The 52,621-nt window shown below is 54.6% G+C and overlaps 1 protein-coding gene across 1 annotated transcript; it reads left to right on the forward strand.

Annotated features, from left to right (window-relative positions):
* The first annotated feature begins 5,955 nt into the window (after nucleotides 1-5,955).
* CACNA1S (calcium voltage-gated channel subunit alpha1 S) lies at nucleotides 5,956-49,438 on the forward strand. The gene is made up of 44 exons (XM_062509597.1): nucleotides 5,956-6,116; nucleotides 9,694-9,799; nucleotides 18,519-18,658; nucleotides 19,160-19,293; nucleotides 20,184-20,336; nucleotides 20,576-20,781; nucleotides 21,793-21,896; nucleotides 23,247-23,395; nucleotides 24,317-24,398; nucleotides 24,897-25,057; nucleotides 25,671-25,896; nucleotides 26,434-26,641; nucleotides 26,936-27,056; nucleotides 27,493-27,607; nucleotides 27,734-27,827; nucleotides 28,559-28,628; nucleotides 28,855-28,987; nucleotides 29,273-29,402; nucleotides 30,113-30,172; nucleotides 30,780-30,886; nucleotides 31,304-31,391; nucleotides 31,621-31,728; nucleotides 32,547-32,599; nucleotides 32,848-32,994; nucleotides 33,246-33,447; nucleotides 34,781-34,939; nucleotides 35,217-35,327; nucleotides 35,800-35,883; nucleotides 37,198-37,254; nucleotides 39,012-39,140; nucleotides 39,729-39,794; nucleotides 40,760-40,851; nucleotides 41,333-41,492; nucleotides 41,951-42,078; nucleotides 42,488-42,584; nucleotides 43,850-43,952; nucleotides 44,917-45,018; nucleotides 45,137-45,261; nucleotides 46,270-46,398; nucleotides 47,039-47,238; nucleotides 47,697-47,761; nucleotides 48,182-48,276; nucleotides 48,845-48,961; nucleotides 49,178-49,438. The coding sequence occupies exons 1-44, from the start codon at nucleotides 5,956-5,958 to the stop codon at nucleotides 49,436-49,438; spliced, it is 5,538 nt and encodes a 1,845-aa protein (XP_062365581.1).
* The last annotated feature ends 3,183 nt before the right edge of the window (nucleotides 49,439-52,621 follow it).

Genomic DNA, 52,621 nt, shown 5'->3' on the forward strand with positions numbered 1-52,621 from the left:
TGGGACGGGTTCTGGGGCACTGGGACTGGTTCTGGGACTGGTTCTGGGGCACTGGGACTGGTTCTGGGGCACTGGGACGGGTTCTGGGGCACTGGGACGGGTTCTGGGACTGGTTCTGGGGCACTGGGACTGCTTCTGGGACTGGTTCTGGGGCACTGGGACTGGTTCTGGGACTGGTTCTGGGGCACTGGGACTGCTTCTGGGACTGGTTCCGGGACCGGTTCTGGGTCACTGGGACCAGTTCTGGGGCACTGGGACTGGTTCCAGGGCACTGGGACTGCTTCTGGGGCACTGGGACTGCTTCTGGGGCACTGGGACTGCTTCTGGGACCGGTTCTGGGTCACTGGGACTGGTTCTGGGGCACTGGGACTGGTTCTGGGGAACTGGGACTGGATCTGGGGCACTGGGACGGGTTCTGGGACTGGTTCTGGGGCACTGGGTTTGTGGTTCTGGGTCACTGGGACTGGTTCTGGGTCACTGGGACTGGTTCTGGGGCACTGGGACTGGTTCTGGGGCCCTGGGTCTGTGGTTCTGGGGCCCTGGGTCTGTGGTTCTGGGTCACTGTTTCTGTTCTGGCTGTTACTGTGTTCCTGGTTCTGTTTGTTGCTGCAGGCATTTAGCCAGCATCAACCCATCACAGGTTTGAACCAGAAGGGGGAATTACCTCATCACCTGTGCTTCTAATTGGGAATTCTAGTCAATTATGCTAATTTGCTAAACTTATAAAACTGTGTTCACTCCCTGGGGAGTGAGCTTTTGTGTACATTTTTCCATAACTGCTCCTGGAGGCCTCCAATAAAGGCCAGCTTTTATACTACCTCCTACACTAATATTATCTCAAAAGTGTGTGTTGTTTCATTTAAAAGTTCTTAAAGCATCACCTCGACTATGCTAGTTGGGTGGTAAAGTGTCCCCGACTGTACTGTAAAGGTGAGAATGGTTCGGACTGTAACACGAGTCTTCTGTGACCAGCCGAGGTGGAGAACAAAGGATAAGTTATCCCTGTCAGCCTTGGTTAATCATTCACCTGAGTTCTAACGTGAATAGAATGGTACCATTGTTCCCAGCCTGGGTTATGGCCAGGATGGAAACTTGGAATTGATGGGAAAGGTGTGATAGGAAAGAGAATTAGGCATTACTTTATTCGGGCCAGGATGTGCAACAGAAATTATTTCATCCACACACATCTGGGTTGTGCAGTGAAATTCATTCCATCATACATGCCTCTTTACCAGACTTTTCACATATTTATAATACAAAACCTCAAAGAAATTCCCATTCATTTGTCTTAAATTACACAATTCTTACTATTCAATTTCCTATTGGTTAATGATCCCTTTGCCTTCAATGCTAATTTGGTCTTCATTCTTTGGTTCTCTTATCAATCCCCCACCAACGACACTCCTCAAAGTGCAACCCTCACCTGTTGAGAATCGCTAAGGGACGTGACATATTTCACTGAACCTGAGGGGAATTTTTGGCAGATTTCTCTGCACAGATCAGTACAGATGTACACATTTCTGTATGTCTGTGAATTGATTACGCTATGACTGCTTTTATCATGAGGGTGTTATTAAGTCGCTGTTAAAATATAGTAAATGCTATTGGATGTTTCATTGTTAAATCAGTCCATGACTGAGTGCTGCTAAACTCTTTTGCACCATGACCCTTTTGCATCCTTGGTCTCCATGTAAATCATCCTAAATGGTTTCCCATCTGTTTTTCCTTTGCATGCTTCAGCCATGTAGGCAGTAACAGGTTGAACATCATAACTGAACTCCCTGAAGTTGAACTCCCTTAAGCTGCACTTTCACAAATTTGTATTAAAATCTGCTTTTTGCCAGCACCTTTGAGTGCCCAGGCCATTAACAGGTGACACCAGTGGGCACACCTGATTATATACACATGTATGCACGTAGACACACGGACATTCCCATATGTGTGTACACATGTGTGCTCATACAGACAGACACACAGACATTCCCATATGTGTGTGCACGTGTGTGCTCTTACATACAGACACACAGACATGCCCGAATGTGTGTACACATGTGTGCTTGTACAGACAGACACACAGACATTCCCATATGTGTGTGCACGTGTGTGCTCTTACATACAGACACACAGACATGCCCATATGTGTGTACACATGTGTGCTCGTACAGACAGACACACACAGACATGCCCATATGTGTGTACACGTGTGTGCATGTACAGACAGACACACAGACATGCCCATATGTGTGTACACATGTGTGCTCGTACAGACAGACACACACAGACATGCCCATATGTGTGTACACATGTGTGCTCGTACAGACAGACACACAGACATGCCCATATGTGTGTACACATGTGTGCTCGTACAGACAGACACACACAGACATGCCCATATGTGTGTACACATGTGTGCTCGTACAGACAGACACACACAGACATGCTCATATGTGTGTACACGTGTGTGCATGTACAGACAGACACACAGACATGCCCATATGTGTGTACACATGTGTGCTCGTACAGACAGACACACACAGACATGCCCATATGTGTGTACACATGTGTGCTCGTACAGACAGACACACAGACATGCCCATATGTGTGTACACATGTGTGCATGTACAGACAGACACACATAGACATGCCCATATGTGTGTACACATGTGTGCTCGTACAGACAGACACACACAGACATGCCCATATGTGTGTACACGTGTGTGCATGTACAGACAGACACACAGACATGCCCGAATGTGTGTACACGTGTGTGCTCGTACAGACAGACACACACAGACATGCCCATATGTGTGTACACATGTGTGCTCGTACAGACAGACACACAGACATGCCCATATGTGTGTACACGTGTGTGCTCGTACAGACAGACACACAGACATGCCCATATGTGTGTACACGTGTGTGCTCGTACAGACAGACACACAGACATGCCCATATGTGTGTACACATGTGTGCTCGTACAGACAGACACACACAGACATGCCCATATGTGTGTACACGTGTGTGCATGTACAGACAGACACACAGACATGCCCATATGTGTGTACACGTGTGTGCTCGTACAGACAGACACACACAGACATGCCCATATATGTGTACACGTGTGTGCATGTACAGACAGACACACAGACATGCCCATATGTGTGTACACATGTGTGCTCGTACAGACAGACACACAGACATGCCCATATGTGTGTACACGTGTGTGCTCGTACAGACAGACACACACAGACATGCCCATATGTGTGTACACGTGTGTGCTCGTACAGACAGACACACACAGACATGCCCATATATGTGTACACGTGTGTGCATGTACAGACAGACACACAGACATGCCCGAATGTGTGTGTCTGGGCACAGAGGTGAAGACACTGCCCTCACAGGAACACCAACAGCACCAAAGCCTCATCCTGCTCCCCTCTGGCTAATCAGTGCCTCAGCCCCTGAGTGGAAAAATACAAAGACACACATCTGCACACACCTGCAGATCCATGTGCACACACCTGCAGGTCCATGTGCACACACGATGTGCTCGGCTCTGCCTGCCCGCCAGTTCTCCCAGCACGTCTCCAGCTGCGGGCACCTGCAATCCCAGCCCTCGCTGCCCGCCGTCACCTCCCACCCAAAGGCGGCCCCGGGTCTGCTCCGCTCCCGGGATCACGGCCCCGGCCCCGCCCGGCCCCGCAGCAGCCCCGGGACGCCGGGGCCGTGCGGAGGCGTGCGGCCGGCAGCGGCGGGGGACGAGCGGTACAAGGGGCCGGACCGCGGCGTACGGCAGTTTTTGGCTCGGCTCGGCACGGCTCGGCACGGCTCGGCTCGGCACGGCACGGCACGGCTCGGCTCGGCTCGGCTCGGCTCGGCTCGGCTCGGCTCGGCTCGGCTCGGCTCGGCTCGGCACGGCACTGCTCGACTCGGCACGGCACGGCTCGGCACGGCTCGGCACGGCTCGGCACTGCTCGGCTCGGCTCGGCTCGGCTCGGCAGCAGGAGATGCACCTGCGGGAGTCAGACCCCCATAACTGCCCGTGTCCCTTTGGGACCCTTCCCGAGGCCGCGCGCTGCGGTGGTGGAGCGGAGAGGGACACGCAGCGTTGCGAGGAAGAGGAGAACGGCTGTGGAGAGGCTTCAGCAGGATGGAGCCGGGTGTGCCGCAGCCGTGCCGGGTCGGTCTGGTCCGGGTTGGTGCCCTGGGAGAGCAGCTCCCGGCTGTGCGAGCCCGCAGAGGCTGCGGGGATCCCCTCCACCGCCCCGGCCGCTCTCTTCCTCCCCGAGGTTTCCCTGCTTCGTCCTGGAGATCCCCGCTAGATGGGTCCCGCGGCCTTGCGGTCCCTGGACAGGCTCTGCTGCGCCGGCAGCAGCGGGAATAGGGCTCCTGGACTGCATTTAGGGTTTGGGGGAAAAATGACGGCTGAGTGAGAAGAAGGAGCTGCCTCACACGGAAACGGGTCTGGACCCCGCAGTAGAAATGATTTGACTCTGTTTTGCACAGCAGAGTGGTGTAGAAGGGGACAGATTGCTAATTTAACCCTAGTGGAAGGTGCCCTTGGCCAGGACAGGGGGGTTTGGGACCAGACAATCTCTAAGGTCCCTTCCAACTCAAGTCATTCCGTGATTCTATGAACCCCTTCACAACTGAGGGCATCCTCCTCCAAAGTACATCAGCACTGGCTGGAGCTGGAGCAGCTGCAGGAGTTGCTCTCCATGCTGTGGGCTCCCACATCACTCCTCTCTGGTCCCCAGCACACCTGGGCAAGCAATTCCCTTCCTGGTGGAATGACCCCACAAAGCCAAAGATGTGGTCAAGGCAGCACAGTACTGTGGGTGGAGCAGCACCTGGGATGCCCAAGGTGGAGTGGGGCACAGCTGGGCAGTCACACAGCTGTAACATCTGTAGAATGGGGATGCCATTTGCTGTGGGACATTATTGTGAGGAATTAGATCACTGCAGTTAGTTTGCTGGCAGTCTAGAAAACCCCAGGAAGGACCCCATGAATAACACTTCTGTTCAGTCCCCTGCTGTGGAAGGTGCTGATAACCTGCCCCTCTCCTTGCCTCAGCTCAGTGGTTATCATACCATTCATGCAGTCAGGCTTTTCCAAGCCTGGTAGGGCACAATCCAGCCTAGGCTTGTTGGGTTCCTGCATCCCAGACATCCTTCATACCCTGCATGCAGGACTTACCTCTGTAAGGCTGAACAAGTGCTTAAGTGACCAGTGCCAGCCAAGGGTTTCCTCTGTGCCTCCAGAAAAGCAAGCCTGAGGCACTTTTTGGTTCCCTGGAGCTCTGAGACTGGGGTGTCTGGCCAATGAAATGGACCCAGCCTCGAAGACCCTACAGTCACAGGTATCACATGGTCCAGAGCACAGGTGACCAGTGTGCACCAGCTGCAGGTGAAATCCTGCAGAGAAGGGGCTGATGGAGTGAAGGGGGGAAACTGTCCTTGGCAGCTGGCCAGAGCTGGCCTCTCCATCTCACCCTGCATGATGTGTTTCAGCAAGAGCACATTGCCCCAGGCAGCCCGGCTGCTTCCCAGTGCAGCTGGAGAAGCTGGGCACAGAGCTGACCTGGACACAGGCGCTTCTCTGTCGGAGACAGTGCCCAGCCCGGGCAGCCTGTCCCACCCCCAGCACAGCCAGTGGCACGCCAAGCACTTGCCCAACTCCCCATGTGCTGGGTAAAGAGGGAACAGCTGCAGGGGCCCTTCTGCTGCCTCAGGAGCTGGGACAGCACCCAGAGTCAGGCCGGGATCTAAATTTAAACTCATGCTTTGTGTGTTTGTACATGCGAGTGCAGGCTCCGGCCCCCACTCCCCCACCACCTCCCCGGCTGCACGGAGGAGACAGAGACCCAGAGGAGCTCCAGCCGGCTGGGACCTGGGGAAGGGGGGGCTCCACTGCAGGGCAGGAGGGGAAGAAACAGCTAGGGGACCAACACCATGGAGCCCTCTTCTCCCCAGGGTGACGTGAAGAAGAGGCAACAGAAGGAGAAATCCAAGAAGCCGGTACTACCCATAGCTCCTCGTCCACCCAGAGCTCTGTTCTGCTTGACCCTGGAAAACCCTCTGCGGAAGGCGTGCATCAGCATCGTGGAGTGGAAGTATCCTCGCTGCAGGGGCTGGGGAGCAGTGTGTGTGTGCCTGTGAGCATGGCAGGGGTGCTGGGGCACGAGAGCTGCCAGGCTGTCTCATTGCCTGTACAAGGCAGTGAGGCACTCGGGGAGCCCTGGTAGGATGCGCTGGCAAAGGCAATGGCTGTGCTGGCTGGGGCATGAATAGGCTGGTGGGGAGAGTTGGGGCTGAGCAGTGGGGCTGGCCATGGGGCCTTTGGTGGGGTGGGGTGAGACAGGTGGGGGACATTCACTTGGGAGTGAATGACATTCACACTGGGGGAGTGAATGTCGTGTGTTGTGTGCTGGGGAGAAATGAGGGACAGACTGTTGAGATGGGAGGGGGCTTGTTGTGTCAGGAGGGGGCACAGTGCCCATCCTGGGGTGGGGATGGGGACAATGTGATACACTGGGGAGAGAGGTTTGGGGGTGGGTAGTAAGACCATGGTGAGTTACTTGGGATGGCTCTTGGTGTGTGTCACCATTTGCCTGACCCCACAGCTGTGCTCTGCCCTGGTGGAGGCCTCCCCCAAATCCTTGCTGACACCATTGTCCTCTCAGCTCCCTCTCCCATCCCTCCCTCTTACTGCTGTCACAGGTGAAGGCTTTTTATGGGTGATACTGTTGAGAGGGACAATCTTTATTTGTGCCTTTGGCTTAGTGTTGTAGTTCAGGTGTTGCTTTTTGACCTTTTCACTGGGGCATTGTAGCTCAGAAAGACTAAAATGTCATGCTTCTGTCATGCATCCAGGAGCTATCACTTTGTTCACCTATATTTTATGTAAAGGAAGAGAGTGGGAGATGAAATATTTCACTTTGCAGCAAAATATTTGGGCTGTAGCAAAAACGATGGACTGGGGAACAGTATTGAGTTCTTCCACCACAGCTTTTCTCATTTCAGTTGCTGACCCTTATCTGTGTGTTCCTGGCCTTGGCAGGATGTCCCACCCCTGGCCAGGCTTTAGTCTAGGAGGTGGCCTGGTCACCTTAGGCTGGCTGTGTTGCTGTGGGGACACCAAAGCCATGCCCAGAGATGCTGCTTTGTCCAAAGCAGAGGGAGCCTGTTGGCAGGCACGAGAGCATGCTCACAGCTCTGGTAGTGCTGGAGTTTGAGACCTCATTCCTTTACTGCAAGGGGACTCTCTGTCCTCCAGGGAGTGTGAGCAGAGCCCAAATCAGGGAGTTCTCATTTTCTGTGTCTCTGGCAAGAGAAATGATGGCTTTATGGGCACAAAGAAGGGAACTGTGCCTGTGTCTTAAATGGGGACTGAGTAAGGAAGAAACTCGTGTGTACGCCTGAGCAGCAGGGAAAGAGCTGGAAATAGGATTTACATCTTGCATCATGCTCAGGCACATTTTTCCTGCTGGGCCAGCACAGAGCAAGTGCATGACGTGGGGAGGGTCTTCCCCACGTCAGTGCTCTGGAAGGGGACAAGTGGGTGCCCCACAGAAAGGTGGCATGTGCAGGTGGTTCTGACCTGTGCAGGACAAATGATCCAGGGAATCAGGTTTCTCCAGAGCCTCTCTGTATTTATACCCAGATGCACCTGGCTGCCCTCACTCAGGGATCAGGGTATGCGAGGCGACAGGGTCGGGTCGTTCCAGTTCCTGTGGGTTATTATGGTCTGCAGGGACATGCACGCTGCCAAGGGGAGATTAGCTGTGACCCTCTTCCCTGCGGGTACCCAGGCTGTAGGTTCTGTGTGGCAGTACATATTCCTGTTCCTTGGGCTCATCACTGCTGTACAGCTGCTGCTGTTAGAGCACAAAGCTGAGCCACGGGAGTGGGCCAGGGTCTTTGTGCAGTTGAAGGGTAGGGACCATCACTCCACTCAGCTCAGAGTGAGTGAAAAACTGACTTGAGGCAGACGGCATTTTGTGCTGAAATTTGCTCACACCTTGAGAAGTGTATTCATTAGAATAAGGAAATCTGAATGTCCTGCAGCTTCCTGTGTGTTGTGTTCTAGACAGTCCAACAGCCTGATAGTTGTTGGGACGTGTCTTTTTTTGTGACACCACCCTGGTATTTCAGGTCATTTTGTGGCCAGGAGAACTTCAAGGCAGATGAATGAGGATTCTGAGCACCCTAGAGCACCACAGAGCTGCAAGATACAGAGGCCTAATTCCTGCTGCAAGGCAAATGTGGATGCTGTGTGGTGGGAGCATGCTGGACAGAAAGAAGTTAGATTGCAAGACAAGGAGATGAGGAGGCTGAGGCTCTGTGACAGTGGCAGGAGGCAGAGACACTGTACCCAGTTATCTATATCTCTGTTTCTTGGTTCAATCTGTCCCACTGCATTTCTACCTCTTAACTGTGCCAGACTTGCAGAATCACAGGCAGCTAGTGGCTTCCAGCTCCAGTTACAGGAGCTCCAGTGGAGGTCACCCTTCAAGGAGGGCTTGTCTTACCCTAGCTGAGCAGGCAGGGAAGCCTCCAACCCCTGGGCTCTGCCTCATTACCTGGACACAAAGGGGAGCAGCTTTTACAGCTGACTTCAGTTTTTAAAGTGTCATCAGGTTGATGGATAGAAAGGTTCAGAAAAGGAAAAAAATGCCTGTGATGAGCCCAGGACACACCTGACAGCATCCAGCCAGCACTCAGGCTGGTGTGGATAGCATGCTCCCCAGGTTCCCCTTGCTCTGTAATAGTGGGCTGGACATTGGTGTGGCCACCAGAGCCCAAGGCAACCCTCAAGGGAGAATGCTGGGGGAAACAGAGAGTGGGGATCCCTGCAGGGAGATCCTGGCTGCAAATGAGGCCCTGGAGACAGAGTTTCAGCTCTTTGGAGGCTTCAGGAAGGTGAGAGCTGAAGCTTGTCCAGGTTTCAGGGCTCAAGCAAAGCAGTGACAGCAGCAGGAGCCTGGGAGCGACCCAAGTGCCTGTCCCAGGGTCTTCCTGGGGAAATAGTAAAGTCACCCCTTTTGTTCTGAGATGTCCTAGGGCCCAAACAGCACAGTTTCTACCTTCAAAGGGGTGGGACAGTCTTCGGGCTGAACGCTGTGTTCACTGCCAGCCCCTGGCACACCTGGGGACACTCACAGCAGCACTGCCTGTACTGGGCCACCAAGGCTGTAGGGACACCTGGGGATGTTCTGCCGGAGGAGCCCCTGCACGAGCTGCCTTGCCCCTGGATATCTTCAGCTGGGATCCAGCCCACCTGAGTCCCGAGCAGCAGGAGTCTCCCTCATGGATGCTGAGTGCAGAGGGAGCCAGGACCTGCCTGCTCTGGAGGGGGATATTTAGGGCCAGTGCCTACATTCTGCAAAAGGCTCCTGACCCTTCAGGGTGACTCACTGAAGGGTGAGGAGGGGGAAGCTGCCATCTCTCCCATGCCTTTGTCCTGTGTCCAAGCTGACATCTGCAGTGGCCGTGTGCTGAGTGTCCCGGCCCTGCAGCACCTGGGCAGCACCTGAGGATGTGCCAAGGCTGAGGTCTGGCTGCTCTCTCTGTGCTCTGCCCCCGTGGGAGGTTGGTTCTCCACACCACCCAGGCAGGACAGGACAGGGCAGGGGTGGGGTTATTCCTGCTTTTTCTTTCCTGTCTGCACTCCTTAATGCTTCCTCTTAGACCCTTCGAGATCATCATCCTCCTCACCATCTTTGCCAACTGTGTTGCTCTGGCCATCTACCTGCCCATGCCTGAGGATGACACCAACATCGCCAACTCCAGCCTGGTAAGGAGCAGCTGGAGCCCTTCCTGCAGCCTCGAGGGCTCGGTGGAGCTGGTGGCCTGCAGTGACACGGCTGCAAGGTGGCAGGAGCTGCTCTGGGGCCATCTGCTGCCCCAGGGGTGCAGTCAGGCAGTGCTGGTCCAGCCTAAGCTGCTGCAGTCAGTGGGAGGCAGGGGTGGGAAGAAGTGACGGCAAAATGGGTTTTCAGAAGGGCTGAAACCAATTCTGGGTTGAGATCAAAGGCAGCAGGTTTTGTGCGGAGTACACGTGAAGGAAGAATTGATGCAAAAAAAAAAAATTACTCTGATTTTTTTTTATCACACTTTCAAAAGGAAACATCCTGTTCCAGAAAGGCTCAAATGGTTTCTTTCAGCATTTTGGAATAATTTTTTTCTGATCTTTCCTTTCAAAACTGTATTTTAATTTTGTTACTTTCTATTTTAGAGGGGGAAAGTCCTGTTTCTGTTAGACAGAAAGGTTATTCCTTTCCAATCATTATTCCATATTCTCCACAGTTGCTCCAGTTTTCCTGGAATATGATGTTTTGATGTGACCCACATCAACGGTTTGCACTATTTTTAGTTTGCCACTCCTTTCTACTCTTCAGATCCCAACTGTGGTTCAATCCACATTGATTTCCATTGAGAGACCGAGTATGATGACTGAATCAAAACATCCAACCCCCTTTGAGTGAAATGTTCTCTCCTGCTGGTTTCGGGACTCCTCAGGGTAGATGCCCATGGAGGGTTAACTCCTGGGGTACCCCTTCAGCTCCTGGCTGGTCTGACCAGCATCCCTAAACCCCTCGGACTGGTTTTGGTTTCTCCCCTGGCTGGGGGGCACAGCAGGCTTTGGTGGGTGCAGTTATCTCAGGGGAGAGGATAAAGAGGCAAAGCAAAGCTGGGGCTGGCTGAGCATGGGAAGCAGGAGATGGGGACAGTGGGGATGGAGGCTTCCCTCTGGCAGAGGGCTTGGGACGTGGCTGAGCCCTGAGAGGGCAGAGCTGGGGAAGCCCAGGTGTGTGTGGGGATGAGGGGATGAAGTGGCACTGGCCTCGCAGGGCTCCCAGAGGGGCTGATGCTGCCCCAGGACCTTGTCCATGAGCAAGAGGCACACAGGCAAGGACCAAGTGATGTAAATTCATTGCATTATTGAAATTCCATCTGTTTTTATTTCTTGTATATTAGATTATTTATGCTATACTCTCCTGGGGGTGTTTCAGCCTGTTGCCTCGCCAATAGGTATCAAGAGCCAGGTAGCACAAGGCTGCTGTTCTTTCATTCCTGCTTGCTGTCCCTTTGTCACCGTGTTCTGGTGGCTTTGTAGGAGCAAACCCAGCTGAGAATTTAGCCAGGCACCCATCACCTGGGGCATCAGGCTATGCAGGTAGTGGAAAGGCTTGTTGAGGCATTTTCCTGCAGCAGAGAGATGCTGCAATGTCCCTGTCCCTTTTCTGTCTCTTCACTGCCTAATCCTCTCTGGAGAACATTGAGTTTATAAATGGAAATTATCGAGAAGGCAAAATGTATGAAAGGAAACTGCATCAGGGCATTGCCCCACGTTGTCTGTGGGGGCAGAACTGAGGTTCCCTCTCATCAGAGCTCACTGCTGAGGGGTGTGCAGGGCCTGCCCAGCCCCAGCTTCCTTCAGGGAAGTGCAGAGCAGGGACAGCCACTCTGCTTTAAAGCTGAGATCTCATCCAGCAAGTGATGCCTTTGTGGGGCTACCTAAAAACAGAGGCTAGACTAAATTAAGATAATAAAAAGTTGTTATATTTATTGAAGGGCCTTCAGGTACATTTTTGGCAGACAAAACCCTCCCAGGGGCTACACCCAAAATGCACAATGGGCCACAGGTTTTCGCACTTTTATAAGTTTGGTCCATTTGCATATTGGGGGTTAATCTTCCAATTACAGCTTCAGGTAATGAAGTCATTTACCCCAAGTTTGTTCCCCCAACTCACTATTGTTTACATTTCTCGGTGCCTAAGGCAGTGAGGTGTCCTTGATTCCCAGGCCTGGAGAGGAATTGTTGTGTCTGACCAAAATAGGAAAGCAGCTGCTGACACTGGATATGGAATTTAGAGTTATACACTAAAGAATTGCAGGGTTACAAATGGATGGAAAATATAAAAGCTAAAATTCTAAGGCATCACAAGGAGATTCTCAGGAAGAGAGGATTCCTAGGAGACCTCTGCTGCCACTGCCTTCCTGCAAGATTGGAAAACCTGCAGAGCAGCCACACTGGGTGTTTCCAGGACCAGCCAGGGAAGAGGTGCAGTCAGGGCTTACACTAGCTTTAGAATGAGTCTCATGAAAGCTTGGTTAATGAGAACTCATTTTTTGGGGGGTGAAAAAAATGAAATACCATAAAAATGAAAATAATGGAATAACCATAAATTTTCTAATAATCCATTTTGCTTTACCCTGGAAGAAGTACAGTTGTTTAATTTTAGCACATTTCATTATTATTCTTTCTATATTAGATTTATTCTGTTCCTGAAGGGTTTTTAAAAATCCTGTTTGTATCTGATTTTGTCTTTTTCTAATGGATTCAAAATATTTTCTTCAGCCCTGATGAAATGATTTTGACTTTTCAACTTGTTCAAGAATTCACAGCATTTATTTTCACTTTTACTTCAGTTTCCAGAGTTTCAGATCCCACTGTTTTTCACTGGAAACCTTACTCCAGGAGCAAGCAGCTTCAGAGTATGTTTAGCAAAGCAGGTTTTTCACAGGGATTCACCCAAGAAAATACAGGTGGCTGTATGTTACCTGGCTGTCTGACCTCTGTTTATGAGTAGTGAAGAAATAAAGTCAAATTTAGAGTACAGTTCATCTCCCAGGGCAGTTGAACCATTTCTGCAGCTCAGTGGGTGGTGTTTGACATGCTGCACACACTGAAATACCTGGTTTTCATAGAACCACAGAACTGTAGGATAGTTTGGGTCAGGAGGCTTGTTCTACCCCCTGCCATGAGCATGGACACCTTCCACTATCCCAGGTTGCTGCAAGCCCCATCCAGCCTGGACACTTCCAGGGCTGGGACAGCCACAGCTGCTCTGGGCAGCTTCTGCCAAGGCCTCACCACCCTCACAGGGAACTATTTATTCCTAATATTTAAATATACTGTCTGTCAATTTAAAGCCAACTTTCTTTTCAGTTTAAAGTTTTTCCCTTTAGTGGGACTCAAGCTGACTGCTTGGAGGGAAGCCACCCTCTCAGACCACCAAAAAGCAGCTGTCCTGAATCCTATGGGCCTTGTAGGAGTGTCAGGTGGGACTTGGGGGTCTAGGGAGTGGGGGACAGAGCTGGAGCTCAACCTGTCAAGAAAACAATTTAAAACCATAGGTAATGGCCTCTGTGCAGGCATGCTGCTGGTGTCACACATAATGGCTTTAGGCATTTCAGGTTGCACATATTTGATGTCAAGGAGTATGCTTCTGAAAATTCCACCTTTTTGGGTTGTATCTCAGCCCTGGGGTTCAGGAATTCCTGTGTTTTTAAAGCCTCAGGTACAATTCAGTGACAGGAATATACAATACACAATTCAGTGACAGGGTGTCTGATGCAGTTACAGGAGTCCCAGCTTTTCATCTGCTCTGGGGAGCTGTAATTACCTGTGAGTCCTGCATGAAGTCTGTCACCCCAGGATATTCCTTCATCTCGGGTACACTTGAAAAGTTGCTTTTGGGCAGCTGACCTGTGTCCCACAGTCCCTGAGCAGAGTTTGCTGTCCTTTGCTGGTTTTCAAGAACTATTGGGCCCTGTGCCTGGAGGTTGGAATGGGTTCCTAGCTTCAGGAGAGTCGTGATTGCATGTGGCTTTCCTAGAGCTTGGGGTCACCCTGGATCTCCTGGAGTCTTCCAAAAGCTGTGACAATGGGCAGCACTCCCACATGTCTGCATGCACAGACTCGATCAAACTGCAGAAACTGCTGCTGCTGTGGTAGTGGCACTGGAGGGGTGCACATGCAGCTGTGTGAGCTACCCCTGCCTCCCTCCTTCCCCTCACTCTGGCCTGGGGCCACTGGCAAGGGCTGGCATCCTGCCCAACTTGTGGCTTGGCCCCCTCTGTGGTCACCCTGGCATTTTGGGTAGGAAGATGAGCCAGGTTCCTCTCATCTCCTCCTCCAGGTGGGCCAGCAGAGCTCACCCCTCACTTGTCCTGGATGCCAGTGACAGCAGCGCAGCCTCCTTGCCCTGCTCCATCACATCCTGTGGTCCCCAGCTCCGTGGCAATGCTTCCTTGGAAGGGACCTTGCTGCCCCTCTGCTCCCAGCCCTGGAGGAGGCCGAGTTGGCAGCAGCTTCTTGAGATTTCTGTTCTTCCAGCTGTGCTCTCCATATACCAGGTGTGACAGGAATCACCGAGCCCTTGTTCTTACTGCCACCAAATCCTTCTGCTTTTGGTGACTGAGCTGCCAGCACCCACCAAAGCCTTTGCAAACCAAGCAGACCTAAGGCTCCTAGTCCAGGGAGAACCCTCAGGAATGCCACCAAGATGTGTCACAGGCATTGGAACAGGTGTGGCACAGCTAGTGTGATGTGAAGCAGTGAGCAGCTGTGGATAGCCAGCGAGGGAGATGTAATGGAGAACAACGTGTAGGACCTGGCCACTCTGTGCTCTCGTGGCTGCTGTAGGGAGGTTGTGGCTTTTCTGGTTCCTGTTGCTGCAGCCTTGGGGTGTCTCTTGTTTGTGGGAAAGGAGGAGCTGTGGCTGGAGAATGTGGCAGGAAAATCACAGCATTGCAGAGCAGTTAGGGGTGGAGTGACCTCTGGAGATGATCAAATACCTTCTCTAAAAAAATCTGTGCAAACAATTCAAAAACTCTCCCATATTCTTTCCTGCATGTCTTCCCATCCCAAGTGCTTCCTGTGCTATGACAGAGGCCATTGTGGAGAGCAGAAGTGTTTCTCTTGATGTCTCTTCCTTGCTGTGGTCTGCAGCAGTCCCAGACCCTGCACTGTGCCCTTCCCAAGCCGAGCGCCAGGGCTTCCCACCACTCAGGGGAAACTTCCTTGGCTCCAGCCCTCATCTTCATCTCATTTTCCAAAAGAAGGGGATCCTGTGAGATTGCTGTAAATGTATTCCCATACCTTACCTGTACTGTTCCCTTCTCTGCCTCACATCTGTAGAATTTCATTCACCTCCATTCAGGAGAATAGAGGACACTGAGCTGCTCTGTTTTGCAGAGGGTAGTTGCTGAAAACCTCTGGGGAATACCTTTAGGGATGTTTTATGTTTACAAAGGGCTTAGAAAGACTTCAGCAACGCAGCTCCCTGCCCTGCATGTCCTGGTGCTGGCAGTCTGTGGGTGTGTCCCGTCCAACACATTGGTGCTCCTACAACAACTTTTTATTAGGGTGGGATGGGGCTGCAGGGGAAGAGGGGAGCTGGGCCCAGCTGGGACTGGGAGGCTCAGGAGAAGGTGCAGGGCTGATGGTACAGGAGCAAAAGGCATGGAGAAAGGCAGAAGGCTGGGGACAGTTTGGAAGAGTCAAGGGGGGTGTGAGGGCTGTGGGGTCTTGTTGCAGGTGGGTGTAGCAGGGGTAGCTCTCCTCTGTCTCCATCTGTGTTGTGGCCATGCTGTCCCCTCACCAGCTCTCCCCCACTTTGCCCAGAGGGGAGACTTCATTCAAACCCTGCCTGCTCTTGTCCCTGGGGGAGGGCACCAGGGACATAAAGGTGGGGCTCATTGCAGAGTCCGTGTGGCTGCTGGGACTGGGAGCTGAGGATGCTGAGCAGGCTGGGGCTGTGTCACTCTGTGTCACATCAGCGTGGTGCCCGCTGTCACCCTGCTGCCCCATGGCTCATCCAGCACCACAGGTTGGGTTCCTGCATGCCCAGGCATGGGTGGAGCATGTGTGTTAAACAGACCTGTATCTTTTCCTAGGAGTTTTTTAGCTCTTTGTACCCCCCCTCCCCCCCATCCCAGCTGTGCCAGACAGCCCTGTACCCAGCCCTGAGCATCCCTCAGTGGGGAGCCAGCTCTGAATTCTGGGCTGAGGAGGGGACACTGGGTGGCACAGAGTGGGTCCCCAGGTGCTAGAATCTGGCCAGGATTTCAGTGAAGCCAGCAGATCTGTCTGTCCATGGCATGTGCCTGGTGTGCAGGCTCTGCAGTGTGGCACTCATGGCATGGGCACAGGGTGGTGACTGGGCCATGGGTGCAGTCCCTGTGCTGACCTGCAGCGTGGGCAGCACCAGGGCTGGAGGACACACGTGGTTGATTCCTTCTCAAATCAGCCTGGGCACAGCAAGTGGGGTCTGCAGTGCAGGACATGTGGTCCTTGACCCGGTGTGAATTCTGCCAGTATGAAATATCCTTCAGCTGCTTCCTGCTGCTCTTAGGAGACTGCGCTAAGTTTGCCCTGGCTCGGGCCATTGCATTGGAGCCACATAAGTTTGATTGCCAGTACTGGGCTTGATCACAGCCCAAAAAGCCACCCCTGTCCTGGGCTCACCCCACAGCAGGTAAGGGAAGCAGGAAGGTCTGGGGATTCTGCCCCTGTGCTGTGCTCAAGTGAGACCCCACCTGCAGAGCTGCCTCCCACTCCAGGGTCCCAGCACAGGAAAGACATGGACCTGTTGGAGCAGGTCCAGAGCAGGCCACAAAGGTGCTCCCAGGGCTGGAGCCCCTCTGCTCTGGAGCCAGGCTGGGAGAGCTGGGGGTGTTCATGAAGAGAAGAGAAAAAGAAAAGAGAAAAAAGAGAAAAGAGATCTCAGAGCCATCCAGTTCTTGAAGGGGGTCTATAAGAAAGATTGAGACAAACTTTATAACAGGGTCTGTTGCAGTAGGACAGAAGGTGATGGTTTTAAACTGAAGGAAGGCAAATATAGATTAGTTACAGGAAAAAAAAAAAGTTTATACATTGATGGTGTTGAGGCCCTGGCACAGGTTCCCAGAGAAGCAGGGAATTTGCTGTTGTGTCCCTCCCAGGCTGAGGGAGGGTAACTGGGGACTGCCTGCTGTCTCTTCCTTGGCCCAGGTTTGAACCTTGCTGCTCACTGGCTGGACCTGGTGGGCAAATACCCTTGAAGCTGTCCAAAGCACCCTTTATCTGCTGTAGGCTTCTCAAAGGGACCTCTGAGGAATGGCAAGTCGCCTTTTGATTCTGGGCAAGGGGTTTTCAGAGGAAAATCCCTTCTAGTGAGAGACCCTGGAGCCCGAGTATGTCCTGCTGGAAAATCAGGTCATGGAATTGATTTTTGCAGTGCTGGATCCTGACATCAGCCTCAGCAGCTGCATCCCACTCCAGGCTGGATCCTGGCACTCACCAGCCCCAGCAGCTGCAGGGCTGCTGTAGCTTGCAGTGGGCTTTCCTGTTTTTCCTCTGCAGATGGGGAGACACCCCACCACACCAGTGGCTGCTGGTATGGCTCCGCAGCCTCTCTGTGCCTGAAATGATCCTCATGGCAGTTGTGTTTGCATGGGATTTCAGGGACAGGCTTTGGGGGACAGTCTAGGGGGCATTTGTCCCCTAAGGGTGGGATGTGAGCAGTGTTGAGTTGCTGTAGGTAAAACCTTGAAGACAGAGGCAGTGCCAGGATCTCTGCTCTGACCCTAGCTGCCCTCCAACAAGAAATGGCATTGTGTGGGTGACAGTCATGTGGGGACGCTCAGCACAGTCACTACTTTTGGACACATTAACTGAGAAAGCAATGCTTCTCTCTTGAGCTCTAGCCCTGGCTTGTAAAAGGAGAGGATTTTCCATTTGGCAGGGCATGGGGACCCCGGGAGGAAGGTGTGTTCACAGCCCTACAGCATTGCCCAGTAAAGATCCACTCCCAGTTTGGTCTCAGACAGAGGTTTCTGCCTTTCTGAGGGCAATTCCCTGGAGATCCTGAGCAGTGATGCTCCTTGTCCTGCAGGGGACATAGGCTGAGGAGAGGGACCACGGAACACCAGAAATATAAAAAACCCCATCCACTTGGCTGCTTCAGAAGGCTTTTAATGCCAGTCTGGAAGGGACATTGGCAGCAAGGGCAGTGATGGCAGTGACAGGCAGAGCCAGCTGGGCACAGGCAGCTCTTGGCTGCAGTCCAGGGACAGATGAGCTACCCTGGCCCAGCAGCTGCAGGGCTGTGCCAAGCTCCTGCAGTAGGGTGCCAGGTCCTGCCTGGGAGGGGGTGCACCTCTGCCCAGTCAGTCACCAGGCCCATTTCTAGCTGCTCACTTTGCCAGGCAAATGTCAGGCATTAAGCAGGAGGTCTTGAGCCCAAGGCCTCCATTCCCTGGGAGCTTCCTTATCATCCCAGACAAAAGGGAAGCCGTGGTACAGCTGGCTTGTCCCACAGTGACTGTGTGGGGACCCCAGGACAGACCCAGCAACCCTTCAGCTGGAGAAGATGAGAAGGTGTCAGTGCTGCCTGTAGGAGGGCTCTGGGGGGAATGAGAGAGTGAGCAGCAGGGAGGAGAGCCAGAGAGGAGCAGTGCCCTGGGCCAGGCACCTTCAGGTGGCTTTGCTGGAGCAGTTTGTAGGAGCCATAGCCTCGGGGCAGGGTCCTGGCAGGGGCCATTAAAGGGCTGGGGGGATCATGCTGCAGGCCAGAGAGTGCCATGTGGTGGCTCAGCATGCCACCCTTTGTCCCCAGAGTGCTGCTTGGTGTGTGTGCAGGTACAGATGGGGTGGCAGCAGGGGCTGATGCAGTCACTGGTGGGGATAGCAGGGGAGGTGCCAGTCTGTTCTAATGAAGCGTTCTCTCCTTTGCAATCCCCAGGAGAAGATCGAATATGCCTTCCTCATTTTCTTTGCCATTGAGGCCATGCTCAAGATAATTGCCTATGGCTTTCTTTTCCACACGGATGCCTATCTCCGAAATGGCTGGAATGTGCTCGACTTCTCCATTGTGACTCTAGGGTAAGGAAAACTGGGAAAGCTGCTGCTGTTCAGCTTGTGCCAGGCCCCTTACACAGCCAGTCAGGGACTAGTTTTTCTGGTGATTGCAGTGTGTTTGGAGACAACTCCTTGACTAAGTTCATAGCCTTCTCCTGTGGGCCCCCTGTTCCTGCTCTGACATCCCCTGGGATCCTCTCTAACTACTGTTTCTTCCTGTCTTGACTCCTTCATGCCTTGTAGCTCCCCTTGCCCTGGAGAAAAGGGGGTGGCATGGGTGGGTTTGCACATGGGGTGGGAGGTCCCTGGCTGTCAGCAGTAGAGCTGTGCCCAGGAGCTGGACTTGCCAAGAGCTTCCCCCTGGGTGAGGCTGAGTATGGCTGGCAGTCCTGACCTTGCTTTTCTACCTGCAGAGCTCTGAACCCTTAGCTCAGATTTCTCAGTCTCCATTCTCATGCCCTTCTCTTTTTCCTTGTCCTTCCTTCTGCTTCTCCTCCTTCCTTCCCTGTGCTTTGGCTCTTTCAGGCTCATTACCATGACCCTGGAGCAGGTCAATGTGAAGCAGGCAGGGCCTTCAGGGGGAAAAGGAGGCTTTGACGTGAAGGCGCTGCGAGCGTTCCGTGTGCTGCGACCCCTGCGCCTGGTGTCCGGAGTGCCGAGTGCGTGCTGGGTGCCCTGCTCTCAGCAGGGGCTGGGGGCTGGACTGGATAGAACCTCCGGGTAGATGCCCAGGGTGGGCAGCCAAGGGACAGGTTTCTTGTTGTCGCTGGGTCAAGCCCAGCCATGAAGTGAGTGTGAAGGAGGCACGGGTTCTTCCCTGGCTGGGGGGCACAGCAGGCTTTGGTGGGTGCAGTTATCTCAGGGGAGAGGATAAAGAGGCAAAGCAAAGCTGGGGCTGGCTGAGCATGGGAAGCAGGAGATGGGGACAGTGGGGATGGAGGCTTCCCTCTGGCAGAGGGCTTGGGACGTGGCTGAGCCCTGAGAGGGCAGAGCTGGGGAAGCCCAGGTGTGTGTGGGGATAAGGGGATGAAGTGGCACTGGCCTCGCAGGGCTCCCAGAGGGGCTGATGCTGCCACAGGACCTTTTCCTGCTTGTTCTTTTCCTGGGTTCTTGGTTGTTCCTAGAGCTGGTGGCTGTCAGCCCTGGGAATCTGCAGGTTGGCACACACCTGGCTGCCTCCATGGCTCAGTGGCAGTACCTTTGGGTGGCCAGCGTGAAGGGGGCCAGGATCTTGCTCTGGTTTCTCAGAGCAGGGATCTTCTTCTGTAACTCATGTCAGTACAGCCAGGATGAGAGCACCAGAACAAAGGAAGGGGCATGAAGCAGCCTTCAGCTCTGTCTGGCTCTGCTATGCTCTTCCACACGCTTTCATGGTGGGTAGAAGAAAGGATTTCCTGCTTCAGAGATTTCAGTCCCACTGCCCCTGTGCCCCTCTTCCCTTGGCAAGGGGCATTTCAAAGGCTGCTTGTTGGTGGGCTGGCAGGGATACAAGGTGCACCCAAGGCTCTTTAGGAAGTGGCTGACCTCCCGTTCCTGCATCTTTGTGCAGGCCTTCAGGTTGTCCTGAACTCCATCATCAAGGCCATGGTGCCCCTGCTCCACATTGCCCTGCTGGTCCTCTTCATGATCATCATCTACGCCATCGTCGGGCAGGAGCTCTTCAAGGGCAGGATGCACAAGACCTGCTACTACCTCGGGACAGGTGGAGCTGTGCTGTGGGGATACAGCAGAGCTGTCTCTGTGTGGCTGCTGTGAGACCACAGGGACTCTGTGTTTAGCAGAAAGCGTGGTCTTGCCAGCATCAAGCCTGAGAGCGTGGCAGGATGAGGGATGTTTGAAACAGCACCCAGCTGGGTGCGAGGGGTGAATTTGGAGGGGGAGGAAGCGTGCGCTGGCACGTTTGACCTGACCCGCCGCTCACACCGTGGCTTTGCTCCTCAGACGTGATCGCCACGGTGGGCTCAGAGAAGCCAGCCCCGTGCACCAGCTCGGGCCACGGGCGGCACTGCAGCATCAATGGCAGCGAGTGCCGCGGGGGCTGGCCCGGCCCCAACAACGGCATCACCCACTTCGACAACTTCGGCTTTGCCATGCTCACCGTCTACCAGTGCATCACCATGGAGGGCTGGACCGAGGTTCTCTACTGGGTACGATGCCTTGTGGGGCTACCTAAAAACAGAGGCTAGACTAAATTAAGAGAATAAAAAGCATTTTTGTTTATTGAAAGGCCTTCGGGTACATTTCAGGCCAATGAAGCCTCCCTCCAAGGGCTAAACCCCAAAATGGATGATGGGTCATGGGTTTTCACACTTTTATAAATTTGTTCCATTTGCATATTGGGGGTTAATTGTCCAATTATAACTTCAGGTAATGAAGTAATTTACCCCAAGTTTGCTCCCCCCAACTCACTTTTGTTTCCATCTCTCAGGCCAGAGTCAGTGAGGTGTCCTTGATTCCCAGGCCTGGAGAGGAATTGTTGTGTCTGACCAAAATGGGAAAGCAGCTGCTGACACTGGATATGGAATTTAGAGCTATACACTAAAGAACTGCAGGATTACGAATATATGAAAAATACAAAAGCTAAAATCCTAAGGTGTCAGGCTGCAGTGCTTTGTGCCCAGCTTGGTGCAGGTGATGCCCAGAGCAGGGAATGCCCTCCTAGAGAAAGGACCCCATGGTAGGGCTCAGTCTTTTTCAGTGAAAAAAATCCTGCCCCCACCAACCTTCTTACTGTGATGCGCATCCCATAACACACCAGTCATGTCTCTGCATCCCTGTGAGGACTGCCTAAGCTGTCCTTGCTCTCCAGGTAGACAGGAGATTGCTCCAGCTCACACCTTCTTGAAGGGGCATGGGTCAGGCACAGCAATGACTGCTGGATGCTTCTCCAGCAAAGACCATGTTTTGCAATCCTTGGGAGAAGGTTGTGCTGAAGCTTAGGCTTGGGGCTGATGTTTAAATCCCAAAATGTTTGGGTCTAGATGTAAACCAGGCACAGAGTTCTAGGCAGCCAGGGCTTGGAGCCAGGTTTGTGAGCCACCATCCCAAGTACTCCTTTTGGAGGGGGCAAAGGTCCCAGAGATTGTTGAGGGGCTCTCAGGGGAGACAGATGGAGGACTGTGCCTTCAGAATATTTCACCTGCATCTCTCCTTGCCAGGTAAATGATGCCATGGGCAATGAATGGCCCTGGATCTACTTCGTCAGCCTTATCTTACTTGGCTCGTTCTTTGTGCTTAACCTGGTGCTGGGTGTGCTCAGTGGGTAAGTGCCACCCTATCCTTTCTGCCAGCAAAGCAGTTTTTACTGGTTTGAACTATACAAGAAAAAAGCTTGGAAAAGTTCTGAGCAGGGAGCAGTTACTGCAGGGCTGTGGATCTGGGCACTCCTCACTGGTGCCTCCAGCTCCCTCCTGCTGTGAGCACACACAGTTTTCTCATGGCCAGCCTAAGGAGAACATCTTTGATGAGTGGAGGAATCCAAGGGAAGGATTGTTAGTCTAATTACTGCTTCAGCAGTCACCAATGAGCTGCCAATCAGCTACACCAATGAGCTGCTATCAGTCTGTTATGACAATCTAGGCCAAATTCAATTAGTGTTCATTGCCCCAGTAGTGCAGTTAAAACCTGAGATGTTACACTCATGCATTGCTCTGGGACTGCCACCATCCCAATTTTGTTGCTGGGCAATATGTGTTATTCTGGGACGTGAGGGGGGCTTTTCTCCTGAGGTCTGTGTAGGGTCAGGGTCTTTTTTATATGTTTCAATCCTTGTTTGTGCAAGTGGATCACACTCATCACCTCTATTAGTTCACAGGGTTAGTTATACCCTAATTACTTGGATTTGTTAGGCCTCTTTTATGACAAGAATCATGCCACTGCAACATTAAAACAAAGTGGGTGTTACCAGAACTAAAACAAGTTTAAAATCATGAGATAAACCAGAGAGTTGGTTGCATAGAGTTGACTAACTGAAGGACAAGCTGAATTATGGTCATCTGATCCTGGAGTAAGTTGCCGGCACGGTAAAGGTTCTGAAATATTTTTGCAAGTACAGACAAATTATGTTTGAGATCAGGAAAATTATTGTTATAATGTCTGAGACCTATTATTAACGCATGGGAGCGCCAGCATGGCTGGGCAGCAGGTCTGTCAGACACCAGAGGAGAAAAGATTTGAAGATTGAAAGAAAGCAAGAAAAGTGGGCAAGGACATTGGCAGACCTGTCCTTTCCATGAAAAGAGTGAAAAGTGTGATGAGCTCACCTTCTCTGTGTGGAGAGCTTGGAGCAGGTTTTTGTCCCCCCAGGTGGGTGAGACCCCACTGATGCTTAGCAGGACTGGGGAGCTGCCCTGGCCAGGTGTCATTTGGCCTGTCCAGCTGTAGCACCTACAGTGAGAAGCTCCCAAGGAGCAGCAGTGGTGGGGAAGGAGCCCTGCCTGCCATCAGGCATCAGGTGAAGGCCCCATGACCTTGCACTGTGGGCCAGGAAAGAGGAAAGTCACTGGAGTAGTGCAGTGGCAGTGCTGGTGACAGGGTATTCCACGGCTTTCCTACAAGGATATTTCAGGACTTTCCTTCCATCCCTGAGTCTCTGCTGCTTGCCTTGTCCCAGCGAGTTCACCAAGGAGCGGGAGAAGGCCAAGTCACGGGGCACGTTCCAGAAGCTGAGGGAGAAGCAGCAGCTGGAGGAGGACCTGAAGGGCTACATGGACTGGATCACCCACGCAGAGGTCATGGACAGTGATCGGGCCAGGGGAGAAGGTACCAGCCCTGCTTGGTCACAGACCCTCAGCCTGAGGGTTGGTTCCTAATGCTGCCCACCTAGAGAGGCAAGGGTGGAATCTTTAAAGAAGTCACAGACTCATTTTCCCTGAAAACCCCTGAAACAAAATGCTTTGGCTTCTGCAGGACAGTTTCCTTCATCTTTTTGTACGTCCCCTGAATAATATGGTTGAATCTGTCCCAAACTAGCAATGATTTATCCCTGATGCTACATCTCCACTTCAACCACAGTGTTTAATATTTGCAGGCTACAAGCAAGGCCTGAGTCTCCTTTGGCATTAGGCACTTAAAATGGCCATGAGGAGCAGGTGTCCTTGGTGTGCAGGGATACAGTGCAGAGCCACAAGCTCTAAAGCTAGCAGGTGCATGGATTTCTTGCCATACTTGACAATTTCAAGGGATTAGAAGCAGCTCGGGGAAGGAGGTGGATATACAGGCATCTAGCCAAAAGTTCAGCAAAGCTTGGGGAGCTCTATCACAGAGCCACAGTGTTTGCTGTGCCACCCTGCCTGGTGAAAGCACTTTTGATGCCTCAGGCTGGGTGATGCATGTGTGCAAAGAGCCTTGGGAAACAGTGGGACAGACAAAACACCTCTTCCAGAGCTGTGGCCCATGTTCTGTTCAGCCTGTGCTGAGATCCCAACTGGCCCCAGCTTTCTCCATGCCGGGGTACGAGCTGCTGCCCTTCCTGCAGGGCAGGAGTTTCTCATGCCTCGTGCTTGGTTTGTACCTGGCCCTCAAAGCCTTCTGCCCAAACTTTGGTTGCTGACTCCCTGGGATGGCATTGTTTGATGGGGATTGTTCACTTTATGCTCTTCCTGGTGTACTTCTGGAAGAGGTGCCCTCCCATGCATTCTTCCCAAGGGCTCCGAGAAAAGCCTGTGATGTCATTCCCTCTAGGTATGATGCCGTCAGATGAAGGAGGGTCAGAGACAGAGAGCTTGTATGAAATTGAGGGCATGAACAAGTGGATTCTCTTCTTGTAAGTATGCTCTGACTGAACCATCTGCTTGCATGTGGGCTTCCACCATCTCTCACTTGCTGGCCCAACTGGGCCAGGCTTTCCTGGTCAGCCCCCAGTTTCTGGCAGAGAGACAGGAACTGGTGCTTGGGGGAAGATGCAAACATTGGGCCAGCAAACAGGAATTTGGCTAATGGTACTGGCAAAAAGCTCTTCAAGGTGAACAATGTCTTTGCTGTTGGACCAGGCTCCAAGTATCCTCCCACGGACCGTGCAGCACGGTGTGCAGTTTAGGAGCTGTGCCTGTAAGCCCCCTATGAGAGGGGCTGGAGGCCAAAATTAAGCCGGGAGAGTGAATGAACTGCAGTGCCTGAGTGAATGCACCGAGTTCCAGGGGCAGCCTGTGGTCCTCATCCCTTTCCAGGGAGGGAGCAGGGGTGGCTTTGCCCTGCAGGCACAGCCCAAGGACCTGGGTCTGGCTCACTGGCCAGCTCTGCTGATCCTTTGCCATCTCTCCAGCCGTCAGTGGAGGCGTTGGAACCGAATGTTTCGTAGGAAGTGCAGGGATGTGGTGAAGTCCAAGTTCTTCTATTGGCTTGTCATCCTGATGGTGGCACTGAACACACTCTCCATTGCCTCTGAGCACCACTTCCAGCCAGAATGGCTGACACAGGTTCAAGGTGAGCAAAGAGCCTAAGAGAGAAGAAGGGCCCAGGACACCCTGCTGCCCCAGAGACCTGTGTGAACTCCTACTGTGAGGGCACAGCCACACTGGTACACACAGAGGCTCTTAGGCACACACAAACAGAGCACAGGTGTGCACACACACACACAGAGCACAGGTGTGCACACACAGACAAACACAGAGCACAGGTGTGCACACACACACACACAGAGCACAGGTGTGCACACAGACAAATACAGAGCACAGGTGTGCACACACAGAGCACAGGTGTACACACACAGACACACACACAGAGCACAGGTGTGCACACACACAGAGCTCAGCTCCACGTACACACACACAGCCCATGTACCCATCCTGCATGGACTTACGTGCACTGTACAGATGTGTACTCACTCACACAAGATGTGTACAGGAGTGTACTCACACACACAAGCGTGCAGCTGCACATCACCCTCTCATCTTCCTCCCCTGTGTGATCCCCAAAAAACAGCAGCTCAAGGTTTGGTGGGCCAGAGGAGGGTGAGCAGCACTGCCCTCCTTCCCTGCCTGCCCAGCCATGCTGGGATTGAGGTCCCTGCTCTGACAGGCTGGATCTCCCACCCCAGACAATGCCAACCGGTTGCTGCTGGCCCTCTTTGTGGCCGAGATGCTGCTGAAGATGTACGCGCTGGGGCTGCGCCAGTACTTCATGTCACTCTTCAACCGCTTCGACTGCTTCGTGGTGTGCTCGGGGATCCTGGAGACCATCCTCGTGGAGCTGGGCACCCTGTCCCCTCTGGGCATCTCCGTGCTGCGCTGCATCCGGCTCCTGCGCATCTTCAAGATCACCAGGTGGAGGAGGGAGGGAGCTCTGCGGGTCCTGGCAGCTCCTGATGCCCGGGATCACTCACAGTTCTGGGACATCACTGGCCCTGTCCTCAGGGGAGGCTGCAGCATGAAAAGAGCTGGGAGCTGCTGGGCAGAGGAACAAGGCCAAGCTGGGGGGTTGTCTCCAGGACGTGGTTTGACTGGGAGTGGAGAGTGGGGCACAGCTGAGGCCCCAGTCTAGCTCTGGGTTCTAGGATGTTGTGAATGGGGCTGCTGTGGTCAGGACTCCTAGCTCTTCTCTGTGGCCCCAACCCACTGTGTGTTCACCCTCTTCTCCATCCTGCTTGCTGGTGCTCTGTGCAGGCTTGTCACACCATGTCTGCAGCTTCATTTCTTCCTCCTGGAGTCTGTCCGGAGCAGTCCCAGACCCCAACCTGGATCCAGAGTCCCCCTTTTTGGGCTGCTGGCACATCACCTTTGGCCAGGTGCCCTGTGCCTGCTTGGTCCTTCCCATAGCCTTCTCCACTCTTTCATCTCCCACATGCCTCTGTCTCTCCCCAGGTACTGGACATCTTTGAGCAACCTGGTGGCCTCTCTGCTCAACTCAGTCCGCTCCATTGCCTCTCTGCTCCTCCTCCTCTTCCTCTTCATCATAGTTTTTGCCCTGCTGGGCATGCAGCTCTTTGGGGGCAAGTTTGATTTCGAGGACATGAAAGTGAGGCGCAGCACGTTCGACAACTTCCCCCAGGCCCTCATCAGTGTCTTCCAGGTTTGGGGCTGTGGGAAGGGCAGTGGGGGGCTGGAGGGTGGGGGCTGGGGGTCCCACCTGGGCTGTGGGTCACCAGGCAGGAGTTAGGTCTCAAGGGGATGTGGGTTTGTGGGAATGATGTGGCTTTGAGACAGGAACAGGGAAATGCAACTGGAGTCATTCAGTCCAGGTTCAGGGCTGAGCAGAAAAGAGGATTTGACCATGGGGCTGGAGCCAGAAGGGTAGGATGAGTCTGTGGGTTTCTGTCATGCTCTGCTGTTGATGCTCTTTAGTCCATTACTGCTCTGCTCCCAGATCCTGACTGGAGAGGACTGGAATTCAATCATGTATGATGGGATCATGGCCTTCGGGGGCCCGTCCTTTCCTGGCATGCTGGTCTGCATCTACTTCATCATCCTCTTTGTCTGTGGGAACTGTATCCTCTGCCTGCAAAGCCAGGCCCAGGCCTCCTGCACCCATCCCATAGCATCAACTGCACAGGATTGGGGAGGGGGGAGCAGGGCTTCCCTCAGTGTTTCAGTGCTTGTCTTAAGCTTTTCTGTTCTGAACAGCAGTGGAATAAACCATGGGCTTCAGTGCTTGCACTGGCAGTGGCTGAAGGCTGGGGACTGGAGGAAAGCACATCTGGAGCAGGTCTGGATGTCTGGCAGGCAGAGATTCAGCAAGAGAGGGCAGCCAGCTCAGAGCTCAGTGCTCACAAGGGATGGATGCTGGTTAGGGATCTCCGGCCAGGGTTATCACAAGGGCTAAACTCCAGGAAGGTTTCTAAGGACACCCTGGAGACCATGGATGGCTCTGGTTACATCCTCCAGACAGGACCCAAGTCCATTTCCTTAGCACTGTTCTCCCAGATATCCTCCTCAATGTTTTCCTGGCCATTGCAGTCGATAACCTGGCTGAGGCCGAGAGCCTGACGTTAGCCCAGAAGGCCAAAGCAGAGGAGCGCAAACGGCGGAAGATGTCCAGGTGAGTGCTGCCATCCCTGCCCATGGGAACTCCCAGGTGAGGTGTTTGGGTCTCAGGGGACAGAATGACCTTTCCCATAGCCCCTGCCCAGACTTCAGTTCCTGCTTTGCCCTCCTGTCTGCTTAGAGGTTACCCAGAGAAGTCTGAAGAGGAGAAGCAGATGCTGGCAAAGAAACTGGAGCAGAAAGCAAAGGGAGAAGGGATTCCCACGACAGCCAAGGTCAGTTCTGGTGGAGGTGAGCGTTGGAGAGCTCCTGGGGGGCGGGGAGGGGGTTGCCTCCTCCTCCCACCAGCCAGGATGCACGAAGACTTGGAGCCAGCTTGGGTCTGGCCTCTTGACCAAAACCACTCCTCTCCATAGCATCCACTGGTGATGGGTGCCCTCAGTGATGGGGGCTCTCTGGGGCCAGGCAGGACATGTTGCCTGGTGAAACAACTCCATTGCTGGGGATCCTTTTTCTCCAATCTATTTCCTTGGCCACAGCCAGTTGTCAGTGGCTGAGATGGTCTGGTGCACACCAGTGTGGAGTGGAGCAAAGCAAGTCAGATCTCCCTTATGCCCACACCAGCACCCCCATATGCAAACCCCTGTGTTGAGCTGTGCTGGCTGTGCTGAGCTGCCTATGAGAAGCACCTGGCCAGCAGCTACTTTCGTATCCACTTTCCAGAGGTGCCCTTAGAAACTCACCCAGGAGTTGCTCCCTATCTTATTCCCCCCCTCGCATATTTGCATGGCTCCAGGCTCTTGCCAGTGCACATTCCTATTTCTCTTTGCTTCAGTTACAGCATCTCCTCACCAGGTTCCAGCCTGGGCCAGCACTCCATGTGCTTGGTGCTGTATGGGCCAAATGCAGGCATGCTGCTTGTCCCACATGGCTTCCAAGATGAGAGGGTCTGGGCAACTGGCACATGCAGCTGCACATCCTCCTCTCTGTCTCTCCCTTGTTTCAGTTGAAAGTGGACGAATTTGAATCCAATGTCAATGAGATCAAAGACCCCTACCCTTCTGCAGACTTCCCAGGTAAGATTTGTCCCTGGCTGGGCAGCAGGAAGGCTGAGAAAGCACTGCAGAGGGATGGTGTGTGCGAAGCAAAGGATGCAGTGAACTCTCACCACCCTTGGGGTACTGAGGTCCTGGCTTGCATGCCAGATCAGGATCATGGGATGGGAATATTGTCCACAAGGTCATATTCTCTCTCCCTGTCTGGATGGTTCTTTTATTTTCCCTTTTCATTGTCACCCTATAGGTGATGATGAGGAAGATGAGCCTGAAATCCCCCTGAGTCCTCGGCCACGTCCCCTTGCAGAGCTACAGTTGAAGGAGAAGGCCGTGCCCATGCCTGAAGCCAGCTCCTTCTTCATCTTCAGCCCAACCAACAAGTAGGCACTGCCACTTGTCCCTGCCCTGTAGGGCCAGGCGTGGTCCAGGTGCCTCTGGCACCAACTATTCACAGCAGGGTCCTGTTTGTGCATGACAGCCAGTTCTGAAGGGAGCCAGCTCATAGGGAAAAGCCTTCTGTGTGGAAGGATGGGGCAGACATCCTTCCATGCCTAAGGCCTTCCTGTCCCCAGGGTTTAGCCATAACCCTCTGCCAGGCTGCCATGGCCCTGTCTGATGCCCCTCTGGCCCCTTGAAGCATCCCATGGCATTTCTGTCTCTGGCAGGTTTCGAGTCCTGTGCCACAGAACCGTTAATGCCACCTGGTTCACCAACTTCATCCTGCTCTTCATCCTGCTCAGCAGCATTTCCCTGGCAGCTGAGGATCCCATCCGGGCTGAGTCCTTCCGCAACAAGGTGCCTGCAGAGATGTAGAGGTTTGGGATGGGTGGGGGAGACCTTATGGAGACTCCCAGCTCCCCAGTAAGCAGGGATTTATTTGCCAGATGCTTTTCCTGAGCTGGGATTCCAACCCTGCCTCTGCGAAGGCGGTGCAGTCTGGCAGGAGAGGCAGGGTGTGCTTTCCATTCAGGGTGCAGCTGGGAAAAGGTTTTACTGCTCCATGTCTCAATTCACTTCTGGGTGAAAAAAATCCACCTGACAGGTTGTGCAAGATTATTTTGGTTTGAAACTGTGGTGGGTTATTGGGGAAAGAGACATCCTGTGGGGCAGCAAACTGGACCTCTGGTGTGTGCAGTGCCCTTGAATGCTGCTGGCATGCAGCCATGGGAGCCACAGCTCCTGTCCTTTAAGGTACCAGTGGGTCTGGCAGGGACTGGGGGATTTCACATGAGACAGCTTCCCAGGGCATTTGTGGGTTTTGGAGATCAGATGCTTTCAGGTGAATCAGGTGGAACTCACCTGGAAAGGGAGAGCTTTGGCCCAGCTGCAGGTTGGATCATGCACTGGAGAAAATCAGCAAAGCTGGGGAAAGCTTAGTACTGGGTGTAGATACTCTGTTGAGGTAGATGGCCTCCCCAGTCCACAAAGTGGACAACTCCAGGATGTTTGAACACACTGAAGCATGTCACCCAAGTCTCATCCAGTGCTGGTGTCTCTGTCCTCAGATTCTTGGATACTTTGACATTGGTTTCACATCTGTCTTCACAGTTGAAATCGTCTTGAAGGTGAGTCCATGGTCCTGCCATGAGCATGGCCTAGTACATAGGTCTAGACTGTTGTGGCCAGGGACACTCACACTGTTTAGGCATTCATGCTCCTGAAGGTCTCAGTGAGGAAAAACTTCCAGTTGATTATCTTGGAGAGTTCATTCAGGCAGTCTGGGTGGTGTGTGACCTGTCCCAGAGGCTGTGTGTCTTCTCCAGTGAGGTCAGGCAGCTAAGTCAGCTGGGCTGTGACACAGGGACACATCCGCCATGGCACCAACATTTTTATTCTGACATGCCATTAAGAAAAAGAGAGAAAGAGAATCAGTGAAAATCTGTGGCCCAAAGTTGCCAAACCACTGCCACATGTCTTTCCACTCCAAGAATCTTTACTATTCTCTTCTTTAATTTTTGACTGACTGGGAGAGTTTTGTCTCCAGTCAGTGCTGCACAGAGGATTTCCACCTGAAGGCAGCTTCCTGCCTGGCTGCAGAGATCTGGGCAGGACAGTGTCCCCAGCCCATGGAGCTGTGAGAGGCCCTTTGTGCCTTGTCCACCCTTCCTCCTATGAAGGAACCATGCCCCTGAGCCCTGCCCAACCTCTTTCCTAACTCCTTCTGCTCCCCAGATGACAACCTACGGTGCTTTTCTGCACAAAGGCTCCTTCTGCAGGAACTCCTTCAATATCCTTGACTTACTGGTGGTTGCTGTCTCCCTCATCTCCATGGGAATTGAGTAAGCACCTCCCTGTGCCAGAGTGGGCACTGGGCTGTTCAGGCTGGTGGGGCAGCTGGAGATGGTGGGTGGAGAAGGAGCAGCCAGCTCAGTGGCTGCCCATGTGTCTGTAATGTCGTGTTTAGGAAATGTGGACATGGACAACTGGGAGGCAGGCCCACAAACTAGTCAAGGAAGTCAAAGGACACTCCTTGAGTGTCAAACGTCTGTGGGTAGAAATTCAGTTTGGATCCGCTTTCTCCAGCTGCCTGTGTCACTTGGCCTTATTGGGGGTGATGGCTGGTGACATCTGTGTCTCTGCCATCCCTTGTCCCTCAGTGCTGGCCCCAGCCTGCCCTTCTTGGCCTCTTGGTGGGGTTGTGTCAGCCTAGCCTGGTCAGGGAAGTGGCCCCAGCTCAGCTATGCCCTCCTCCCCAGGTCCAGCACCATCTCTGTGGTGAAGATCCTGCGGGTGCTGAGGGTGCTGAGGCCTCTGCGAGCCATTAACAGGGCAAAGGGGCTGAAGGTAAGTGAGAGGCTGGGACAGGGGGACCTGCTCCCATGGCAGTCCTACCAGGGGTTGTGTGGCAGGCATCATGCCCTGTTCCCAATTCCCACTACCCATCTCTGGAAGGCGTCTGCCCAATCCCTCTGCTCTGCAGGCTCCTGCTCTTCCTGGAGTGGGAGGGTGTGGGACACAGAGCAGGGGCTTGCCCCAGCTGTGGTGACATCTGCACTGTCCTTCACCTCTGCAGCACGTGGTCCAGTGCGTGTTCGTGGCCATCAAGACTATCGGTAACATTGTGGTTGTCACAACATTGCTGCAGTTCATGTTTGCCTGCATTGGAGTTCAGCTCTTCAAGGTGAGTGATGTCTCAGGAGGGACCTTCTGCTCCATCACATCCTGGCCAGGCTCTCCTGGACATCACCTTGGGGACAGTGGGGTCAGCACAGGCTGAGAGGACCCACAGAAGAGCCTGCAGTGAGAGGAGGGCAGGAAGAACCCAGGGTACTGGGTTCTGTCAGGTCTGGACTGTAAAGGTCCAGATCCTGTAAAGGAGCCGACTGCCTCACCTCCCTTCATGCCTCAGTTTCCTCTTTCTAAGGCAGCAAGCATTTCTGGCTGATTTCCTCTGTGCTTTGATTGTGAAGACTTTCCTTTCTCACAGCACCTCTCCTGCTCTCTGGGTCTCAGCTACTCCAAGGCAGAGCTGGCCGTGGCTGAGCTCACTTTTGTTCTTATAACTGAGCTTAAATTCTGAACTGATGTGGGAAGAGCTTTCAGAACACCCAGCAGACTGAGCAGACTTGTCAGCATACTTTAGCTTTTAGTTAATTCTCTGGTTACTGCTTTCTTCCCTATTTTCCAAGTAGGAGACTCCTAGATAGGGTGAGCTTGGTAGGCCCCAGCTGAGGACTGTGGAAGGTTTGTTCCCACCACCAGGCAGAGTTTCTTGATCTCAGCCCAGGTCTGCCATGACTCTGGAAACACCTTGTGAACTGGGTTGTGTTGGCAGGCACAGTGGGGAGGGCAGTGATGGTGGGAGTCCAGGCCCAGGGTCTGCATGGAGGAGGTGAGAGGGGCATTGACTGGGTGCTGGGAAAAGGTCAAAACTCCCCAGGGCTTCTAAAGTCACTGAAATGCCATGGCCACTTCACTTTTGGTCTGTGTTGAATGCAGGGCAAGTTCTACAGGTGCACAGACCCGTCCAAGCTGACAGAGAAGGAGTGCAGGTAACAGCTCTCTGCAGCTCCCAGGTGGGCAATGGCCAGGTCTGGGAGCTGGGGGGGATGTGGTGGGGAATGCTTGTGTTCCTGTGTGGGAATGTTGCATCCGAAAAGTGGATCTGAGGTGTCCTGTTCTCCCTCTCCCTGGGGTAAATCAGGAGCAAGCGCAGGCTGTCCTCCCCTCCCAGGGACCAGGGGGCTCAGCCTGGGCTGAGGGGGCCCTGCCAGTGAGCTCTGTGTCCCCTCTGCTGCAGGGGTCAGTTCATCAACTACGTGGATGCAGACCCCACGCAGATTGAGGTCCAGGAGCGTGTCTGGCTGCACAGTGACTTCCACTTCAACAACGTCTTCTCAGCCATGATGTCGCTTTTCACGGTCTCCACCTTCGAGGGCTGGCCAGAGTGAGTCTCTGCTGAGGGAAGGTCTGATGGGAGCAGGGCACTGCCATGGGCCTTGGTCAGGGCAAAGAAAGAAGAGTTGTCCAGGTTGAGGAGCAGGACCAGTCACCCTGGCTGTGCAGCTGGCAAGGTTACCCAAGCAGCCCTGTCCCACCGTTACTGGATGCCCCCAAAATTCTCTGTAACCTTCAAGAGGACACATGGTCTTTTCCCACCCAATTAGGATTTCTTTTGCCTTGATTTCCCTCCTGTAGGCTCCTGTACATGGCCATTGACACCAATGCTGAGGATGCAGGCCCTATCTATAACTACCGGGTGGAGATTGCAATGTTCTTCATCATCTACATCATCCTCATTGCCTTCTTCATGATGAACATCTTTGTGGGCTTTGTCATTGTCACCTTCCAGGAGCAAGGGGAGAATGAGTACAAGAACTGTGAGCTGGACAAGAATCAGGTAATGGGACTGCTGGAACAGGACAAGGAGGACCAGCCCTGGGTCTGGCACTGCTGGGGCTGGCTGATTTGGATCAGCCATTCTTTATGGTGACACTCCTGACACAGATGAGTTGAACCTGCCCCAGCTCTGTTTGCTGCTGGGGCAGGGCCAGCTGGACCCATGGCTAGCACAAAACAAGCCTGAGGGAAGGGCAGAGGGGACCAGAAACAGAGAGTGTTCCTCCCTGGACAGGTAGGGTGGCCAGAGTGAGCTGGAGCAGAGGGTTGTGCCCAGTTCTGGCAACACGGATGTACTGGAGTGAGTCCAGCAAAGGGTCACTGAGATGATGGAGGGTCTGGAGAATCTAAGGAGGGTCTGGGAGTTAAGTCTGGTGCTGAAAAGAGAAGGCTCATAGGAGTCTGACCTATGGGTATAAACACTGATGGGAAGGCATAGAGGAGACCGAGCCAGGCTCTTTTCAGTTGTGCTCAGTGACAGGAAAAATTGCAATGGACACAAACTGAACAAAACAGGAAATTCCATTTAAACATTAAAAAGCCATTTTTTTATGGTAATGGTGGCCAAACACTGGAACAGGTTGCCCAGAGAGGCTGTGAAGCCTCCCTCTCTGGAGCTATTCAAAAGTCAACTGTTCTGGGCAGCATGCTCCAGCTGGCCCTGCTTTGGGCAGGAAACTGTGACTAGACCATCTCCAGAGGTACTTTCTGCTGCCAGCACTTCTGTGATACTGTCATGATGTCATTCTGGCTGGGGACAACAGCAGAGGCATTGACAGAGGATGTGGGACATGCTGGGTAGTACACTGGATGTTGGACAGGGGCATCTCCTGGCCCAGAGTGCTGCCATGCTCCTGCACTGAGGCAGCATAGGCAGCTTGAGCTGGGGGTGCCAGGGTGATGTGAACCACACAGAAGCCCAGCAGAGATGGCCCTGGGCTGGGGAGCACCAGGCCTGTGCAGCCGTCTCAGTGCTCCCTTCACCCCTGGCTCACGTGGTATCTTCAGGGTGCTCTAAGCTGGTCCTGAGAGACCCTGGGGATATTCTGGGACAAGCAGGCAGGCTCTGGGCTGGAGGGGCAAGGCCAAAGGCAGCATGGCCATCTTTGGAGGTAAAAGGTGACTCTGGAAGCTTGTCCCATGTGGGTTGTCCAGGGTGTTTTTGCAGGAAGCACAATGGTTTCATGACCCACTGCTCTACCTGGCCAATGTGGGTGGGCTGGGAGAGAAGGGTGCTCCAGCTTGGGTCTGTGGGGATGTGCAGTGTTGCTGGTGGTGCTGAGTGTGTGCCCTGCAATGGGATCACACCTGCCCTCCCTCCCTCCCTTCCCCAGCGCCAGTGTGTACAGTATGCTCTGAAAGCTCGCCCGCTGCGCCGCTACATCCCCAAGAACCCCTACCAGTACCAGATCTGGTACGTGGTCACCTCCTCCTACTTCGAGTACCTCATGTTCTTCCTGATCCTGCTCAACACCATCTGCCTGGGCATGCAGGTAGGGGCACAGGGGTGGTAGAGAGGTGTCTGTGGGAGTGCACAGGCTGGCTCAAGAGAGCCTTTGGATGGGGGTTGTCTGCTTATGGTATGATGGGGCAAAATGGGACTGGTGGGATGTGGGGAGCCCAGAGAAGGGGCTGCAGGGGGGAAGTTTCCTTTTTGCTGAGCCATAGGCCTGGCAGTGGGAGGGGGCTCTGCATCCAGCACACATCTCTGAGCTCTCAATGTAGGCTGGATCTGCTGCCAGCTAATGGCTCCTTCTGCCTTATCCTCAGCATTACAACCAGTCTGCAGAAATGAACCACATCTCAGACATCCTCAACGTGGCCTTCACCATCCTCTTTACCCTGGAGATGGTCCTCAAGCTCATGGCCTTTAAAGTCAAGGTGAGAGAAGAGCATGATCAGCAGGGAAAGCAGGCCAGGCCACGGAGTCCGTTTATCCTGCACTGGGCATCTCTTGAGTAAAAGCACCCGTAGCCCTGCAGCTCCAGAGAACTTCTCTTTGCAAGGCCCTTAGGGATCCCCATGGGGGTTCTTGGAATTTCTGGAAGGACTACTGCTTGTCAGGGCTACCCTTGCTGGCCAAATCCCACACAGTCCAGTTGGCCATTATTCCCATCTTCAGTGTCATATCCATAGTGGGATCATAGCTCCAGCCATCCTGATCCAGCCTCCTCATTTCACTGCATGGCAAGACAGGACCAAATAACTGAGCAGAGGGTGCAAGCTCTGACCACCACCCCTTCTTCTGAGGGTCAGAATCACTGAAGAACCTTCTGGTACCCCTTCCTCTGGGCTCTGTCTCCTCCTTGACTTACACCCTTGAATGTTCACTCGTTTGGCTCCTCCCTGACAGGGCTACTTCGGAGACCCCTGGAATGTCTTTGACTTCCTCATAGTGATTGGCAGCATCATTGATGTAATCCTCAGCGAGATTGATGTAAGTGTCCAGGGGCTGGGGCAGGGCACTGTCCTCACCCAAGGCTGCACTGTAGCACCTGCCCTGGGGAGAGGCAGGAGTGCTGGGATGGTGTCCAGCTCGGCAGGGGGATGGTGCCCTCCTCTCCTCTCCTCTCCTCTCCTCTCCTCTCCTCTCCTCTCCTCTCCTCTCCTCTCCTCTCCTCTCCTCTCCTCTCCTCTCCTCTCCTCTCCTCTCCTCTCCTCTCCTCTCCTCTCCTCTCCTCTCCTCTCCTCTCCTCTCCTCTCCTCTCCTCTCCTCTCCTCTCCTCTCCTCTCCTCTCCTCTCCTCTCCTCTCCTCTCCTCTCCTCTCCTCTCCTCTCCTCTCCTCTCCTCTCCTCTCCTCTCCTCTCCTCTCCTCTCCTCTCCTCTCCTCTCCTCTCCTCTCCTCTCCTCTCCTCTCCTCTCCTCCCAGATCCTCATGCCTCTCCAGTCACTGTCTGAGTTCCCCCAGATCCCAGGGGATATGGAGAGGTCTGAGGGGAGCAGGGATGGGAGCCCCACTGCTCTGAGAGGTAGGCCGGGGTGCTTCTGCTGCTGCGCTGCTCCTGTCACTGCCCTGGAAGCTCAGCCCTTTGGCAAAGCCCAACCTTTGCAGCCTCCCCACCCCCACAATTGCAGGCTGGGACCCCAGGAATGTGCAGGGGGCACGGGGGCTGGACCACCCCACCAAGAGTCGGGGTTGATGCTGAGTCCCTCTGCCCCAGAGTGTCCCAGACTCTGTGCAGACAGGAGGAGAGTGTCTCTGGTTGGCTTTGAGGAGCCTCGGGGGGTTTGTCCGCTGCCCATCTCTGGGGCTGGGAGTCCCAGTGCTCACCCCAAGCAAATCTGCACCAGTTTTGCCTTGGTGTCTGATCTGCCATGCTGGGAGCAGCCCAGCCTGCTGCAGAGGAGTTGTGTTGGCTGAGGAGCTCAGCTGGCCTCCAGATGGCTGGGCCTGACCATGGTGGGCATCACTGGCCACCTGCAGCATCACCGAGGTTTGGCCCAGCTCTCCTGGGCACAGCCCTGCCCCTCTGAGGGTGCCACAGCAGGGCACAGAGGTGGGTGAGTCCCTCGTGGTCTGTGTGGCTCCTTGCTCACCCTGATGCTGCCTGTGCCTATCAACAGTCACATCACCTTGTCCCTGAGCCTAAGGGATAGTGGGGCTCTGCCTGCCCTTCCCTGTGCCCCTCCCCTCCTCCCCAGTTCCCATCTTATTCTTTCTTCTGTGTCTGTGTTATCTTCTTGTGTGAACACCCTTTCCTCCCCGTCCTTCCTGCCTCACTTCTACTGACTCTCTTTTTCTCTTGACAGACTATTCTTGCCCCCAGTGGTGGATTGTATTGCCTTGGTGGAGGCTGTGATGGCACTGTAAATATCAGCTGCATGTGCCTGCCATCCATCCCCTCCCTCAGGCCTGTGGTCAGCGATTGCATGTGCCCTGCATGTCATTGTCACTGTCACATGTCACTCCAGACCCAGCTGTAACTCTGGGGTATAACTCTGCCCTTGCTGAGAGGGCTTTGGGGTGACACACCACACACACAGACACCCCTTCCCACCCTGAGAGGTGCAGGGCTGTTCCCCAGCCCTCCTGGGCCCATCTGAAAGCCCAGCCCATCCTTCACCATCCCATCCCCTGGAACTGCCATATTGGAGGAACTTTCCAGCTGTAGGGCAGGAAAGCTGGCCGTGGTCCTTCTGCCCATCTGGCTGCCTAGGGCCTGAAGGGATGCAGCCTCTGATGGCCAGAGAAATGGTGAGAGGGGCAGTCCCTGCCCTGTGCCTTCCCCAGAGCTAGCTGTGTCCCCTGGGTACAGCACAATGTCCTGGGGGGCTGAGTGGGCCAAGCCCTGCACTGGTGGCCAAAGACCACCAAGGGGGTGCAGTGGCAATGGGGTGTCCTGAGTTGGTCTGAAAATGTGGAGGGAGTTGGCTGTAGGGTACCATATGCCAGAGCCTCTTCCCAGGGCCCTGGTGCTGGGAACTGCAGATTGCAAGCTGCTCTCCACAGGATACTGCCCAGATCCCAGTGGTGGGGATGGGGTGCACTGGGGCTGATGGGATGTTCCTGACCACTGCACTCACTGGATGGGCACGAGGCACCAGGAGAGTGAAAGGCAAAAGAAAGAGGTAGGAGAGGAAGTGGAGTTTTTCAGTGCAGCCCTGGGAACTCAGAAGTGTGATACTGAGGAAAGTGGAGCTGCTGGGAGGGGTATTTACAGCTGGATTTTGTTGCCCTGAAATAGCTGGGAGTGAGTGGCCTGGGTGATGGGAGTGAGGGGGATCCAGTAGCAGCAGTAAGGCTCTGCTAGGCTTAGGGGGCAGTGGGAAAAGCATCCCAAGCAGTGATGGAGTCCAGGTAGGCAGTGCCAGGAGGGTCTGTTCATGGCTCTTGGTGGCAGAGACTGTGCCATGCTGGTACTAGCAAGGGCATGGGTGACCAAGCCCCAAGCATCTCCAGCCACCACTGTTAGGTGCTTCCAGACAAAACCTGGTCCTTTCAGGCCAGGAGCTGTGCCTCTTGCCTCACCTCCTTCCTGCCCACTCTGCCCTGAACCCCAGGCTGTTCACCCCTTCAAGGGGGATACCCACACAGAGTAGGCATCACTGCATGGCCAGGTGACTGGGCAGCACCCTGCAGAGACACCTCTCTTCAGTCCCTCCTTTGGTGAAAGTCCTGCTCTAACAATCTCAAAACACCCCTTCTCTGCTTAAACAGCTTCCTGTGCCTGGTACCCACCCTACACCTCACCCTACAAATACAGGACATGCTGGGCAAGACCCTGGTGGGACTGAGCCTGTCTGTGGTGGCCCTGTGACTCTCACAGCTCCCCCAGTCCCTGTGGCAGCATGCCTTCCTTCCTTCCTGCATGATCCCACTGTCAAAAGTGTGAGCTTGGGGGCCTGGGGAGATGAGATCCCTGGGAAGGCTGGGGGAAGAAGTGCCAGGGGAAAAGTGTCAGCACATCTTTGCAGTCTGATCCTGTGTGCAGGCAAAGGCACCGTGACCAGTGCCTGGGGGTGGGATCCTGTTTCACTTCCTCACCCCAGGACCTGGACCCCCTGCGTTGAAAGCCTGGAGGCTTCAGCACTCCCTGTCCTCCAGCTCTTGTGCTCTCCTGCAGGACTCTGATGACAACTCCCGTGTCTCCATCACTTTTTTCCGGCTGTTCCGGGTGATGCGTCTGGTGAAGCTGCTGAGCCGGGGTGAAGGTGTCAGGACCCTCCTGTGGACCTTCATCAAGTCCTTTCAGGTCTGTCAGGAGCAGTGCTCCCCTCCCAAGCACATCCATGCCATGGGCTGGCAGCAGTGGCTGCTCCTCAGGCTGGCAGCATGAGCAGCCTGTCCTCACCAGCAGAGGAGAAAGCTCCAGTGCAAGCAGTGCTGACCTCAGGTTGGGCTGGGGGCTTGTGGTGTGCAGAACACTCCCATGTGGGTGGGAAGGTGTGTGGGACTCCCTGGCTGACAGCACCGAGTGTCAGAGCTGAGCCAGGTGCTGGCAGTACCTGCCCGGGCCCGTTTGTCCTGGGACCTGCACCAGGTGGGCACCTCAGGGCATGCTGCAGCACCAGCTCACAGCCCTGACCTGGGCAGCTCCCTCAGCCGTGGGCAGCCCTGGGGTGTGCTGAGCCTCTGTCCACAGAGACAGTGCTCCCGTGGGGCTGACATCAGCCTGCCATGAGTGAGAAGGGCAGAGAGAAGGGGCAGCAGTAGGGTGGTGAGAGGAACAGCTGAGCTGTCCCCTCCCCACACAGGGACAGATCTTCCTCCTGCAGCCCCCCCAGAGCCCACGCCCTGTCCCTGGGTTGGGTCTCACACAAGCCATGTCCTTTTGTCGTAGGCTCTGCCATACGTGGCCCTGCTGATTGTGATGCTTTTCTTCATCTATGCTGTGATTGGGATGCAGGTGAGGGGCACAGGGGCGGGGGGATGGGAATTGGTCTTCATCAGATGCCCTGAGCCTGATGGCACCTGGGGAAATGGGACAGGGAGGGTCTGGTTCCTCTGTTAGGCCCTCTCTGGCACTTTGCATCTGAGGTGATGCCTAAAGAGGCAGCCTGGAACAGAGGCTAGACAATGTTAAAGGAATAATGGGTATTTATTGAAAGGCCTTCAAAGGATTCACCTTGGGCAGCACAAGAGCCTGGCCTTGGCTCCACCCAAGATGGACCCTGAGTCACAAGTTCTCACACTTATATAAGTTTTGGTGCATTTCCATATTGGGGTTCATTGTCCAATCCCAGATCCAGGTTCTGCAGTCCCATCCTCCCAGATTCTCTCCTCAGTTCTCTGCCATTTGCACTTTTTGGGGCTGAAGCTGCAGCGGTGTCCTTGGTTCTGGGACTGGAAAAGGATTGTTTTGTGTGACTGAGCTGTGAGGAGAACTTGTAACACTTTATATGGAGTTCAGAGTCACACACCAGTGCAGTAGAGAATCTGGAAAATATAAAAACTAAAACTTAAGGCATCAGTGGGACCTCTTTACCCTAGTCTGCAAGGATGTTTGCCACCCCAGCAGATGTTTGCCTCCCATCCCTGGGCTTCAGCCAGGGCAGCTGAGGCACATGGCAAAGAGCACTTTGGGTGTCAATAGCACAACTTAGACACACAGGCACCACTTGTGCTGGCTCAGGAGACCTGGTCTCCTTGGCCTAGATGAAGTGCAGTTGTAGTTAGGGGTGTTTTCAGCACTGGCAGGAATGTCCAAGTAGCTTAGAAGCCCCACAGCACCCACACCCCAATCCCAATCTCTTTTGGGGATGCCCAAAGCCAAATAAAAGGAAGTGGAGCTCAGGTCCCAGAGGTGCTCTGGAGGGTGGTTGGTGCCAAAGAAAGGATGGCACACTAGAGACCTCCCACTGTGATTTACAGATGTTTGGGAAGATTGCCATGGTGGATGGGACCCAGATCAACAGAAACAACAACTTCCAGACCTTCCCACAGGCTGTGCTGCTGCTCTTCAGGTCAGTCTTGTCCTGCTGTATAAGCAGCTCCAGAAGGAGCTCTGAGCCTGTGGGAATGCCCAGCTTGGAGTGAGGGAGGACCAACATTTCAGTAGGTGATTTCTTTTTTGTCCCACAGAAGGATCTCCTGCAGCAGAAGGAGCATTTCAGGGGAGGCCGTGGGTTTACTTGGTGTGGCTGGGCTGCCAGAGAGAGGGGCATTCTGAGGTTGCTATTCTGAAATTTCCTTCCCAGATTGGATTTTAATTTGTGAACTGTGAGGAAACTCGTGGGAAGCAGGAGCTCAGCCCAAGGTTTTCCTTGACTCCAGATACTTTCCGAAGCGTTCAGTGGGTCCCTATAGCAGCAAGCCCAGAATCCTGACTGCTCCTTTCCCAGCAGCTTCTCATTGTCCTGTGTGCTGGACTGGCCTCAGCCCTGCCTGCATGCCCTGCTCCTGGCCAGAGCAGGCAGGGACCAGCAGGTGTGCCCTTCTCCCCAGGTGTGCCACTGGTGAGGCCTGGCAGGAGATCCTGCTGGACTGCAGCTACGGCCGGCGCTGCGACCCCGAGTCCGACTATGCCGAGGGCGAGGAGTACACCTGTGGCACGGGCTTTGCCTACTTCTATTTCATCAGCTTCTACATGCTCTGTGCCTTCCTGGTATGCTGGCTCCCTCAGAGCCCCTTTGGCACCCCTGTCCTGCCTGGGCAGCCACGGTGGTGTTAGTTGTGTGTCTTATGGGGCGAGCCCACTGCAGCTCCTCCTGGGGATATCAGCCCCAGCCCACCTCCCCAGCCATGCAGTAAACTGGCACTGCACTGCTGGGCGGCTCAGGATCCCCTTTTAGTTTCTTCCCACAGCCTCCATGTGCTGCCTTCCAGATGTGTTTGTGTTGGCCTTGGCAAGGGTGGAGAGGGACAGGATGCTGATGTGCTTGTCCTTTCCCATGACCTCCTTGAGCAGGAGCTTCCTCCCTGCATGGGAAGATCCTCACTCAGCATCCTCTGATTCCAGGAGATCCCAAGCCCCTCCTGCTCCAGAACATGTTTGCCCATGTTTTCCTAGTGCCAGTCTCTGTCCCCTAACTGGGTCCTTCCCATCTATTTCTCTGCCCTCAGATCATTAACCTCTTCGTGGCTGTCATCATGGACAACTTTGACTACCTGACACGGGACTGGTCCATCCTTGGGCCCCATCACCTGGACGAGTTCAAGCGGATCTGGGCTGAGTACGACCCCGAGGCCAAGTGAGTGTTGGTGTGTGGGCAGCATGGACAGGGTGTTCCATGGGGTGGGAGACATGCATGGCAGGCTGATCTGTGGCACTACCTACAAGTCAGGTTCCAGAAGAGGATGTGGACTTGCCAGGGTTGATCCAGGTCTGATAAAAGCCATCAGGATATTTGGGAACATAAGACTTTCAGTTCCCTCTTCATTCAGCTGTGGTCAGGCTGCCAACTCTCCCCATGCCACTGCACACCTTTGCCTGTTCCCCAGTGCCACAGGGAGCAGCTGCTTTCCCAGGAGGAGCAGAGGGAGGAGTAGGGATTTGCCCAGCACAGAAGCACGGGGCAGATCCCAGGGATCAGCCCCCAGAACACCTCCCCAAGCCCAGGTCTGCTGCCTCACTGCTGAGCTGGTATGTCTCCTCTGCAGGGGGAGAATCAAACACTTGGATGTGGTGACTCTACTGAGGCGTATCAACCCTCCTCTGGGCTTTGGGAAGTTCTGCCCACACCGTGTAGCTTGTAAGGTAAGAGCCAAGGGGGTGACAAGGTGTGTGAGCACAGGGACTCCTTCCCCAAGCTGTCCCTGTGTCCTTGGCAGGCTGAGAGTGACAGTCCAGCCAGCTTCCAGTGCAATTCCTTTTTAATGAAGGGGTGTGTTCAAGGGGTAAGGAGAGGTGCTACTGACCTGCACAGAGCTGATGTGCTTCAGGCTTCTGAAGATCAGGACTAACCTGTGCTCACCTCCTTCTTCAAAGGGTGGCACTGATGGGCTGGCTCTGCCCAGAGCCCTCCTTACAGGAGGTGCAGGAGGGCAGTGCAGGGCCTGAGCATGTGACCGTGTCAGCTGGGCTGTAGAACTTGTTTCCAAGAGCTGGTAGTGCTTAGGGAGAAGGAAACCCCAACTTTCTTAGCAGAAATACACTTTTCCTGGCTTAGCTCATTCTCAGCAAATCCAGAGCCTGTGTGAGGCTCATGTGTAACATGCATGGGCAGGAGCTCAGGGACTGTTGGAATCCCTCCTGGATTTTGGGGAAACATAGCAGGAGATTTGATCCCCAGATTCATCACAGCATCCTGAAACATGTTTTGGAGTGGGGAGTGCAATGCAAAATTACTCCCATCTCTCTTGAGAGCAGCTGGGGGGATTCAGCCTGGAGAAAAGGAGGCTCAGAGGGGACCTTCATGTTCTCTACAACTCCCTGACTGGAGGTTGAAGCCAGGTGGGAGTCTGTCTCTTCTCTCAAGTAACAAGTGACAGTACAAGAGGAAAGAGTCTCAAGTTGCACCATGAGAAGTTTAGGATGGATATAGGGGAAATTTTTTTTCATCGAAAGATTGGTTAGGCTCTGGGACAGGCTGTCCAGAGCAGTCATGGGTTACAGCCCTGGAGGGATTTAAAAGCTGTGTGGATGTGGTGCTTGTGTACAGGGATTTTCTGGTGGGCTTGGCAGTGCTGAGGGAACGGTTAGACCTGATGATCTAACAGGTCTTTTCTGAACTAAACAATTCTGTGATTCCATGATTTTCTCCCATGGTACCCATGCCCTCGTAGGTTATTTCCCCCAGCTCTGCCCATCACTTGCTCTGGTTCAGCTGGCTGGGCCCAGGGATGTCACTGCCTCTGGTACCGATTGTGGTACCAGGAGTGATGCAGAGCACCTGGGCAGGGCAGGTAGGGCTGGGAGGGCTCCGTGCCCTGAGCAGAGCCTCTGGCCAGGACAGGCACTGAGTCTGGGGGCTGGCAGGCTGCTCTGTCCCCTGGGGTCACAGGAGTTGGTTTGCTGTGCAGCGCCTGGTGTGCATGAACATGCCCCTGAACAGTGATGGCACCGTCACCTTCAACGCCACCCTCTTTGCTCTCGTCAGGACAGCCCTCAAGATCAAGACAGAAGGTGAGCAGCGATCTTGTCTGCCCCAACAGCCTGACAGGAGACCTTCCCTGTGCTGCTGCTGTGGGTTACTGTCTTGGGGTGACTTTATGGTGCTTGTATCCCCAATTGTCTGTTCTGTTGGTGCTGAATATTGAGATTTTCAGCTTTAAGACTGGTTCCAGGAGTGAAGGGGGAAAGAAGAGGTGCAGAGAAACCAGGACAGTTCCACACCATTTCCCCACTGGCCAGGGATCTCAGGGAACTTGTCTGTGGGACCAGACCCTGTGGACAAGTCCTCAGCTCTGTTCTTATTACCCATCTCTTTGGGTCAGAGCCCCTGGGTGCCTGCATGGCACTGCTTAGCCCGAGCCTGGAGGATGTTATTAGCTTTGGCCCACATGTTGCAGCCCTGAGGAGTGAACCAGTGCCACCAGTGCCACCCTGAGCAGCTTAGGAGTGGGGCTGGTCCAGCTCCCATCCTTTGAATTTAGCTGTGCTGGGGAGGAGCTGCTTTCACCCCTTCCTTGCCAGCAGCATAGTTTGCTGAGCTTTGCTGTGTGAAGGTGTCCCACCAGCTTGTTTCTGTGCCTGGGGCTGTGCTTGTGCTGAGAGCAGCTCTGGGCTGGGCTGGGCAGCCAGCTGTGGCAGGAGCCAAGGCTGGGCAGGGGTGGGCTCCTGGGATCAGTGTCTTCCTGCAGTGTGGCACAGTGCTTCCCTCTGGCTGGGGTGGGAACATAGCAGCATGGGAGAAGCACAGGAGGTCTTGGAGATAGACTGGGATTTCAGGAATGGTGAACCCTGTGGGGGCACCAAAGAGGAGGTCAAAATCTGTAAAGTCTTCTGGCTAAAATCAAAGCCTTGCTCTTGCTAAGTTTATTTTTCTTGGGTGGGGAGACAGAGAGGAGCTGTCACACCCTCCAGGAGATTGGCCAGGTGTTCACATCCCTGGGAATGAACTGCTCTGTCCTGCTTGCTTTCCTCACAGGTAATTTTGAACAGGCCAATGAGGAGCTCAGAGCTATTATCAAAAAAATCTGGAAGCGAACAAGTATGAAGCTTTTGGACCAAGTCATCCCACCTATTGGAGGTATGTGACCAGTGGCACTTCCCAGAGGGACAGAGCAGCTCCTGGTCAGGGTCTCGCTGCTCCAGCCACTTGAGATCTTGTGACAGGCAGAATCATCATTTTGGTTTCCTCCCTCCAGATGATGAGGTGACAGTGGGAAAATTCTATGCTACTTTCCTAATCCAAGAACATTTCAGGAAGTTCATGAAGCGCCAGGAGGAATATTATGGGTACCGGCCCAAGAAAAACCCTGTGGAGATCCAGGTTGGTGTGCAGGTGGTGCTGGGGGGCAGATTCCTCCTGGAGGCAGGCAGGGAGTTCTGCAGGTGAGGGAAAAGGCTTCCCCCAGCCTGGGGAAGTCCAGAGTGACTCAGAGAGCTGCAGGGACCCCTGTGCCTTATTGGGAAGTGAGATGCCCCAAGTGAACCAGCACTGAACTGGCCATGAGTCCCCAGCACTGAGGGTAACCTTGGTGTCCAGGCTGCAGGTGACTCAGAAAGCAAAGGAGGGTTTTGACTCTCTGTTCCATTGACTGCAGTTGTAGAGAGGGCTTGGCAAGATCTGGTGCATCACCAACTACTTTTAAGATCTGGAAACTCCCACCACAGATGCTGTCTGTGCCAAATGCAGATCATCCAAGCCCTTTCCCACCTGCTCTGCTCCAATCCCAGGGCCTTCTCCTTCTTCTCCCCTTAAGCAGTGTCTGGATTGCTCCATGTGCCTGGTGTCCTTTGTGTTCTCTCAGCCTTACAGAGCATCAGGTGGAGGGGGAGCCACCATGGCTGACGTTGAGTGAGGCCACTGCAGTCAGAGAAGCCTGCACAGCAGGCCCAAGGGGTGCTGGCAGAGGATTTCTGTGCCTGGCCAGAAGGCTGGAACGTCCCTAGCCTCCCCTGACTTTGTGGGGAGGAAATCAGCAGTAGAGATAAAAGACCAGGCTCCAAAGGTGCAAAGCAAGGAAAAGAGCCAGGTCCCAGATCAGGGACAGAGACCCTGCCTGCCCTTGGCTGTCACCAGCCCGACCCTCCATCGGGCTGCCTCTGCACTCCCTTTTGGGGAACAGCATGAGCCCAGAAACTGTGGGACAGCTGTGGAGCTCAGGAGCAGTGTCACCAAGCCCAGAGCCAGCCAGCTGCAGGCTGTGACCCATGGCCTGTCCTTGGCAGGACACGTGCCAGGGTGAAGGTGCCTCATCACGTTTCCCTCTCCAAAGACCAAGGTGAGGGGCGGTGGGGCACGATCACATCAGCCCTGCCTTCCTGTCCCCTCCAGGCTGGGCTGAGGAGCATTGAAGAAGAAGCTGCTCCTGAAATCCATCGGGCCATTTCTGGGGACTTAACTGCAGAGGAGGAGCTGGAAAGAGCCATGGTGGAGGCTGCCATGGAGGAAGGGATATACAGGGTGAGTTCAATACAGTTTGGTGGTCCCACCCAGCCCTGATTTCAGAGTGCTGGTGGTGGGTCAGTTTGGCTGCTTGCACTGGGGACAGTCTGCAGGGTGTGGGCCACAAGGATGATCACACTCCTTTCTATGAGCATCAGGAAATCCTAGTTGTGTCATCTTGGGCAAGCTGCTCTCTGCCTCAGTTTCCCCTTTGTGAAAGGACCCAGTCCATTTGCCTGGCAGGGCTGTGCTGGATGTTGACCTGCTGGTTTGGAGGTTCCCACACACACCTTCTGCCAAGCTAAGGCAGGAGAGCTCTAGTGTCACAGGAATTGATTCACTTCCCACTCCCTGGGAGTCTCCAAGACACTCTGGGCATCTGTGTGGTTGCAGAGTTGCACCTCCTTCTGTGTCCAGAGGTGCTACCACCTCAGGCTGTTCCACAGAGGTGACAGGATTTGTCATGGGCTGGCTTATCCCAGTGCTGCTGCATGGCCATCAACCCTCAGTGCCTCAGTTTCCCCACCTGGGCAGGGAGGCTTTTGGGACTGTGTGGTCTGCAAGGCCTGAGCAGGGCAGTCACTGTTTCCACATGGGAATGGCCCCAGAGCAGCCTGGAGCTCCAGGCTTCCCCTGATGCCCTCCCTGTTGGTTGCAGAGAACAGGTGGCTTGTTTGGCCAGGTGGACAGCTTCATGGAGCCCAGCAGCCCCCTGCAGCCCCAGGTGGCCAGCCAGAGGCCCCTGCAGTTCACTGAGGTGGGCAGTGAGGACCTCGACTCTCCTGTGTTCCTTGATGACTTCCCCCAGGAAGGCAACACCAACATCAACAATGCCAACAGCAGCAGCTGGCTGGAGGGGTAAGGGCTGTCAGCCTCCGTGTGCAGGCAAGGAGGGCAGTGCTGGCCATGCCACTGCCTGCCCTGGGGCTGTCCTGGCAGCTGGCTGCACCCTGGCCTACCCAGGGCTCCCATCCCATCACTCCTTCATCTCAGTGCTATGAGGATGGAGGTGGACAGCAGGGCTCCAGTGATGGCAGGAATCTTCCCTCCCCCTCATCTGCCAATCTCTGAGGGCCAAGGCCCAGGCTGGGGCCACCAGCACGTGCCTGGGCACAGGCAGAAGGGACAAAAATTACCAGGGTAAGAGGATGTACTTAGTCCTGCTTCTTGGGGTCCCCACCTTGTGCATCCATTCCAGATGTTCCCCAGGTCTGTCCCCCAGCGCTGGAGAAGGTGGGGAGGGCTGCACCCCCAGGTGGAGCTGGGCTCCGTCTGTGGTCCCCACTCAGACTGACCCCCCTGCCTGCCCTTGCCAGGGTGCAGTATGAGGATGAGGTGCTGAGGAGGACGGTGCCAGCAGCACGCAGGTGTCCAGCGTGGGGTGAGTCTGGGCTTTGTTGTTCTTCTGGGGGACTGGGACCAGCCCAGGGGCCAGGGCAGGGGGAAGGGTCTGACGTTGGTAGGTGGAAGGAGGAGATGCAGGCCCCAATAAGCTGGAGGTTTGCTGAGAGCACTGGGCTCAGCAGGATCTCTCTGGAGAGCTCCAGGAGACCCTTCTCCCTACTCCTACCCTTTGAGGTGATGACACATAGAGACAGTGCCTCAGGTTGGAGGGGCATCAGCCATCCCAGGGCAGCAGGGCCACAAGACCATGTTCTTTTCCTTAAACAGGGACTTTGGGTGCTGCTGAACTCCTAAATCCTTTGTTTCCCTCAGTCTAGTGAGCCGGTTCCCATCTCTGTTTGGCAGCGGTGTCCTTGCTCTTGTACCCATCTGATGTCCCTACCTTCCCCTCCCACAGAGCACAACCAACCCATACCCATGGAGAGGCTGAGCAGGAGGCGAGGGGCTTCCTCTGGGGGTCCCTCATCACCAGGGCCACCCCTCTCCCAGCAGGTAAAGGGCAGTGCATGTCCAGAGGGGACATGTAATGTGGGGGACACGGGTGAGCCTCCCTCCCATCCTGTCACAGCTGTGCTGGGAAGGAGCCACTCTCCAGGGCTCATTGTGTGAATCCAACCTTGCTGGAGCTTTTCTCTTGGATCAGCCTGGAGATGGAGCTGGGCTCTCACCCTGCTGCTGTAGCAGTCATGGGGAGCTCCTTGAAGCTGGAACAGCTGGAAATGCATTCCTCTGGCTGCCCATCTGCCTCCAGAGCCAGGGCAGGAAGAAGGGGTGCATCAGATTTGCCCCCATGCTCCCTTTGCTGCCCTTTACTGGCCACAGTGCCTCATGGCCAGCACGTGCCAGGGCAGGGGGCCAGGGCTGGTTCCCAGCTCTCCGTTCACATGGCCCTGCTGGTCCCATTTTGGGAGTGCCCTGGACCCAGGAGCTCCAGCAGGAGGCACTGCCTGTCCAGGCACTGGACAGAGGACAGAACCTGCAGCCCCCACACTAACATGGGAGAGGTCTTCCCTGGGCAGTGTCCCAGCACATGTTGCAGCTCTGTGCTAATCTCACCCAGCTGCCCACAGAGGATGGCACTGTGACAGGAACAGCACCCAGCACAAGGTTCCAGCACAGAGAAACCAGTGAGCCAGGAACATCCTCCACCCCAGCCATCACCTTCCTCATTCAGGAGGTAAGGCAAGGGCACAGGAGGGATGGCAGGAAATTCCAGGGATACCATGCTTATGCCATGATGGGAGACTGGGGGGCAGAACTTTGCTACAAGGGCGAGCAGAAGGTGTGTGCCAGCACAGAGGGCAGAAGGGAGGAGAAGGGAATGGGTGGGTGCCTGCAGCCAGGGCAGCTCCCCAGGCTGAGCACCCAGGCTGTGCTCTCATCTTCTGCACAGGCTCTCATCTCCGGAGGCCTCGGGGCTTTGGCCCATGACTCATCGTTCCTAGCAGTGGCCAGGGATGAGATGGCGGCCAGCAGCCAGTTGGAGATGGATGAAATGGAGAAAGCAGCTGTGGAGCTGCTGAAGAGAAGAGAAACACTGCAGGGCACAAAAACTGGCTCTGCCCCACTGGACACCTCAGCTGTGCCTCCGGGCAGATCCTCAGGACTCGGTGCAGCTCCTTCCCAAAAGACAATCACTGCCACTCGCCTGTGAGCTGCCCACTGCAATTGCCCAGGGTCCTGTCACAGGGGGTGCTGGAGCAGAGCCACACTGTTCCTGCTTCTGCCTGTGGTCCTGAAATACTCTGGCCAGCTGTGGTGTTACTTTTGGGACAGGCCTCTGGGATGCTGGTGCAGAACAAGACAATGCTGTTCCAGTGGGGTCTTGCCAGAGCTGGACAGGTCATTAAAGTGTTCCTGCTGTGTGATGCTGGGTGCTCCTCCCCTCCTTCCTCTGCCACCCTGCCTGCACAGCCAGTGGCGGGGGTTGCAAATGCACGTGTAACCAGAGCTGGCAATGATTCACATGGCAGCCTGCAGTCCAGTCCTTTTGAGGTTGCCAAGTTCTGGGGATCTCCTGATATCCCAGCAGCTGGACCCTGCATCCTCATGTCTGTGCTGGAGCCTGCAGCTCCCTGCCTGCAGCCAAGTCTGGCCTGCGAGGAGGAGATGTGCCAGGGGCTGGGCAGCAAAATAGGACCTGGGGCCTTCTTGGCTCCCTGTCCCAGCTGTTTGTGAAACTGGGGATGGGCCAGAGGTGTGAAAGCATGCTCAGGCCAGGGCAGAAGCCCTGAGGCTGGCCAAGAGGAGAGTTGGACACCGTGATGCCATTTCTGCCCCTTCCACTATCTCCACACTGCGCTCTTGGCAGTGTGATGGGTCAGGCACCCATCCCAGTCCGTGGGAAAGTCTTGTTCAGCCCATGACATCCATCCCACAGCTCAGTGGGGCCCGGGGCAGGAGAGTGTGGAGCTGTTCCTGCAGCACTGCCAGCACTGCCTGCACTGGTGCTGAGCAGCAGCCGAGGTTGTTCCTCCCTGGACTGCTCGGGGGGTCCACAGTGCCCCCCATGGGGTCTGGGTGCTGAGCACTGGGGCAGCCCCATCTCCCAGCCCAGCTCTTCCATGGGATCTGGCTCCCGAGGGCCCCCAGCCCAGCCTAACTGGGAACTGGAAGGCTCTTGATCACCTAATATATATTAAAATGCAGAGATTGGATGGGTCCCAAGGGAGGAGCAGATCAATGAGCCAGCCTGCTCTCCAGCATGGCTTTTATTAACTCACTCAAGGGAACTGCCTGAGTTGCAGCTGCAGCCTGAACACCAGAGCCAGTCTGGTGCCTGCCCAGGCAGTGCAGCTTCGCCCACAGCGTGCAGTCAGCAGAAATGGATGGTGTGAGGGGAACTGCTGCATCCCTTCCTCCTGCTTGTTTGCCCCGGGGCAGGACCTCCACCCCTTCACACTCACACCCTCAAACACACACTGCTGGTGGGGCTGCATGGGGGTTGGCAGCTCGGCCCTGGCAGCTGCTCTGCCCGGGGATGCCAAGGACATGATATGGGGTGAGTGGCTGTGGTCTCCTTGTGGGTTTAGGGAGATGCAGGACTGCTTGTATCACTTGTCAAGACACGTGGGTGGTCACTGAAGACTCTAAACATAAAGGGTGACACTATGGTGGGGACAGTGTGGTGGGGCCTCTGCACCCTCTCCTGTGGTCTGGGGCTGCGCAGGGGATGATTTGGTCCATCTGAGATACATGGTTTCTTTAGCTGATTCTAGCTGAACTGGGGGACAGATGTGATTTGTGGTACAGCTGGCATGTGGCTGATAGTAGGAAGAGAGCAAATCATGGCACAGTCACTGCCCCTCTCTGCCTGGAGCTTCAGTGGGGAGGAGTCCAACCTCAGGAAAACCAGCAGCTCAGAGTGGGAACGGCACCAAGCACCAGCTGTCCTTGAAAACATGGGACAAAGAAGAATACCAATTCCTCACATCCTTGCAGGAAGACAGACAGGCCATGTCCTGCTCATCTCCTTGATTTTGTACCAGCATACGGTGTCCTGGGACTTACCCATCTCAGCAGAACTGAGGAGCCCCTGCAGGATGCAGAGTCCTGTGTGTGCATGGCCCATGGTCCTGGCACCTTGGGAGGAGCAGACACGAGCAGATGGGGTGAAGGGCCCCAGACTGCAGAGCAGAGGGCAGGTGCTGGACTCTGTGCTGGGCACAGCACTGCCTCACTGGCTCTTGGCCAGCAGCTGTTAGCCACAATGCTGGTGTGTCCTGGCTATTCCTCTCCCAGGATACAGTCTGGACTCCTCAAAAGAATCCTCCAAGTTCCTCAGTTTACCTTCATGCTCCTTTGCTATTTGCCCTGACCTTGACACCAGACTGCAGAGCTGGGAGTGCCCTGTAGGTCCCACACCTGCTGGAAGATTCTTCTGTGGAGCCAGGGCCTGTCTGTGTCTGGCTGCCATCAGCCCCAGCAACATGAATGCAACTCAGGAAAGCCATAAGAGAGACTCCTTCAGCTCCCCAGTGCTTGTCTGTCTCCAGTCCTGCTCTCTGATTGCCTCAGGACATGTCTCCCTCACCAGCCTCCCAAGACCAGCTCCTGGGATGGAGCAGATGGCCCTGTGAGCACAGCTCTGTGGGCACTGCCCTCTGCAGCAGGGGTGCCCAGCTTGCTGCGCAGACCCCAGCCCTGCAGTACGGACTGTGCACGCTGGGAGCTGCACTGGCACCTGGCCTCCATTCTGTCATGCCACGTCCTCTTAGGACAGAATCCCACCGCAGCCTTGGACAGCTCCAAGGGTTGCCAGACCCCAGTCCCAGTGGCTCTGTCAGGAGCACCGAGCTCAGCCCTGACCTGCTTCGTATCCTGCTGCTCCGTGGTGTCATATCCAACAGCACAGAGGGGACGGGATCCAGTGGAGCCCAGGAGGTGTCGGAGTGATGCCAGCCATGTGGTACACGCCATGCGGTCCGGTCCGGAGCAGCGCTCGGGACAGCCCCGGTCAATCAGCGCAGGCGGCAGTGCTGACCCGGCAGGGGCAGCGGGGACTGGGGACTGTGAGTGTGAATGGGGGTGAGTGCGAGCTGTGTCCGTGTGTCCCTGTCCGTGTGTCCATGTGTCCGTGTGCCCCGTCCCTGTCTGTGTGTCGGTGTCTGTGTGTCCGTGTCAGTGTACCCGTGTGTCCCTGTCCGTGTACCCTTGAATCCGTGTACCCGTTTGTCCCTGTCGGTGTGTCTGTGCGTCCGTGTCCCCGTATGTCTGTGTTTCCCTGTCCATGTGTCCGTTTGTCCGTATGTCCATGTCTGTGTGTCCGTGTACCCTGTGTTCCTGTCCCTGTCCATGTGTCCGTGTGTCTGTGTGTCTGTGTGTCTGTGTGTCTGTG

The sequence above is a fragment of the Cinclus cinclus genome, chromosome 27 (genome assembly GCF_963662255.1).
Source record: "Cinclus cinclus chromosome 27, bCinCin1.1, whole genome shotgun sequence".
Classification (NCBI taxonomy): domain Eukaryota; kingdom Metazoa; phylum Chordata; class Aves; order Passeriformes; family Cinclidae; genus Cinclus; species Cinclus cinclus.

Coding starts and splice junctions, on each gene's coding strand:
- CACNA1S (XM_062509597.1), top strand. CDS start 5,956: ATGGAGCCCTCTTCTCCCCAGGGTGACGTGAAGAAGAGGCAACAGAAG. Junction 27,057..27,492: donor CCTCTTTGTCTGTGGGAACT/GTATCCTCTGCC, acceptor CTGTTCTCCCAG/ATATCCTCCTCAATGTTTTC. Junction 45,262..46,269: donor AAAACCCTGTGGAGATCCAG/GTTGGTGTGCAG, acceptor TGTCCCCTCCAG/GCTGGGCTGAGGAGCATTGA.